The 72,089-nt window shown below is 38.6% G+C and overlaps 1 protein-coding gene, 1 long non-coding RNA gene and 1 pseudogene across 3 annotated transcripts; 1 reads left to right on the top strand and 2 right to left on the bottom strand.

The window, feature by feature from the left end:
• Positions 1 to 12,997: 12,997 nt before the first annotated feature.
• On the bottom strand, positions 12,998 to 15,013 carry LOC131234675 (5-methyltetrahydropteroyltriglutamate--homocysteine methyltransferase 2-like). The gene is made up of 3 exons (XM_058231594.1): positions 15,009 to 15,013; positions 13,299 to 13,490; positions 12,998 to 13,190 (listed from the first exon to the last, which is right to left on the bottom strand). The coding sequence occupies exons 1-3, from the start codon at positions 15,011 to 15,013 to the stop codon at positions 12,998 to 13,000; spliced, it is 390 nt and encodes a 129-aa protein (XP_058087577.1).
• Positions 15,014 to 19,588: 4,575 nt separating this feature from the next.
• LOC131235324 (uncharacterized) lies at positions 19,589 to 43,328 on the top strand. Of its 2 annotated transcripts, XR_009166060.1 has the most exons (4): positions 19,589 to 19,612; positions 24,263 to 24,317; positions 24,404 to 24,539; positions 43,288 to 43,328. It is a non-coding gene; the product is annotated as an uncharacterized LOC131235324 (long non-coding RNA). The 2 variants fall into 2 exon arrangements; XR_009166059.1 differs by lacking the exon at positions 19,589 to 19,612 and having other exon boundaries at positions 24,239 to 24,317.
• A 23,841-nt stretch (positions 43,329 to 67,169) lies between these two features.
• The window catches only part of LOC131235322 (beta-cubebene synthase-like), a 6,318-nt pseudogene continuing 1,398 nt past the window's right edge, over positions 67,170 to 72,089 (bottom strand).

Here is a 72,089-nt window from a genome sequence, read left to right as displayed (position 1 = left end):
AGCGATGAAAAGTTTCGTTGCTAAAGGCTGTAATCAATTTTTGAAAAAAATCGAAAGGATTACTTTTAGCTACAAAAATTTTCGTAGTTAAAAAACGTGGATGAGACTTTTAGCAACGAAAAGTTTCGTCGCTAAAGGCTGTAAACAATTTTTGTATTTTAGCTACGAAAATTTTTGTAGCTAAAAAATGTGGATGAGACTTTTAGCGACGAAACTTTTCGTCGCTAAAGGCTGTAAACAATTTTTTAAAACAATCGAAAGGTTTATTTTTAGCTACGAAAATTTTCGTATCTAAAAAATGTGGATGAGATTTTTAGCGACGAAAAATTTCGTCACTAAAGGCTGTAAACAATTTTTTTAAACAATCGAAAGGTTTATTTTTAGCTATTAAAATTTTCGTAGCTAAAAAACGTGGATGAGATTTTTAACGACGAAAATTTTCATCACTAAAGACTAAACAATTTTTCAATAAAATCAAAAGGCTTACTTTTAGCTATGAAAATTGTTGTAACTAAGAAACGTGGATGAGACTTTTAGCGACGAAAATATTCATCGCTAAAGACTTACCTTTAGCAACGATAATTTTCGTTGCTAAAAAACGTAGATGAGACTTTTAGTGATGAATATTTTCATCGCTAAAGGTGGCATACAAATTTTTTTTTTTTTAAATCGAAAGGTTTATTTTTAGCTACGAAAATTTTCGTAGCTAAAAAACGTGTCTGAGACTTTTAGCGACGAATATTTTTGTCGCTAAAGGTAGTAAACAATTTTTTATCGAAAGGTTTACTTTTAGCTACGAAAATTTTCATAGCTAAAAAACGTGGATGAGACTTTTGGTGATGAAAAGTTTTATCGCTAAAGGCTTTTTAAAAATTACTTTTAGCTACGAAAATTTTCTTAGCTAAAAGACGTTAACGAGACTTTTACATATGAAATATTTCGTAGGTAAAATTCTCTCTCTTTTTTCTTTTTTTTTAGAAAGTATCCCATCTCAAATTTCCTGATATACACCTGTTAGAATATAATTCATCATATTCTACCTGATATACACCTGTTATATAATATATTTCATCATATTCATATTCACATCCATCTAAACCCAAACTACGTAAATCCATCTAGACATAAACTACATTCATCCAAACATAAACTGCATCCATCCAAACACAAACAATCCTATGGAAAAAACAATGAAAAGGGAGAGAAAATATGAGAGGTGATCTAGACAAATTGAAAGAAAAACAACCTTAACCTAAACCTAAACCTATAACCTACACTTATAGGTTTAGGTTTAGGTTTTAGGTTTAGGTTAAGGTTAGGTTATAGGTTATAGGTTATGGGTAATATGTTATAGGTTATAGGTTTTGGTTTAGGTTAAGGTTATAGGTTTAGGTTTAGGTTATAGGTTTAGGTTTAGGTTACAGGTTATAGGTTATAGATTTAGGGAATTGAGAATAGGTTAAGGTTTAGATTTAAGAAATCAGGTTCAGGTTCAGGTTCGGTATCGAGTTTAGGTTTCGGTTTTCAAGTTTAGGTTTAGGTTAGGGAGTTGAGATTAGGATTAGGTGTAGGTTTAGGTTTGAGGATTTGAGAATACATTTAGGTTTTAGGTTTAGGTTTAGGTTATAAGTCTAGGTTATAGCTTTAGGTTTAAGTTAGGTTATAGGTTAAGGTTTAGGTTTAGGAAATCGGGCTCGGGTTCAGGTTTAGGTTTGGGGTTTCATGTTTAGGTTTAGGTTAAGGAGTTGCGATTAGGATTAGGTGTAGGTTTAGGTTTAGGGATTTGAGAATACATTTAGGTTTTAGGTTTAGGTTATAAGTGTCAGTTATAGGTTTAGGTTTAAGTTAGGTTATAGGTCATGGTTTAGGGAATTGAGAATAGGTTAAGGTTTATGTTTAGGAAATCGGGTTCGGGACCGGGTTTAGGGTTGGGTTTTCAAGTTTAGGTTTAGGTTAAGGAGTTGAGATTAGGATTAGGTGTAGGTTTATGTTTAGAGATTTGAGAATACATTTAGGTTTTAGGTTATAAGTGTAGGTTATAGGTTTAGGTTTAAGTTAGGTTATAGGTTAAGGTTTAGGGAATTGAGAATAGGTTAAGGTTTAGGTTTAGGGATTTGAGAATACATTTAGGTTTTAGGTTGTAAGTGTACGATATAGGTTTTTGTTTAAGTTAGGTTATAGGTTAAGGTTTAGGTTTAGGGATTTGAGAATATATTTAGGTTTTAGGTTTAGGTTTAGGTTTAGGTTTAGGTTTAGGTTTAGGTTTAGGTTAAGGTTATAGGTTTAGGTTTAGGTTTAAGTTTAGGTTATATGTTATAGCTTTAGGGAATTGAGAATAGGTTAAGGTTTAGGTTTAGGAAACGGGTTCGGGTTCGGGATAGGGTGTAGGTTTGGGTTTTCAAGTTTAGGTTTAGGTTTAGGTTAGGGAGTTGAGATTAAGTTTAGGTTTAGGTTTAGGTTTAGGGATTTGAGAATAAATTTAGGTTTTAGGTTTAGGTTTAAGTTTAGGTTTTAGTTTATAAGTTTAGGTTATAGGTTTAGGTTTAGGTTTTAGGTTTAGGTTAAGGTTAGGTTATAGGTTATAAGTTTAGGTTATAGGTTATAGGTTATTGGTTAAGGTTTAGGTTATAGGTTTTACTTAAGGTTTAGGTTTAGGTTATAGGCTATAGGTTATAGGTTATAGCTTTAGGGAATTGAGAATAGGTTAAGGTTTTGGTTTAGGAAATCGTGTTCAAGTTCGGGATCGGGTTTAGGTTTGGCTTTTCAAGTTTAGGTTTAGGTTTAGGTTAGGGAGTTGAGATTAGGATTAGGTGTAGGTTTGGGTTTAGGGATTTGAGAATACATTTAGGTTTTAGGTTTAGGTTTAGGTTTATGTTTTAGTTTACAGGTTTAGGTTATAGGTTTTGGTTTTGGTTTTAGGTTTAGGTTAAGGTTGTAAGTTTAGGTTATAGGTTATAGGTTATAGGTTAAGGTTTAAGTTATAGGTTTTGGTTTAGGTTAAGGTTATAGGTTTTGGTTTAGGTTTAGGTTTAGGTTTTAGGTTTATGTTAAGGTTATAGGTTTGGGTTATTGGTTTAGGTTAGGTTTAGGTTTAGGTTATAGGTTATAGGTTATAGCTTTAGGGAATTGAGAGTAGGTTAAGGTTTAGGTTTAGGAAATCGGGTTCCGGTTTGGGATCGGGTTTAGGTTTCGGTTTTCAAGTTTAGGTTTAGGTTTAGGTTAGGGAGTTGAGATTAGGATTAGGTGTAGGTTTAGGTTTAGGGATTTGAGAATATATTTAGGTTTTAGGTATAGGTTTAAGTTTCAGGTTATAGGTTATAAGTTTCGATTATATGTTGTAGGTTATAGGTTAAGGTTTAAGTTATAGGTTTTGGTTAAGGTTTATGTTTAGGTTTAGGTTATAAGTTATATGTTATAGGTTATAGCTTTAGGGAATTGAGAATAGGTTAAGGTTTAGGTTTAGGAAATCGGGTTCGGGTTAGGGATCGGGTTTAGGTTAGGGTTTTCAAGTTTATGTTTAGGTTTAGGTTAGGGAGTTGAGATTAGGATTATGTGTAGGTTTAGGTTTAGGGATTTAAGAATACATCTAGATTTTAGGTTTAGGTTTAGTTTTAGGTTTTAGTTTATAACTTTAGGTTATAGGTTTAGGTTTAGGTTTTAGGTTGTCACGCCCCAGACTCGGTAACCGGAATAACAAGGAACCCGATGGCCGGTTTTGGCCGTAACAGCCTCCATAGTACTCCATTCTCGGCTTCTGAGGCAGGTTCCGATCCTGGGATCCTACAAGGAGGATTTTCATAATAGTATAATCATTTCCAATACGAGCATACCCAAGATCACAGCACGTACATCTAAGAATAATAAAGGCACACATCATAAAATCCACTATAAATTTGAACTTTTACAACCATCCATAAGGTCCAAAAGGACCTATATGAGAATAAAAGGAAAAGAGAGAGAAATCAGCAATACTGGAGTCCTCACTGCTCAACTCTACTCCACGCTCTACTGCTATGATGCCTACCTAGAGTCTCCTGCATGCATAATCGTGCATAAGCTTACAGAAGCTTAGAGGGTGGTAAAAGTGCGTGTCAATGGTGCACAGAAGAATAGTAGGAGGTATAACAAGAGAAGCATGATCAATGAGCATATCACTAGCCTTACCAAGGCTTACCATGAACGCAATGCAATGAGTAGTGGGTGCCATACCAAAGCAATGCATGAAGGGGCTTGTACAACCAATGCTAATGTGATGCAAGTAATGTCAGTGCTCATATCCAAACCATAAGTTAAGTACATTTTCAATCATAAGGAAATCACCGAGGTCTATTGCACTATTGAATGATTGCCGCTCTGCAGACCCCGCACAGTCAAACGAGCGTAAGAGACCTCATATCCGCCTGTGGACAACCAATCACCAACAAGACCTGAAGGTAGCGGACCCATTTACAAGCTGGTCACACTCAACCTAGCAAAGCCTCCTCACACCAGGCAGGTAAGGCCACACCCCTATCCAACCGACTATACGACAGTGGGAGTCGCGGCCTAATGGTATAAGGCCCTCATGCGCTCATGTATTCCACCCGGTCACGGCGTTAGAGCAGATCCTTGGTACCATGGAAGTTTTGAAAATTTCACCCATGGGTATCCTCTGCACCCGGTATGCTCAACTAATATTTTCGGTGTCCACACATACAGCCATCCACGAATACCCTTGTGGAGGTAAGGCCCTGATGAAGTAAAGGCGGATATCCACAAGCTATGCAATGCTAGATGCATGAATTACACAATCACCCATGCATCAATCCCAAGCATCCATCTCTCGGGGAGATACTAATATGTCCTACACAATGGCACAACCATGGCCAATCATACCTCAACCAAGCATGCATATGATGTGTATGGGAGTGGGCCATGAAGATGAATATGGGTGCCAATGAGGTGAAGATGAACTCTCTACCTAACCATGAAGGGTCGACGTACTTAACCAATTCCTCATAAGCAATACAACCTCTAGTGGGGGCCCATATACTTGGGGTAGCCCACGAGACTAAGGAGATAATGGTATAGGCTTAAATAGATGAAACGAGCCTAACAAGGGTCTATCGTGGGCCTTTAACCACCCATAGAAGTCCGTGGGCCTACCTTAGGGCCACCAATGTGGACATCCAACCACAATTGGTCCCCAAGAGGTAGCCCATCTCTAATTGATCATGGATCAAGGCCCAAGGCCCACACAACATCAGAAATAAGAAACAGGCAGCCATAATCATACCACAAACACTCATGTTGGGCTTTAGAAAGGCGGCCCAAGGCCTATCCAAAACATGGGTCCAAGGAAAACACACATAGCCCAACCCATATATACCACTATTGGCCCATAGGGGAAAGGTTAGGGCCTAACATAAAGGCTACTAATCCCATATATTGTGGTGGCCTAGTGGGCAGCCCATTGCTCAAACCACATGGGCAAATGTCATGCTCTTAGTCAAGTAAGTTGGGCCTACAACCTGGCCCAAGTATTAAAGTTGATTTGGTGGGCAACCAAGGGCCCATCTACTTGTGTAATCCGGCCTACTAACCCAACACAATAGTATGGTAAAAATGGCCCAAGAGTTCAATGGGCCTATCTGGAAAGTTCCAACCCAATTGGGCTAAAGAGTTCAACAACTAGCTACATTCATGAACCCAATTAAATTCAACTATGGTGGGCCTCAAAAGTGCATTTATTAAGCCCAATATTTAAGGAACCAAAGGTATAAATTATTCCCTCTAAGATCTTCACAAAGTGGTGGGCTCCACTCCTCAAAATTTCAGCCCAAAGGCCAAGCATAATTATAACAAGTTGTTGGATTTTTAACCCAACAGGTTTATGGGCCTATTGGAGTCCAGTAATTATTTTATTTGATTAAGACATTAGCCCAAGTGGTCCAGCTATCAAGTCAGAGGGCCCCACCACAGAGGGTTACATTATATGACACAAGGGAGTAGGTGGGCCACATTGCTAGACCAAAGTCCAGCAGGTAGCCGACATGGGGCGTCCCATATGGGCTTGGGCGGTCCAAGGCCTGGACAGCTTGGCTATACATACATCAAGGCGGGCTCCATGTATACTAAAGTGGGTCCCACAAGGGATGTACATGTAGGGTGGACCCTCCCTACGTGGGCCACTCATGGATGGGACGGCTGGGATATACAACACATTAAGGTGGGCCCATGAAGCAAGCTGGACGCCCCAGCCTGGACATCTCTGCTTAGCTGGCCACTCCCGGCCACACCACGGCCAAGTCAAATGTCTGTTGGGTCTGAAATTTTACAGAGTAATACTTCCATAGGTGGGTCACACCTTCACAAAATTTCAAAAATTTTGAATATTCTTAAGTATTTTAATTAATTTAAACAAAATAGTCTGTCTAAAAAAATCAGACAGACCTGGACGTCCCATCATGGTGAGCCAGTCCGGCCCTCACCACGATGTACAAAAGGGTCCATTGGCCCTAAAAATTGGTAGGTGGGTCCTAAAATGGGTGGACCACCTCCCTGTAAATTTTTATTATTTTAGGATACCCAAAAATATTTTAATTAATTTGAAGGATACAATCTGTACAAGGTGGAGTATTGCTAGAATATGACTGTGTTGAATTTGGGCCATTCCAATGGGTCGGTCCTGGGCCTCCAAAATTCTAGAAATTGAGGGCCAAGGTCTCTCATCATGTATACAATAAGAAGAAACCCAAAAAGGTAGCCCACCATCATCAAAATAATTTATGAATTTCAGTTTACAACAGTCTACATTATTGGACTGCACAACAGAAAATCAGGCTGACCACCCCTCTTGGCCCACCCTTTTGGATAACCAAATGAAGTCAGTTGGGGCTGAAATTTGGCATACTTATAGGTGGGGTCCACAAATTTAAGAAACATATATTACATGGGACCAAACACCCCTCCAAATGCCTAAAAATCTGGCCTCAAGATGACCCAAAAATCTGTCCAGACAGTTCTGGACAGCAACATATAACTGAAAATAAATAAATATAAACACTATTTAAAAGGGGATTTAATCCTAGCAAATCATGGTATAGACCACCTCAGTGGGCCCTACAAACATCCAGACCCTTTCCATTACAAAACATCCCTTGCATGTGCCCCATATAGGTGGATTAAGGGGCTCCAATGTCCAAGGGTGGACTATCATGAATGTCCACCTCCATGGATGGTCTGGATATTTTTGGTCCACAAAGTGGGCCACACACTCATGATCAGAAGGTTATCAACAAAGGAAAATAAGGATTCAGCCATAAGAGAACGGTCTCCGCTACATTGAGGCCCTTCCCCTCATCACTCATGCACACACATTCCACTATCACAAGATATATAAGATCTATATGATCATAGGATTTTTACTTGAGATCTATGGTAGAGATGCAATCTCCACCAAGGATTAAGGGTCTAGATGACCTAAAGATCCCTGATCAAAGAAGGAAAAGCCATTTAGGGGTCCATGAAGAATGACCCCTTGCATGGAACATGCGTGCAAGTAAGATGGGCTATGAGCCCCATCCATGAAATCTTAGGGGCCACCATCATCATTTGATGGGCCCCACAAGCTTCAACATAAAAAAAAGGGAAGAAAGTGTAAGAAATAGAAGAAATATAAATTTGCAATTGCATGCACACCCACCTTAAGATCTCTATCAAAACTCCACTCCAAGCTTCTAACTATCCAAGGAAGCAAGATGAAGGGTTGAGATGGGTTTTTAATGAAGGGATTGAGGGGAAAAAGAAGGAGGAGAGGCTAGAAAAGAGGGAAAATGGGGCTATATTTTTTTTGCAAGAGAAAGAAAGAGAGAAGAGAGTGGAGAGAAATGAGAGGGAGATTATGGAAATTTGCTAGAAAAGAGAGAGAGGGAGAGTAATCACCACTCTCTCTCCTAGATAAGAGAAAAACCATCATAGCCTATGGTGATATAAACTATGTTGCTAGGCTAGAGTAGGGATAGGTAGTGTGTGGGTAGTAGGTGGTGTAGGATATGGGGGGTTTAGGTAGTGTATGGGTGGTGTGTGTTGGAATTTGCACAAAAAAGGGTGGCTGCCTTAAAAAATGTGCCCTCCACACTAGGTGGGCCACATGATAATGCTCAACAAATGAGATGCACACAACTTATGATCCACACATCGGATGGACACACAAGATGTGTCGTTGGAACCGCGATAATGATGCGGTCACAATGGCATAGGTCTCAACTTGATTCGAGTTGGGTCTTCATGACTGAGCTCACGGATGACCTCAAATACTATCCAAGGGTCATGGGTCACTGGGATTCGACCGGTAGGACCGTGGGACTAAGATGGATGGAATGCATACTTACACCTACATGCACACAAGTGAACTCGGGTCGGGTCTCACATAGGTTTTGGTTTTAGGTTTAGGTTAAGGTTATAAGTTTAGGTTTAGGTCATAAGTTATAGGTCAATGTTTAGGTTATAGGTTTTGCTTAAGGTTTAGGTTTAGGTTATAGGTTATAGGTTATAGCTTTAGGGAATTGAGAATAGGTTAAGGTTTAGGTTCAGGAAATCGGGTTCGGATTCAGGATCGGGTTTAGGTTTGGGTTTTCAAGTTTAGGTTTAGGCTAAGGAGTTGGGATTAGGATTAGGTGTAGGTTTAGGTTTAGGGATTTGAGAATACATTTAAGTTTTAGGTTATAAGTGTAGGATATAGGTTTAGGTTTAAGTTAGATTATAGGTTAAGGTTTAGGGAATTGAGAATAGGTTAAGGTTTAGGTTTAGGGATTTGAGAATACATTTAGGTTTTAGGTTTAGGTTTAGGTTTTAGGTTTAGTTTAAGGTAATAGGTTTAGGTTTAGGTTTAGGTTTAAGTTTAGGTTATAGGTTATAGCTTTAGGGAATTGAGAATAGGTTAAGGTTTAGGTTTAGGAAATCGAGTTCGGATTCAGGATCGGGTTTAGGTTTGGGTTTTCAAGTTTAGGTTTAGGCTTAAGAGTTGAGATTAGGATTAGGTGTAGGTTTAGGTTTAGGGATTTGAGAATAAATTTAGGTTTTCGGTTATAAGTGTAGGATATAGGTTTAGGTTTAAGTTTGGTTATAGGTTAAGGTTTAGGGAATTGAGAATAGGTTAAGGTTTAGGTTTAGGGATTTGAGAATACAATTAGGTTTTAGGTTTAGGTTTAGGTTTTAGGTTTAGCTTAAGGTAATAGGTTTAGGTTTCGGTTTAGGTTTAAGTTTAGGTTATAGGTTATAGCTTTAGGGAATTGAGAATAGGTTAAGGTTTAGGTTTAGGAAATCGGGTTCGGGTTCGGGATAGGGTTTAGGTTTGGGTTTTCAAGTTTAGGTTTAGGTTTAGGTTAGGGAGTTGAGATTAGGATTAGGTGTAGGTTTAGGTTTAGGGATTTGAGAATACATTTAGGTTTTAGGTTATAAGTGTAGGATATAGGTTTAGGTTTAAGTTAGGTTATAGGTTAAGGTTTAGGGAATTGAGAATAGGTTAAGGTTTAGGTTTAGGGATTTGAGAATACATTTAGGTTTTAGGTTTAGGTTTAGTTTTAGGTTTCGCTTAAGGTTATTGGTTTAGGTTTAGGTTTAGGTTTAAGTTTAATTTTAGGTTATAGCTTTAGGGAATTGAGAATAGGTTAAGATTTAGGTTTAAGAAATCGGGTTCAGGTTCAGGATAGGGTTTAGGTTTGGGTTTTCAAGGTTAGGTTTAAGTTTAGGTTAGGGAGTTGAGATTAGGATTAGGTGTAGGTTTAGGTTAGGGATTTGAGAATATATTTAGGTTTTTGGTTATAGGTTTAGGTTTAGTTTTAGGTTATAGGTTTAAGTTAAGGTTAGGTTATAGGTTATAAGTTTCGGTTATAGGTTATAGGTTATAGGTTAAGGTTTAGGTTATAGGTTTTGGTTAAGGTTTAAGTTTAGGTTTAGGTTATAGGTTTTGGTTAAGGTTAAGGTTTAAGGTTTAGGGTTTAGGAAATCGGGTTCGGGTTAGGGATTGGGTTTAGGTGTGGGTTTTCAAGTTTAGGTTTAGGCTAAGGAGTTTAGATTAGGATTAGGTTGAGGTTTTAGTTTAGGGATTTGAGAATACATTTAGGTTTTAGGCTTAGGTTTAGGTTATGGTTTAGGTTAAAGGTTTAGGTTTATGTTATAGGTTATAAGTTTAGGTTATAGGTTATCGGTTATAGGTTAAGGTTTAGGTTATAGGTTTTGGTTAAGGTTTAGGTTTAGGTTATAGGTTTTGGTTTAGGTTTAGGTTTAGGTTTTAGGTTTAGGTTAAGGTTATAGGTTTAGGTTTAGGTTTTAAGTTTAGGTTAAGGTTATAGGTTTAGGTTTAGGTTATAGGTTATAGCTTTAGGGAATTGAGAATAGGTTAAGGTTTAGGTTTAGGAATTCGGGTTCAGGTTTGGGTTTGGGTTTGGGTTTAGGTTATAAGTATAGGTTTAGGTTATAAGTTTAGGTTTTAGGTTATAGGTTTAGGGATTTGAGAATACATTTAGGTTTTAGGTTTAGGTTTAGGTTTAGGTTTTAGGTTTAGGTTAAGGTTATAGGTTTTGGTTTAGGTTATAGGTTATAGGTTACAACTTTAAGGAATTGAGAATAGGTTAAGGTTTAGGTTTAGGAAATCGAGTTCGGGTTCGGGAACAGGTTTAGATTAAGGTTTAGGTTTAGGGTTTAGGTTACTGTTAAAGGTTTAGGTTTAGGTTTAGGTTTAGGTTATAGGTTTAGGTTTAGGTTTAGGTTTAGGTTAGGTTTAGGTTTAGGTTTAGGTTATAGGTCATAGGTTTAGGTTTAAGTTATAGGTTTAGGTTTAGGTTTAGGTCATAAGTTTAGGTTTAAGCTATAGGCTTAAGTCTAGGTTTAGGGAATCAGGTTCGGTTTTGGGTTTGGATCGGGTTTAGGTATTCTCTAGTATTATCTACTATTGAACCTAGTATTATCTACTACATACTAGTAACATACAACCAATATTGGGGCACCATACCATAAGCTACAAGAATTTCATGTCCCCCTAAACAAGGTATCCTCCATTAATAACATATATATATATATATATAAATTATGAGTTAATTATTTTCATTTACATTCACAAAAACATTCATCATCCATCTAACAAAATTGAAACAAGTATTGTCACTCTATGACTAACTGTTGAAAAGGAAAATCATGCATCTTATCTTACCCAAACATAAACAGCAGTTCCCACCTTCCAGGGACATGCCTCAGTGAAATGAAAACCGTGAATATTTGATAAGCTTCCAGCATTTTCTAGAGTAATACTGGTTGTAAGACACGGTTGATGGTCTTCCTGAGCATCTTATCAGGTATCAGGCTATTTGCCAGGATATATGTGGCCCCACATGCACACATTGACTTTGAGATTATGTGGTCCTTGATATCAAATTAAAACTGCACAGATAACTGAGAATTTACAGCACATCTAAAAAAATATTATAACTTGAGGCCTAGATCTTTAAATAAATCAACCAACATTAAATGAAAATACAAAAAACAACTGCCATGAAAAGTAAAGCACAATAGACCCCAACATTGTGTATCATGATGCTATTTTAAACCAGAGTTTCACATCTCTGCACGGATCCCCCACTAAAAACTGAGTTTTGTAAAGTCAACCATTCCATTACTATCTGCAAGGCATCCAAGCCTTGAATCAGGTGGGCCCACTACATATATGATCGACCAAATATAATGCCAGTTCACTAATCTGTTGGGGCTGCACGTGAACGTTTTAGTAGTTTTCATACAGAGATGATCACCTTGATCTTCAGTCAGGTTGCCACACAAGAATGGCTAACCTAGTACAAATCTTAGATGTCATGCGATGATGGCATGCGTGGGTGCATTGTGGGCTTTAAAGCTTATAAGATGCGAGCATTGTCAGCATAAAGTTTGTAATTTGGAAGTGGCTAGATCCCAGCACTAACAGAAGCAACATGCTTTTATTATGTAACAAGATAATAAAATTAAATTGGTTCTTTTGCATTGACTAGTGTCTTTACTTCTTCTCCTTTTTATTTTTTGAAGAACTCTTTGTTTTTATTTTTAAAAGAAGAATTATAGAAATGGTTTAGGATGTGTTTGGTTATTCCAAACTTAATGAAATATTACAGCAACTTGGACTGATAATAATGAAATTTCATGATATTTGGTGTGGACAAATGAACTAATGCATAATTAACAACATGCTCTATTGCAATGGAAAGTAGGTAACTAGTACAGCAGGGGGTAATGTAGTTGCCAAATTCAGTTAAAAATACCAAAAAAAAAAATCACCAAATATAATACAAAATTAAAATTATTACTTCTAAAAAGAACCATAAAAGGGACAGTTCCAAAGATCAGAAAACCCAAACTCTTGATCAATTTAAAATTTGGACTTAAGTTTATAGCCATCCAAATTCCAACCACTGAATGTGAAGGTTAGAATGGTCTGATCAAAGTGCTTCCCTATAATGGAAGGTAATACATCATTCTCTTTATGAAATAGATGGTCGAAATTGTTGATTGAAATATATTTCAAAAATAGTCCTTACTGTTCCTTTCATAGGTGTTTGATCCAATGGTTAGAACCACCTGATCATTGTGATCTTAACATGTGTACAGAAGGGAACAGGAAATGGGAACTACAAGCTTTTTTGCAATTGACGAGCACCATGCAAAGTTTAGGTATCAATTTTGATAGACTAGAAAAGTCACAGTTACAAAGGCATGAAAACAAAACCCAAAATATGTAGGAATTAGGCGGCTACGGCCAAAGAAATTAGAAATAAAAACTAATATTCTGAAAAAACGGCATCAACTTGATGGAGCAAACTTAAGAAACCATTTCCATGCTAAAATAAGTAAACATAGATTGTGACAGATGATTTTACTGATTTTGTTAACAACATATTCAGTGATTTCAAAATCTTAGACAGCTTATCTCTAACAAATCTAGAACTCATGAAATGTGTATACCTCTGCCAACCTAGCTCTCAAGAGCTTTCAACGTCTTAAGAGATGTTATGAGATCATTAGCCCAAATGTTATGACCGTCAACAACTCTAGCAAACACATACTTGCTGGAAGGAAAACCCAAACTCTTGTTCAATTCAAGGGTCTTCTCTCCACGAACCAGATTAAACCCAATAGCCAAGATGCCCTTCAATGAAGTGATAGTCCTACAAACAGGCCAGTGAACTGGGTCAGGTCAAAAAAGATGGTGAAGAAAGGCTAAATCAAGCAAACCATGATGAACTAATAATATTGGATATAAAATGCCAACGGACTTATATGGTCCGACCGACACATCAAAAAAGTAGGTCTCAACAATAACCTTCAGACCAGATAAGGACTCTTCCATCTGTAAATAAGCATTTGTAAATGCTTTCAGTTGATGAAAGTCCAAATCTAGCACAAGCTTTGGCTCATCGAACTGCACCCAAGTAGCCCCAGCTGCTTTCAAGTCAGCTAAAACCTCTCTGCATTGATCAGTAGAAAACCAGAAAAAGAATCAATTACCCCAAAACTCTAGTATAGATATAAGAATGACTTCCCCCAAAAAAAAAAAAAAAAAAAACTTAAAACTCTAATTGGAATTCAAAATCTTACAACATAGACTGTATTAACATGAAAAGTACAAATGTGTGGCAGAGTAAGGTACATATATTATGTTAATGGTAGTCAATGGTAAGTGGGAGAACAAGTTGTGCAGTTGGCATATTCAATGAAAGAAATGGATCAGGTCAGATTTTTACGTCTCCAGAAAAAGGGTGATTGTATAAAAGATATGAAAGTAAGACCTTTCCAAGAGTCCAGATTCCCAAGTGACTTGGAATAGAACTAACTCGACCATACACCAAAATTAAAAACAGATCCATTTTATGTAAATTAAGTAACCATGATTAAAAAGAAAAAAGAAAACTGCCCACAAAGGTGACAAGATAAGACTTTCTAAAATGGTAGGCGTACATGATCTGAGCTTCCCAAACGTGCAAATCATGATGGTGAATGCAGATATTATGAGATCAACAACATTGTCATTAAGTGTAAGCCATAACAAAAGAAGACAAATGTGGGTATAAACAAAAAAGAAAAAAAAAGAACTGCAGTTGAGTAGAAAATGAATTGGGGAAAAGTATTTTGAGCTGATTTTAGATTAACTCCAGTTACAAGTTAAGCACATTCTCAGATAAAAGCACATTACATCCACATGTTGACAAGTTAAATGAGTTCTAAAATGAAGCTAGGAAGAAAAGTTTATGTAGAAAAAGAAAAGACAGCAGGTATGGGTTTGAAGGCAGAAGGCGGAAGGCTTTGCAGTAGAAACAAGCATGCCATTTTGTATAGATGGATTACATTTGGAAAATCCATCCTTTCAAACCAAAAATAAAAATAAAAATGGTTTTAAACAAAGCAATAAAGATAATATCAATACCCAATGTATAAGAATCATAACACAGAATCCAAGAATAAATTGGTCTACCATGGTATGAGAATTCAGTAGCTTCTCTTTTCAATTTGGCCAAGTCAATGACAGACAAGATTTTTTTTTCATTGTTCTTTTCAATTGGTCTAACAACATTTTTTCAAATTACCACTAAAGTTTAGCTTCTTCAGTAGAAAGTGAACCTCATTCTCTTCCTAAATTATCCAAGCATTAAGAGAGAGCACGGTATAAGCAACTCATAAACAAAACAGCAACCTCACAATTTTAAAATCAAGACGAATGCATTATTCATCAAAAGACATGGTGGAAATCAGGCATCCCTAATTTGTAAAATCAGAAATCCCTAATTCTGGTTGGATCCTCATATCCCCAAAATCCTCAAATCCCTAATTTGTAAAATCAGAAAAACCCCAATTCGGGGTCCACATTTAAATCTGTAAGCCCTAAAATCCCCAAATCCCAAAATGAGGGTCCACATCAAATCAATAATCTATAAATTACTAAATCCCCAAATTCCTAAATCGGCATTGAGAAAGAGAGAGAGAGATACCTCATGTTTGACAAATCCTTGTCAACTGAGCTTCAGAGAGAGAGAGAGAGCAAGGGTGTGCATGGGCAGGGTGTTCGTGGATCAAAGAAACACAAGAAAGGTTAGGGAGACATAGAGAGAGAGAGAGAGAGAGGGCGAGAGAGAGGAGAGGGGGACGTAGATTAGCTATTGACAGGTTGAGAGAGAGAGAGAGGGAGAGGATTAGGGTGAGAGAGAGAGACGAGAGGGGAACGCGGATTAGCTACTGATGAGAGAGAGAGAGAGAGAGAGAGAGAGAGAGAGAGAGAGAGAGGATTAGGGTGTGAGAGAGAGCAAAGGTTCTCTGCTGGACGTTGGACGTCGGACACAGATTAGATACAGGTTGAGTAGCGAGTTGGCTACTGAAGTGACATCACCAATTTCTGTGGGGCTCACTATGATGTATGTGTTGTATCCACACCGTCCATCCATTTTGAGATATTATTTTAGGGCATAACCTAAAGAATGAGGCAGATAAAAACATGTAGTGGACCTCACCACAGAAAACACTGGAGAGAGTGATTCCCACCATTGAAACTATCCTAAGGCCCACCATAATTTTTATTTGAAATCGAACCTGTTCAAAAGTTTTTAAAAAAAAAGACATGAAATAAGGTAAAACACAAATATCAGCTTGATCTAAAACTTTCGTGGCCTTTAGAAGTTTTTAATGGTGTGTGTCATAGTCCCCACTGTTTTCTGTGCTGGGGTCCACTGGAGCTCTGGATTTAACTATGGATATTGCCCTAAAATGATCTCTCCAAATGGATGGAAGGTGTGGATATAAAACATACATCATGGTGGGGCCCAAAAATGAGAGGTATATAAATATCAGGTGGACCACACCACATGAAAACAATAGTGATTAGATATCCATCATTAAAATCCTCATAAGGCCCACTGTATTGTTTATTTGGCATCCAATCTGTTTATTAGGTCATACAAAACTTTAAATGGGTAGTGATGGCCCTTATAATGGGTCCATCCTAGATGAAGGGGAAAAACAAAAATCATCTTGATCCAAAACTTTTATGGCCCCTAGAATGTTTTAAATGGTTGACTCTCATTCAACACTATTTCTTGCAATGTGGTCCATTTCAAATTGGTACATGCCTCATTTTTTGTCTCATGTCATAAGATGACCTTTAAAAATAAATGGACAACATGGATTAAACACAAACATCAACTTAATCTGGGACTCGGATTGGGTAGTGATGGCCCTTACCATGGGGCCCATCCAAATGTATGTAATTGGTTGCAATGGTAGGTGATTGTACATTTCCTAGTGTTATAGCCTACTCGAGATTTTTCATCTCACATCATAACATTAACCAACAAACATGTGTGATATGGATTTTACAATGCCATTGTAATGGCCCTGCAACGACTCAATTACACAGTATACCTACTTCTATGCTCCTTGATGGCTCCACACAGAGAAAAAGTTCGAGTAGTCTACTTGCATCAAAAAATTGAAAAGATAAAAATACGTGGTTATGAATCAAGTATAGGGCACATACAGTAGCCTATAAATGAAGTTAAATGGAAAATGAAAATGGAGGTAAATGAATTGAGAATAAATGACTTACTAGTTGTGTTTGGATGGGAGTACATGAAATGTGTTGATGCAGTTTGCCAGCAGACCCTTTGTATAGACCTTTCTTGGACCTACACAAGTAGAAAGAAGAACAGAGGAGGCCCTGGCCAATACAGGGGACTCTCAAATGCCTAAGTCAGTATCGAGGTCTTATAGAGTAGGGTAGGATCTCCAGAAAAGAGATATCAGTCAACTATTTAGGGTTTCTCAGTGAACGTACCTTGGATAGTGGGAGGTACCTCTATATTTATAGGAGAACCAGAATACAATTTCAGGAGGACTCTCGCTTGATATCTTAGTTGTAATCTAGGATGTCCGCAAGATGAGTGGTTCTCAAGATCGTCGGGATCCGATATTATCCTCTAAAGATCTTAAGTGAGATCTTTCAGGATGTTAAAGGATATTTGGAATCTTGGTGGATGTTCCATCAACACTGTTTCTTGGGGCAAGCAGTGGTGGATATTCCATCAACACTGTTTCTTGGGACGGGCACACAACGGTTTTAGATCAAGCTGATGGTTGCGTTGTCCCAAAACCATGTTTGTGTGACCATAATTCAATGTGGCCCACTGATGAGCTAACTTGGCCTGGGTAAGTTCATGATGTGGTAACCCTGATTAATGTGCTGGATCTTCCTCATAAATGTATCTTTTAAATATTTTTTCTGAAGGTGACTGAGCAAGACATGGTGGAAACGTTCCTTCGTCCATTCGAGATGTGTGTGAAGGAAGGAGACGTTAGTAGCGTCATGTGCTCTTACAACCGTGTCAACGGCATCCCCACATGCGCCGACCCAAAACTCCTATCTCAAACGATATGAGGAGATTGGGATCTTCGTGGGTAATGTTGTTTTATTTATTTATTTTTAAACTTAAAAAAAGAGAGGCTATATTGGTATTTTCTTATTTCAATCATATAAATGAAAATGGTTTTGAAGTATCCACATATAGCTACGAAAATCAATAATTATTATTTTTTTCCACTTAGTTAATTTAACTTGTAAATTTCTACTAGCTATTTTATTAATCATTTCCTGATATATTTGACATTTCTTCGCATGATCCAATCATTGTGATTTTTTCAAGAGCATTGCCCATTATTGTATGGAATGAATGGAAAGTCCACATCAAAGATTAGATCATCCAAAATGCTCAAATCAACTAGTTGAGAAATTGGGTATGATCCATCCATGATGGGGAATAAGTCCAATGGTCTAGATCAACAAACTATTAGGCCTATATATACAAAATTTTAGCACAATAAGGAATTCGGTGTTATCCAATAATTGAGAAATTGGAGTCTTAGGAGCCCGTTTGTGTGCCAATTAAAAATGAGCTGAACTCATTTTATTTAATTATCATTTTTAAGTGGCCACGAACCATTGAATTTAATTACAATAGACAACTTGTGGCATCAAAAACCATTGATTTTAATTACAATATACATAGATTTTTATATTTTTTAAAATATTGTGTGTGTGTGTGTGTGTGTGTGTGTGTGTGTGTGTGTGTGTGTGTGTGTGTGTGTATATCATTGATGGCATTCTTCCAGCTTAAGCCATCAATGATATCCTTCATAGCGGTGTTTTTAAAGTGGGTATTGATGTGTTTGATGGGAAAAAGTTTCAGAAAAGTCAATCTTGTGCCTTTTTTTCTTGCATTTTGTCTATTTTTGCTGGAATTGTTGAGTTTCTAGAAATCGTTTTTGATTTCGTTAGGGAGAGTTAGGCTTTGGAATTGTTGAGTATTCATGCAACAGGGATTTTCTTGCTGATTGGTCATGGTGTTTCCTATTTATTCTTCTCAGGTACCTACATAGTAACAAGCTCACTGGGCCAATTCCACTTGAATTGGGGAACATGTCCAAGCTAAGCTATCTGTGAGGGTTCTTACTTTAAAATAAAATTTCCATTTTGGGGATATTTGTGTGTAAATTATTTCTAATAGTTTCCTTCTATAGGCAATTGAACAACAATGAATGGTTAATAGCATTTCGGTTGAGCTTGGACAGCTGGAGTTGTTTGAATTGTGCATGGCAAAGATCGAATGGTTCCATTCCATTTGTATTCCTAAAGCTGGAGAGTCTAACATATTTGTAAGTCTTAACCAAAAGATATTAGAGATGGGCCAGTCATTTGTGAACAAATTTTAATTTACAATCACTTCTTTGTATGGAGGCTTGCAGTTCATTACTAAAAAATAGGGCACAACCGTTGGTTGTATAAATCCTCCTTGTAGTATCCCAGGATCGGAACCTGGTGAATGGGTGCCGGGAGCCGAGAATGGGGTTCTACGGAGGCTGTTGGTGCCGGATTCGGCGATCGGGAATTTTGTGAGCCCGGTTTCTGAGTTCGGGGCATGACAGGTTGTGTAGCAGCTTTGGCTACGGATTTAGCTGGAATTACCTATGGATAAAATCCGTAGCTAAAAGATATGTTTTTAAGGGTGGACGTTTAATCGCTACTGTTTTCCTGTGGTGTTGTTCGTTAGAGAATTATTTCAAGTTGATTTTTTGGTATCGACCTGAAAATATTGTTTACAAATGGATCTACGGTGTGGATTAAACACAAACATTATGGTGGGGCCCGTAGAGCCCTGCCAGATCCAAAGCTAAGCTACCATTTTCATTTGTATATGAAAACCTGTTAGTTTTTCATTTTTTGTTAAATAGTGGTGACTCATTCATAGAAAATGTAGGTTTGATATATGGCTATCCAGACCATCCAAATAATGGGTCTTATTGTAGATGGTTTATAATTATAATTATCTTATGTAATATTATCTTAACCATCCACTAAATGGTCCCTATATTGTATGGCTATGAAGACAGTTTATTTTATAAAATATAGAAAACTCACATTTTTCGGATTTGATCTTTTATCCCATTTCAAAAGAGGAAATTTCATTTTCCCTCTTTCGACTGCCATTTTCTTCATCTCCCTTCCCTCTTTTGAGCGCCAGCTTCATCACCAGTCGATCGCCCTTCTAAGGTGAGTCATGTGATTTTTTTTCTTCAAATGTTATATGTTTAATCTAGAAGCTTGTATCCATCTGTGATATTTGAAAACACTCCTAGATTGAAAGATCTTGCCTAACCATTTTCTGGCATTCACATTTTTATATGTTGTGATTTTGTACATCAGTTTTTCCAGATTGTTAAACAAGATTAGGTGCGGCCCTTGCCGTGGGGCCACCTTGATGTATTTGTTTTATCTGCTTTTCCAGATCATTTTAACTTAAGCAAATCCAATTCTCAGGTGGACAATAACATGGGAAAAGGTGATGATTGGCCATTAATCAGCCTCAAAAGTTTTAGATCAAGCTGAGTTTTTGTTTTTTTTATTTTTTTTGTTATTTATTTATTTTACCATCCATGGAGGTTTGTTTGACCTTATCAACATGTTGGATGGCAAATAAAAATTACAGAAACATTATAGTGGGCCGTAGGAAGTGTATTCATGGTAGGATGTTGAATCACCACTGTTTCCGATGATATGGCCCACCTAAGATTTGGATCTTCATTTTTTGGGCTCATAGCATAAAATGCTATAGATTCAAGGGGCATTTTAGTCAATTAAAATTTTTTAAAAAGTAAATTATTTATAAAAATGAAAATTTAGCAAAATTGTTTTGACTTCTAATAGCAATATGGATAGATATACAGATAATAGACACAAACATGAAATGCACGTGGAGATATCAAGATGTTTGCAAGTTTGCTAGATTTCAAGAGTGCTTTTTTCCCAAACACAAAAAGTGGATATCCAAGAATAGTTTTTCCATTACCCAAACACCTCTCAGAGACAGGCAACGAAGAGACAAAACTTAGCTGTTCTGAGGGAGATGATTCATCATGGATCTCTTGGTTCTGTGGCTTGAGAGGAAATGAGCTCCTTTGTGAAGTCGATGAGGATTATATACGAGACGACTTCAATTTATGTGGACTACAAGGACAAGTTCCCTATTATGATTATACCTTGGATATGATCTTGGATGATGACTCTTTAAGTGGTATGTTCTTCATATTGATTCCTTTCCATTCATTTTGCCTTTCCTTGGATTCATTTTGATTCATCTCTATTGAAACTTGCACCCTGTATTATTTTGAATAACTGAACATGAAATGAACTTTTGGAAAAAGAACCAAAATATCCCCTAACAATTATCTTTCCTCTTTCTCTTTTTAAAAACTAATGGTGCATGCTCTTAAATGAATTGCCCGTGAACCCTTCTTTCTGAAAAATCATTTATCTTTTTGTGTTCTTGAAATGTTAGGAAGAGAAAAAATCCTGAATTTTCTTTGTTCATGAGGTATAAGCTTTTTGAATATTTCTTTTACATCTGTTTAGATTCTATTCTAGATTAGTTTTATGTTGTATAGAAGGAAATCTCACGTGTGAATCTATTTGGATTTTGTTGCAATTAGTTTTCTGTTTGCAGAAGGGAATCTCACATGGGTATCTCTATTTTTGAAGTTTCTTTGATTTTTTTTTGGTGAAAATCAATTTGATTTATTAGATGTGTAGTTGTTTTTTTGTTTTGTTTTTTTTTTTTTTTTTTGGAAAATCAGTGAAATTTGGGATGTTTTGAAGCAATTTATGCATATTTTTCAATTTTGATGTTCATATGATTTGGATTAGTTTAAAAAAGGAGTATTATGTGGGTTTTTTCTATTATATGTAACAGAACCTCATTTGAGTGCTTTTGCATTTATCAGTTCTTCAAGTCTGTGTAATCATTTGATGTGAATCCATTTGGATTTTACCGTAATAATTTTTCTATTGTCAAGAAGGAAATCTCATATGGGTATCTCTCCTTTTGAACTTTCTTTGATTTGGTGAAAATCAATGTGACTTTAGGATAATGTGTGGGCTGTTTTCAATTGTTTTAGGATGAAAAACCAGTGAAATTTGGGATGTTCTTGAGCAGTTTGATGCATATTGGTTGAAAAATGAAGTGTTATGCAGATTTATTATAATTTTTTGTGGTTTAGATGATGGAATCTCATGTGGCTACTTTTGCATTTATCAATTCTTAAAATTTGTGGGATTACTTGATGTGAATCAATGGGAGTTTTTGATTATTAGTAGTTGCTTTTGGGTGTTCATGGACTGAAACCAATGGAATTGGGGCACTTTCATGTTATTTGATGCTAGTTGATTGATTTTAGTGTTATTTGGACTTGGCATAATTAATGGAGTGTTGTACACATCATTTATGTTACATGTAAGGGAATCTCATGTGGGTACTTTTGCATTTGGCAGTTTTTGAACTAAGGTAATTAGGGGCTTTTTCTAGTTATTTGATGCATGTTGATTGATTTTAATGTTTTTCAGATTTTGATTACTTGAAGACATGGGAGTTCTATATGGGTTTTCTGTTATTAAAAGGACATCTAATGTGAATACTTCTCCTTTTGTCTGTTTTTGTAGTTTGTGTGATTATGCAGTGAGAATCAATGATAGATTAGGATGATGTGTACTTGTTTTCAAGAGGTTTTTGGACAAAAACCCAATGAAATTTATTGGTTTTTCTTCATTGTTTTTAATTATTTGTTGCACATTGAGTGATTTTGATGTTCTTTTGAATTTCGACTACTTAAAGACAAAGTACTTGTACATATTTTCTGTTGTATATAAGGAAATCTCATGTGATTACTTTTATTTGTTTTTGAAATGTTCTTGATTATTTGATGAAAATCTATGGGAATTTAGTGTGATGGATACTTGTTTTCAGTGATTTTTGTGCTGAAAGATATGGAGTTTTCGGTGTTTCAAGTTATTTGATGAATATCCATTGATTTTGTTATTTAGATTTTCAATTATTCTACACTGTTTTGGTTGATAGGTTGTTATTTCTAGCAAGTTTCTTGCATGATACCAATAAAAGATTTGGGGGACAACACCGATGCACCTCCAAATTACATAAATGCCCTTACATTTAGTTTAAAAGCCTTCCCATGTCCTTAAATAATGCATAATTTTAGTGATCCATAAAACTAATGGTGTGAAGACCTTTTCCCTGGTTTATTTCATTATATGTATCAGCGATATACTAATACATATGACCCAGGAAATGCATGCAAATAGTGGAAGAAGTTTGCGAGATGTGGGTGATAGGTGGAGAAGCATAAAAGGAGAGTGATTTGAAAATCTCGTGGAATAACATCTCAAGGTACTGTCGTGCAATTTTTAATGACTGAAGTTGTCTTATAGTTATGAATGGTCATCTCCTGTTTTCATTCTTCTTTTCTCCTTTAATTTATTTGAATGCCTATTCTGCTCCTAATTTCGGTTAGAGTGCTACTTATTGTAGGTATGCCTACGTAGCACTCATACATCATAGGTTTTGGAGTTGCTTTGAATATTGAAACACTAATTGTTGCTGCTGGGAGAAGGGATACTCCAATAGAGGTATCTCACCCAAGTACTTCTTTGTATTTTGCAAGGCTACAACTCTGTTTGGGTCTACCTGAACCTGGCCTGAACGATTCAGCTGTTAACCCAAACCTTACCCGACCATATCAGCAAAAGCCCGATTGATTTTCATATTCCCCAACCTGAATTTCTGGATGTGGTTAATGAAACTTGATTTAGACCATTGATACGAAGGTCCTCACTGTGGATGGCCTTTCTAGATTGGAGTCAGGATATATCGGTTTACAAAAATCTTATGCGAACTCAGCCTGACCTCAGCCAATTAGCTTGGGCCAGTCGGGTTTGGGTTGAGCTGACAAAAGTCGCGTCTCTATGGTTTTGTGCTTACTCTATGCTATTTTACTATTCATGTATTATCTCGATTGTATTTTGAAAAATTTTGAGTTTGTTGTTTATTTCATGAAGGAACCTTCATCAGAGATACAAGACAAGATTTTTTTTTTATGATTAATAATATTTCAGCTTCAAATACGGATGCGAAATCAAAAGAATTTACTGATATCCTGAAAGATCAGTACTATCCTTTAGTTTCATCAGATGATTTTTTTTTATGATTAATAATATTTCAGCTTCAAACCTTTAGTTTCATCAGCTGATTTTTACTTTACTGGGACATTATATTTGATAGAGCAAGCATTGAGCCAAATTTTCATGAGTTGTACTTGAAGTTCTTGGAGAAATTTAATTCAAGATTGTTGAATAAGCAGATTGTCAAAGCTACTTATGAGAATTACAAGGTGCCTTTGCAAAACTTTTTTGCTGCCCCTGGTTGTCATTGTCACCATACACATTTTACTTTTAAAAAAATGTTTTTCTTTATCTGTTTTTAGGTTCTTCTAAGATCAGAGCTTATAAAATCTAGTTCAGAAGAGCATTCATTACTAAAAAAATCTTAGTAGCTGGCTTGGGAAGTTCATGATTGGCAGGAATCAAGCATTAAGAGCCCGGGAAATAGATCCAAAAGAGTTAATAATTGAGGTGATTTTTTTTTTGATTCAATGCTTATCAGCTCTGTGATCCATCGTTCTCAAGGCAAAAAATTAATAATCTGTGATCCACTTTGAATTCTGCCTAGTGACTTTGTTTGTCCTGATTCCAAACTTCTCCCAAACAAAAATAGGCTTAGTTGAACCATACCTTAACCTAAACCTATAACCTATATTTATAACCTAAGTATGTTGTTTGAATTGCTTGTCCTAATAGGTGCACAAGTTGGGATGGATTGGACTTCTATCTTGAGGAAACGCCATGATTTCAGGTAATTATTATTGTAATGGGAAGTTAAAAAATTAAAAGAGAGAGAGAGATAATGAATTCATGGAAAGAAATGTTCTTTATCATTAGGGCTGCTTTCACCGGGTTTGATGCAGAAATCGTCGCCAACTTCATAGGAAGACAAATAACATCAGTGGCCACAGATTGCAACCTGGATTTAAACAAGGTTCGAGGTGCCGTTAACAATGCTAACAGAATCCTCCAAGTCAGATTGTTGATTGGACGTGATTTTATTTAAATGATCTTGATAATCTATTTTATTTAAATGAGCAGACCCGGATGTGCGTCAGAGCCATCCAGATGTTGAGCGGGGGTCCTTGGAAGGTGGGAACTGTTGTTATGACCATGATGAGGCTATTCATTTCTTATGGACAACATCAGAGTGGCCTGCCCATTTGGACAGGCCGTGTTTATATTTGTATTTGCTCGAAATTGATGGAGCAGACCCGGATGTGCGTCGGAGCTATCCGGATGTTGAGCAGGGGTCCCTGGAAGGTGGGAACCGCTGTTATGACCATGATGAAGCTGTCCATTTCCTATGGATAGCATTGGAGTGGCCTAGCCTTTTGGACAGGCTGTGTTTATATCTGTAATTGCAGGGATCATACCCTTAACCTATAACCTAAACCTATTCTCAAATCCCAAAACTTATAACTACAACCTAAACCTTAACCTAAGCCTATAACCTATAACCTAAACCTATAACCTAAACTCAATTCCCTAAACTCTAACCTACAACCTAACCTAAACCTATACTTATAATCTTAACCTATTCTCAAATCCCAAAACCTATAACTTAAACCTTAACCTAAACTTATAACCTATAACCTAAACTCAATTCCCTATACCTTAACCTATAATCCAAATTAAACCTATAGTTATAACCTAAACCTATTCTCAAATCCCAAAACCTATAACTATAACCTAAACCTTAACTAAAAACCTATCACGTATAACCAATAACCGAAACCTATAACCTAAACTCAATTCCCTAAACCTTAACCTACACCCTAACCTAAACCTATACTCCTAAACCTATTCTCAAAACCCAAAACCTATAACTTAAAGCTAAACCTTAACCTAAACCTATAACCTATAACCTGAACCTATAGCCTAAACTCAATTCCCTAAACCTTAACCTAAACCTAAACCTATAACCTTAACCTAAACCTAAAACTTAACCTATAACCTAAACCTTAACCTATAACCTAAACATAATTTCCTAAACCTTAACATATAACCTAACCTAAACCTAAACCTATAACTCGAACCCAATTTCCTAAACCTAAACCTTAACATATTCTCAAATCCCTAAACCTAAACCTACACCTAATCCTAATCTCAACTCCCTAACCTAAACCTAAACCTAAACCTAAACTTGAAAACCCAAACCTAAACCCGATCCCGAACCCGACCCAATTTCCTAAACCTAAACTTATAACCTTAACCTACACCTATTCTCAAATCCAAAAACCTATAACCTAAACCTAAACCTTAAACTTAACCTATAACCTAAACCTTAACCTGTAACCTTAACTTATAACCTAAACTCAATTTCTTAAACCTTAACCTATAACCTAACCCAAAACTAAACCTATAACCCGAACCCGATTTCCTAAAACCTAAACCTTAACGTATTTTCAAATCCCTAAACCTAAACCTACACCTAATCCTAATCTCAACTCCCTAACATAAACTTAAACCTAAACTTGAAAACCCAAACTTAAACCCGATCCCGAACCCGAACCCAATTTCCTAAACCTAAACTTATAACCTAAACCTAAACCTAAAACTTAACCTATAACCTAAACCTTAACCTATAACCTTAACTTATAACCTAAACCTATAACATAAACTCAATTTCCTAAACCTTAACCTATAACCTAACCTAAACCTAAACCTATAACCCGAATCCAATTTCCTAAACCTAAACCTTAACGTATTCTCAAATCCCTAAACCTAAGCCTACACCTAATCCTAATCTTAACTCCCTAACCTAAACCTTAACCTAAACTTGAAAACCCAAACCTAAACCCGAACTCGAACCCGAACCCGATTTTTTAAACCTAAACTTATAACCTTAACCTAAACCTATTCTCAAATCTCAAAACCTATAACCTAAACCTAGACTTAAAACTTAACCTATAACCTAAACCTTAACCTATAACCTTAACTTATAACCTAAACCTATAACCTAAACTCAATTTCCTAAACATTAACCTATAACCTAACCTAAACCTAAACCTATAACCTGAACACAATTTCCTAAACCTAAACCTTAACATATTCTCAAATCCCTAAACTTAAACCTACACCTAATCCTAATATCAACTCCTTAACCTAAACCTAAACCTAAACTTGAAAACCCAAACCTAAACCCGATCCCGAACCCGAACCCGATTTCCTAAACCTAAACTTATAACCTTAACCTAAACCTATTCTCAAATCTCAAAACCTGTAACCTAAACCTATTCTCAAATCTTAAAACCTATAACCTAAACCTAAACCTAAACTTGAAAACCCAAACCTAAACCCGATTCCGAACCCGAACCCGATTTCCTAAACCTAAACTTGTAGGTTATAGTTTAGGTTTAAGTTTAGGTTTTAGGTTTTAGGTTTAGGGTATTTTTGTTTATGATGTTAAAGCTTATATGTATTTATGCATGAATGAATGTGATGTGGATAAGATTGTTTGTGTTTGGATAAATGTATTTTATGTTTGGATGGATTTACTAGTTTGGGTTTAGATGGATGTGAATGTGAATATGATGAAATATATTATATAACAGTTGTATATCAAGATGAATATGATGAAATATATTGTAATAGGTGGATATCAGGAATTTTGTGCAAGAATTTTTTTTTTAAAAAGAGACTTTTAGCAACAAAAATTTTCGTAGCTAAAAGTTTTGCAAAATATTTTTAGTGACAAAAATTTTCGTAGCTAAAAGTTATGCAAAATTTTTTAGCGACGAAAATTTTCGTAGCTGAAAGTTTTGGAAAATATTTTTAGCGATGAAAATTTTCATAGATAAAAGTTTTGGAAATATTTTTTAGCAATAAAAATTTCTGTAGCTAAAATTTCACAAATATTTTTTAGCGACAAAAATTTTCGTAATTAAAAGTTATGCAAATATTTTTTTTACGGTGAAACTTTTCATAACTCTAAGTTATGCAAAATTTTTTAATGACGAAAATTTTCGAAATTAAAAGTTTTGGAAAATATTTTTAGTGACGAAACTTTTCGTAGCTAAAAGTTTTGTAAATTTTTTTTAGCGACGAAAATTTTCGTAGCTAAAAGTTTTACAATTTTTTTTTAGCAACGAAAATTTTCGTAGCTAAAAGTTATTTCAAAATTTTCATAGCTAAAATTTTTACAAATTACTTTTAGCAACAAAAATTTTCGTCGTTAAAAGTGTAAAATTTATTTGTTAGCAACGAAATAATTTGTTGCTAAAGTTTTTTTGTGATGAAAATTTTCGTCGCTAAAAAGCTTCCCTTTGGCGACGATTAAAATTTTTTGTCGCTAAAAACCATTTGCTTCGGTCTTTTAGCGACGAAAATTTTCATTGCTAAAACTTTTTAGCTACGAAAATTTAGCTTTTAACGATGAAAATTTTCATCGCTAAAGGTAGGATTTCTTGTAGTGATATGGCCATTGTATGAGGCCCGATGTGATGTATACGAGGCCCTTATATGAGGCCCAATTGTGATGAGTGATTCTGCCATGATGTATGTGTTATATTCACACCGCTCATCCATTTCTCTAAGGCCATGGGCCCCATTGCCTTGAGAGGCCCACCCTGACTTATGGGCTATATTGCCTTGTCAGGCCCATCATGATGTATGTGTTGCATACACGATGTCCATCCATTTCCTTGATTTGTATAAGGGTCGTAGGCCCCATAGAGAGTTAAATTCAAATCCCAAGTGGACCACACACTAGGAGACAATAGTGGTTAAATGCCTACCGTTAAAATCCTCCCTAGGGCCCGTTGTTAAGCCCATTACCTTAGGAGCAATGATGGTTAAATGTCCACGTTGTAATCTCCCGAAGGCCCATTGTTAGGCCCATTCTTATCTCCTCTTATTGGGCTTATCCCAAACCATTGGGCCCCCACTGATGATTATGTTACCCACCTTCCGTTATTAGGCTATCCCAATCCATTAGACCCCCATTGATGATACCCATCTCACCCTACTGGGCTAACCTAAACCCTTGGGCCCCCATTGATGCTAGTGATACCCATCTTTCCCTTGATTGGGCTATCTCAATCCGTTGGGCCCCCATTTGATGATGGTGCTTTCCACCATACCTTATAAGATTATCCAAACCTTGGAGCCCACCTTGTATTCATACTGGGCCTTCCATAGGAGATGTGGCCCACCTAGACACATGTGACTACCCAAAGTTTAGTGTCTCTACCCAAGGCTCACTTAGATGTTGAACGGACTGGCCAACCCATTTGGAAGGACACAGTCCTAGAGGTATGGACCCCGCCAAAGCCCACCTTGTGTATGTATTGGGCCCCATAGGAAAGCCCATATTATTACATAATAGAGAGGGTGAAGAAACCCACTTGTTGTACTTAGATTCATCCTCTTATACACCTGCTTGACTCGCCTTGTCAGATGTGTTCTACTCTCAAAACCGATTGCTAGGACTTCGATATTATGTTTGCATCATCCAACCGTCCAGTTACCCCTTTTGGGATGAGTGTGAGGCCCATCCTTGACGTTAGTATGTCATCTAAGCCATCCATTGTTTGTAGGATGAGTACATCATCACCCATTGGCATAGATGGAAGAATATGTGGTATCATGTTTGGTATATCCACCATATAGAGCCTATCTTGATGTATGGGCAAGATCCGTCATCCTTCTAGTGGACCCCGTCTTGAGATATATGATATATCAGTACCTTGGAAGGCTAATGTTAGTATAACGTGGGACATGCCGCTTGGACTCCTATAGTTGTAGAAGGAGCATGTTGTTTAGTTTATACTCTTGGTATGTGACATGTCAGTGAAGGTCAGTTGTGGATTATTGTTGTCTGCCTTATCAAATAATCATGCCTATGTACTTTATTACATCATGATACATGCCCATACGCATCATATGTATGCTTGTTATGACGAGTGATTGATCATAGCATGTATCATTGGCCTGATTTATTATGGGACTCCTTGTGAGATGGAGTGGCCCCACATGAGCATGTAGTACGCGCAGGTTTGATGCATGATTGGATAATATGACTCATGCATCTCGCATTTTTGTGGTATGATTACTGTACATCCTAATGACATCATGGCCATGGCCTCCACAAGTATATTGTGGATGGATAGTTGGGATATCAAAAATGTTTGGTTTTAGCATATGGGTATCTAATATGTCTGTGAGTGAAAGTCCCTAAACCCCTTGGTACCAGGGACGCTCCAACGTCTAGACCGAGTAGAAATACATGAGCACATAAGGGTTGTATACCAGTAGGCCGCGTCTCCCACTGTGTCATGGTCAGTTGGAAGGAGGTATGGCTTTACCTGCCTGAGGGAGTAGGTAATGTTAGCTGAGTTTGACCATCTCATAAATGGGTCCGCTATCGATGAGTTAGGCCGATATTGGTAGGCAGATAGTGATGTCTCTTCCACTTAGCCAGTTATGCACTTGATGGGGCGGTAGGTGGCGTAGAGTGTACTAGACCCTAGTAGTAATCCCAGAGAAGTTCGGTACTAATATGTGGACTTACTAAGTAGGAGTTGCATACTCAGCATTTTACTCATTCACTCATTCCTTCATTATCCACTCGGGCTGGTGGTACGTAACTAATTTGTTATGTGTACCCTCGCAATAGCCATGATTTCCGTCGAGTATGAGTTTACCACATTGGGTCCAGTTATCAAAATCAGGTATGGACCAATTTAGATAGAAGCCCCTTGTGATGGACCCCACACCTTGCGATACTACATACTATCATCCCGACTTTACGCTCTAGCTTAGTCATTTCATTTGCACCACACATTGCATTGCATCCTCAGCACATAACATTTGGTTTACTATGCTTCTATATTGCATATCCGAAATAAGGTTGATGGTATTATGGACTCGTCAGGATCTACATATTGTATTACATCAGCGGTATATGGCATTTGGGTTACTATGTTTCTGCATTTTGGCCTAGATAAGGCTGATGGTAATCGTGGTTCGTCAGGAATTGTATATTGCATTGTATCCTCAACATTTGATATTTGGCTCTCTATGACTCCGCATTTGCATAGCCGATCTACATTGCATATTCTGATATTGTATGACTTATGGATTTGCCAGTGTTTTCTCTTACTCTGATATTTGTGTGCTTAGCACTTATCTAGCGCACACACTTACACCACCCACTAAGATTTATATAAGATTATGCACGACCATTGCATGCAGGTGACGCTAGGTCGCAGCAGCATTGAGGCAGGAGCTTGTGGCAGATCACTTTGGAGATTTTGTTGTTTATGTATTTCCCTTTCAGTATTATACTCAAATATTTATATTAGTGGATATGTGGTGTTGATGTTGCTGTTTGTGACTTAGTTATGCTTGTGGTTATGCTCCTTTACAAAAAAAAGTTCACATAAAAAATCCTCCTTGTAAGATCCCAGGATCGGAATCTGGCGAATGAGTACTGGAAACCGAGAATGGGGTACTACAGAGGCTGTCAGCACCAGATTCGGTGATTAAAAATTCTGTGAGACCAGTTTCCGAGTTTGGGGCACGACACCTAATTTCTAGTTGTAAGGCGATTACTGTATACCTCATGCAAGGAATTATATCAATAGTGACACAATTTATTTTGTACGCGGTGCACTGTCAACGGAAAGATCTATGATGTTATCATAAACAGTGGTAGTAGCGAGAACATTGTCTCGAAAGTGATAAACATCATTCCCCTTACTCAATTGGCTAGATTAAAAGGGTGAATGAGACTAAGGTAACTAAATAATGCACTGTCTCATTTTTAATTGGTAAAACTTACAAAAATCAGATACTTTGTGACGTGTTATACATGGAAGCATGCCATTTATTACTCGGTCGACCATGACAGTCAGACCGTGATGTGACCCACTGAGGATAAGACAATGTTTACATCTTTGTTAAGGACGATCGAAAGATAATCCTTGCCCCTATGGTACCAGAGAAACACCCTGAAGCTTTTAAAGTGGAGGGGAGCTCCCTCTTGACCATTTAAGGTTTCGTGGAGGAATCCAAGAAAGCCAGCGAGGTATACATCGTGGTGGTAAAAGGGTGAGGAATCGAAACCTTTAGACATTCGTTTGGGGCCTTTCCTAAACGAATTTAAAGAAGTCTGGCCTGAAGATTTACTTGATGGATTGTCCCCCATGAGGGACATCCAAAATCACATAAGCCTTGTCTCTGGGGTAACTTACCCGATTGCCCTCACTGTCAGGTGAGTTGGAAAGAATCTCAGATCTGGAAGGCAGGAGTGAAGGATCCGATCGATGTTCACTCCCCAAGTATAGGGTTGTGATGTAGTAATAAACTCGGTGAGACCAAGGTCGAATCCCAAGGGATTTGAACCTGTACATAATCTGAAATTAAATAGAACTAGAACTAAACTAAGATGAAATCTAAACCGAATGAAATTGAGAGAATAATGGTGAAATAATTATCTAAAACTTAGAGAAATCAGAGGTAGGAAACTAGGGATTCAGAGGATCCACTTGTAGAAATCAGGGACATCTTATGCCTACTTAAAGAACTCAACTGGACTTAGAGTCCTATCTTCATCCATTTGAAGTGTGTAACCATGGAAATCATGACTGAACTTCCTTTGATATAGTTTTTAAGAGATGAAAAGTATATGAATTAGAATGGATTCCATCACCAAACCATGCCCAAGAGACAAAGTAAACAACATAGTTAAACTAATTACCAACCAATCGGCAATGTATGAAGGTTAGGAAGGATACCGTCATCCAACCATGCCCAGGAGACGATAGTGAACAGCAAGGCTTCCTGACGTCATAAACATAAAAAGGAAAGGAATATGCTCAAAGCTATCACAAACCCATTGTGATTTTAGTCACAACAGATCATTAAAAAATAAAAACATTCCCTTAATTAAACTAAAATCAACATCAGTTCAGTTTAAACAAAAGGCATAAGCAAAAAGTCTCCCGTTATGCTACAAACTTCACCTCTTAGCCCTAGCTAAGAGGTTTAGCCTAACCTAAACATGACTAGGCTAAAAAACATAAAACAAAAGGAAGGAAAAACCTCTATTAAGAAATTTGCTCCACGTCCAGCCTACAAATTGAATTCCTTGGAAGCCTTTCTCACGTTCTCTCTAACCTCTTTTATAGGTAGGGAAGACGGTACAGAGGGCAGTTGCAAGGAACTTCCGTATAAAGAGCCAGTGTGTAGCTTTTATGCAATAGTAAATCTGGAAACTTCCTTGTGTTGCAACCCGCAGAAACCACAAACTAACAGTCCATTTCAAAATCTGATCCGGATAGGCTTCTTGGGAGTGATCGGTCATCCTGGGGAAGTGATTTGGATAGCCAGGATCGATGGTTCGATCCTAACCACGGACGTAGAATGGCCTAGATCGTCTTGGTCTCTCCGGACGCACATCAGTGCGTAGGGTTTCCGTGATTAGTGGGGCCCATGAACGGGTTTTTCCAGGAAATCCACTCCATCCATTAGATTCAGGTCGAAAAACCAGTTGGGATTGACTGGTTTTGGGTTAGATTGTGTGTGGTCCATATGGTTTTCTGTTCTGTCGTCCGTCTTATGTTCAACGGTCGAAATCCGATACATGCTACTTCTTAGAAAATTTCCACCTAAGTCATGGTTAGTGAACCTGTAAAACTCTGATGGATGGTCCGGATCTGACCTTTGAATTATGATGGTGGCCCACAATAATGGACTGCAAGTCCCTATTTCAAACAGAGAACGACACTGCCATTTTTTAATTGTAGTCAGTTAACACCTTGTTGACCGACTTCACTTTCTTGTGCACAGTGTAAGACTCGCATCCTAGCCCATATTGTTCCATAGGCTTCCGCAGTCCTTCTAGTCAATTCCGGTGACCTGCGACGTTTAGACAGCAGTTGCGCGTGATCCTGAGTCGTGTCCCATATATCAGAATCGGCTCGATTTAAGACTTGTACCATTGCGACCGCACCATCGCCGCGGTTCCAACGCTACATCTTATGTACCGATTCGATACCGTGGCAGGAAGATGTGCACCGACGTTTATTTCAAAGAAACGCCGCCGTTTGCAATCCCAAGAGAAGCTTTACAACATGTCCCATCAATCAATCACATCACATCATGTCAAGTACAAAAGTAACCCATGCTTTCTTTCTCCACAAGTCAAGCAAATCCCAAAGTTAACCAATCTCTCACCTCACCCATCACTCACCTCACATCCATCATCCATCACTCTCTCTCCCTTACAACCCTCTCTCTCTCCTTCTCTTCACATTTTCCAAGCAAGGAAAATGGTGCATGTCCATGCCTTTCCCAAGTGAGAGAAAAGTGAGTTGTGTGGCCCACTTCCTCTCCCTAAATCTATCATCCTAGCCATTCAAACCTCATCACCCTCCATCAAAGTGAAGCACAAGGAGATCGGCTTTCCAACAGACCAAGAAGATCGAACGGTGGGTGCTTCTATAGGCTAGTTTTCATGTTTTTATGATGGGCCAAGTGAGGCCTACCAATCGATGGTATGGATCTCACTTTGGACCCTAAGATGTGGCTAATGGCCCACCTTGATTATCAATCCATGATGGGGCCATTCTCCATAGACCCCATCATGATGTTTACTTTCTAATTTGAAAAGGGGTCATCTAGACCTTCTATTTCAGTAGAGAACGGATCTCCACTGTCAATTTTGACCGGTGGGCCCACATGTATTAGGACCCACTTAATGTATGATTGTATGCATGGAACGGAGGGCCCATAGTGTCGGGGTCCCTCCATCACACGAATCTCTCTATCTCTCTCTTTTTTTTATTTTTTTATGGCCCGCATGATTTGTAGATGTAATATTTAGACCGTCCATCAAATGGACCGCATGGCCATCCAAGCCATGTGGGCCCTACCCTTTAGATGATGGGGAAAACACAAATATTAGATTTATCCCAATCAGGTGGGCCACGTCCACGTGGGACCCACCTTGAAGAATTGTGCATTCAGGTCGACCGTCTAACGTCCAAGGATGCTGGACGTGGGTTCACACATCAACCAAAAAAAAAGATTTTTAAGGCTTTTGGGTGGGCCGCTCACACAGGTCCCACCATGATGCATTGATCCAATCCACGCCGTCTATTCCGTTCCCCAGCTCATTTTAGGCGTTGAATCAAAAAATAAAGTTAATCCAATTTTTTGGTGAGCCTAACCATAGCAAACAGTAATTTTTACCATTTAAATTCATTTGAATTTTTCTACACGCCGAAACATGCCCAATATTGGGCTTGATTGATTTTTTGTGGACTTTAGAATCCATTAAATGAACTGGATTCAGCTGATGCGGGCCCTACCTCTGAAAAACCATAAAAATACAACTTTTCAAACAAAAAAAAAAATCCAAGCAGCAGGTGCTGCTGACGTCCTCTGGACGCGCAGCGTCCTGCTGCACTGGACGTGAAAGGAGGCAGGAATGTGGGTCCCTACCGTGGGCCCCACTGTGATGTGCACGGAAAATCCACACCGTGCATTTGCTGGGTCTCCTCTGACCAGTGGGCCATCCCAAAAATCAGATGTATCTGGAACTCAGGTGGCCCACACGGCAGGGAATAGTGATATTAAACGTCTGCCATTGCAACCCTTTTGGGTGTCCTAACAGTTTTGGATCATTACCCAAAAAAATTTTCCTCTTCACACGGGTTTGTATGACCTTATCAACAGATTGGATGGCATACAAACGTGATGGTGGGCCCCACGTGGGACCCAAGGATGTTTGTGTTTTACTCACACCGTCCACAGGCGGTGTAACCCACCACGGTGTATGTGTTTTATACATGCAGTCCACCCATTCTGTAGGGACGGTGGGTCCCACTGCTATTGACATCAGCAAGGTTTGTGGGACCCACGTATGATGCATGTATATCACACCGTCCATTGTTTGGACAGTGGGGTCCACCATGATGCATGTGTTGTATCCATAGGCCCAACCATTTTGAAAGCTCATTTTTAGGCGTGAGACTAAAATTAAGACAGGTCTAAGATCAAGTGGACCACCCAGCAAGAAGCAGTGGTGGATTGAACGTCTACAATTGAGACCCTCTGGTCCCGGTGGTTCTAGGCATATAAAAAATTTATTTGTTTATTTATTTTATTAGGTATGTGTGATCCTATCAACTATTGGATGGAAAATAAATGTTGTGGTGGACCCCACGTGGGACCCACCTATGATAGGATTGGTTTGGCTGGTGTACCACACACCAGCCCTTGTTGCTTTGATGTGGCGAGCTATGTGGAGCCTACCTTGGAGATGTGTGCACCCGACTGTGGGATCCTCTTTGATGTGTGTGTTGCATCCAAACTGGCCATACAATTGGCAATTTCTATCTTATGTTTAAAGACTAAACATAAGGCAGATTAGGATTAGGTGGACCACACTATAGAAATCAGTGGGTTTGACCGTCCACCATTAAAACCCCTTCCAGGTCATTGTGACCTTATGATCAGATTGGATGGGAAATAAATGTTATCATGGACCTTGGGAAATTTAATGGTGGAAATCATTCTTGCCACTATTATTTTGAGTACAATCCAATTGATCTTTTGAGATGATTCATATATTTATATCATATATATTGATGTACTTAGTGGCCATTCGTTGAGGCCCACCATGATATATACATGAGGCCCATTTGAGGAGGCCCATCTTGATTTATTAGGGCCCGTGGGTTGAGGCCCATTGTGATGTATTAAGGCCCATGGGTTGAGGCCCATTGTGATATATTTAGGGTCCATGGGTTGAGGCCCAATTAATGTATTAAAGGCCCATGGATCGAGGCCCCATGGGATGTACATAAGGCCCATTATAATGTGACTCCACCGTGGTTTATGTGTTGATGTTTAGGGCGGGCTATGCCTTGGGGGCAATGTTGGTTTGACGTCCACATTGTAAGAATAATGTTGGTTAAATGTCCGTATTATAACTCTCCCTAGGGCCCATTGATAGGCCCATACTTGTTGTGTGTAGGCCATCAAGGCCCATCTTCATTGTGAGGATAGTTCATCACCATATAAAATGTATAATATAACTCCATGATTCATGCCCATACGCATCATGTATATGCCTGATATGAGGAATGTTTGATCATAGCATACGCCATTGGGCAGATTATTTACGGGACTCCTTATGAGATGGAGTGCCTACATTATCGCGCCGTACGCGCAGGATTGCTGCATGATTATACGGTGTGACTCATGCATCTCGCATATATGTGACTTGATCATTGTACGCCCTAGCGACATCAGGGCCGTGGCCTCCACAGGCACATCGTGGATGGCCAGATGGGACACCGAAAATATTTGGTTCTAGCACTATGGGCACTTAGGATGTCCTTAGGTGAAAATTCCAGAACCTCCAAGGCCAGGAGTAGCCCCAACGTCTAGACCGAGTGGAACATGAGCGCCCGAGTACCGAATACCAGTAGGCCGTGTCTCCCACTGTGTCATGGTCGGTTGGGAGGGGGTATGGCCTTATCCGCCTGAGTGAGGGGGCTATAAGTTAGGCTGAGTATGACCAGCTCGTAAATGGGTCCGTTATCGACGAGCCGGGTAGGTATTGACAGACTACTGGTCAGGTGGATAGTGAGGTCTATTCCGCTCGCTGGGCTGTGCAGCTAGGGAAGAGGCAGTCGGTGTCGAGTGTAATAGACCCCGGTGATTTCTCTAGAAAGCAACTGTACTGAAATGTGGACTTATTGAGTAGGAATTGTATATCCATCCATTCATTCATTCACTATCCACTCAGGCTGGTGGTGCACAACTATTTGTTACATGTACCATTGAATGGCCAGGATTTCGGTTGGGCGCGCGACTAACCTAAGATCAAGAGTTTACCACATTGTGTCTGACTATCCAAATTTAGGTATGTGACTGGTTTAGATAGAAGTCCCTTATGATGGACCCCATAGCCTGTGATACTTCATACTATCATCTTGACTTCACATTCTAGCATGGTCATTTCATTCACACCGCATATCACATTGCATCTGCAGTACTTAGCATCTTGGGTTACTATGTTTTTGCACTGATATGGCTTAGATGAGGTTGATGGTATTCGTAACTTGTCAGGATTTGCATATTGCATTACATCCTCAGCATTTGTTATTGTCTTATTATGTTTTGCATCACATAGCCTTGGTATGACTGATAACACTCATGGACTTACCACATATTTTCGCTTACTCTGATATCATATGATTCATGTCTTGTCAGTATTTTCGCTTATTCCGATGATGTATGATTTATGGGCTTTATGGTATCTTGGCACTTATCTTGGGCACACACTTTCACCACCATCTAAGATTTTATAAGTTTATGCACGATAGATGCTTGCAGGTGGCGTTAGGTTGCAGCAGCGTTGAGCTTGAGGCGTGTAGTGATCTTCTGGAGCTTGATTTTTTATTTATGTATTTTCCTTTCAGCATTGTACTCAAATGATTATATTAGTGGATATGTGATGATGATGTTGCCTTTGTGATTTGGGTAAACTTGTGGTTATGCTCCATAAAAAAAATCATACTGAAAATCCTCCTGTAGGATCCCAGGATCAGAATCTGGCGCATGCGTGCTTAGAGCTGAGAATGGGGTACTACGGAGGCTGTCAGCACCAGATTTGGCGATAAGGAATTTTGTGAGCCCGGTTTTTGAGTTTGGGGGGTGATAGAAGTTGGTATCAGAGCATAACTTGGGAATACCTGAAGATAACATCACATATCTACTGATAGTTACCCTTCACTCGATGATTGTTGAGAACTTAGAATTATTAGATCCCCGAGTTCGAATAACTTAGAGATTTTCTGATATATCTCCCTACCATTGAGATTGTGAGGCTGCATAGTTTCGATCGTTTCTGTTTCAGGATCTGAGGTTTAATGTGATCATCATAGTGCTGACGAGGCATCTTAGGAATAAGAGGCTGATATTCATGGGTGATGTATCCATCTCCTAGGTGTTTGATGGTTATATCTATAGCGATAGGATTTTCCTCCCTTATGAACTCTATATTGGTTGTGTCATGTTTTAAATTTTGAGGTCAAAATTTTTATTAGGTGAGGAGAGCTATAAGATCCGTATCCTAGCCCATACTATTCCGTAGGCTTCCGGGGTCCTACCGGTCGAAGTCCGATGACCTGCGACGCGTAGACAGCAGTTGTGTGTGATCCTGAGTCGTGTCTCATATATCAGAGTCAGCTTGACTTGAGACTTGTACCATTGCGACCGCACCGTCGCCGCGGTTCCAACACTGCATCTTACGCACCGATCCGATACCCTGGCAGTAAGATGTGCGCTGGCGTTTATTTCGAAGAAACACCGCGCAATTACAATCCCAAAAGAATCTCTACAACATGTCCCATCAATCAATCACTCCATCAATCAATCATATCACATCATGTCAAGTACAAAAGCAACCCTTGCTTTCTTTCTCCATAAGTCAAGCAAACCCCAAAGTTAACCAATCTCTCACCTCACCCATCACTCACCTCACATCCATCATCCATCACTCTCTCTCCCTTACAACCCTCTCTCTCTCCTTCTCTTCACATTTTCCAAGCAAGGAAAATGGTGCACGTCCATGCCTTTCCCAAGTGAGAGAAAAGTGAGTTGTGTGGCCCACTTCCTTTCCCTGGATCTATCATCCTAGCCATTCAAACCTCATCACCCTCCATCAAAGTGAAGCACAAGGAGATCGACTTTCCAAAGGAACAAGAAGATCGAACAGTGGGTGCTTCTATAGGCTAGTTTTCATGTTTTTATGATGGGGCAAGTGAGGCCTACCGATCGATGGTATGAATCTCACTTTGGACCCTAAGATGTGGCTGATGGCCCACCTTGATTATCAATCCATGATGGGGCCATTCTCCTTGGACCCCATCATGATGTTTACTTTGTAATTTGAAAAGGGGTCATCTAGACCTTTTATTTCGGTAGAGAACAAATCTCCACCGTCAATTTTGACCGGTGGGCCCACATGTATTAGGACCCACTTGATGTATGATTGTATACATGGAACGGAGGGCCCATAGTGTCGGGGTCCCTCCATCACATGGGTCTCTTTATCTCTCTCTTTCCCTTTTTTTTGTGGCCCGCATGATGTGTATATGTAATATCTAGACTGTCCATTAAATGGACCCCATGGCTGTCTAAGCCATGTAGGCCCTACCCTTTAGATGATGGGAAAACACAAATATCAGATTTATCCCAATCAGGTGGGCCACGTCCACGTGGGACCCACCTTGAAGAATCATGCATTCAGGTCAACCGTCCAGCGTCCAGGGACACTGGACGTGGGTTCACACAGCAACAAAAAAAAAGATTTTTAAGGCTTTTGGGTGGGCCGCTCACACAGGTTCCACCATGATGCATTGATCCAATCCACACCATCTATTCCATTCCCCAGCACATTTTAGGCGTTGAATCGAAAAATAAAACTGATCCAATTTTCTGGCGAGCCTTACCTTAGCAAACATTAATTTTCACCATTTAAATTCACTTGAATTTTTCTACACACCGAAACATGCCCAATATTAGGCTTGATGGATTTTTTATGGATTGTAGAATCCATTGGCTGAACTGGATTCAGCTGATGCGAGCCCTACTTCTGAAAAACCATAAAAATACAACTTTTCAAACAAAAAAAATCCAAGCAGCAGGTGCTGCTGACGTCCTCTGGACACGCAGCGTCCTGCTGCGCTGGACGTGAAAGGAGGAAGGAATGTGGGTCCTTGCCGTGGGCCCCACCGTGATGTGCACCGAAAATCCACACCGTGCATTTGCTAGGTCTCCTCTGACCAGTGGGCCATCCCAAAAATCAGATGTATTTAGAACTCAAGTGGCCCACACGACAGGGAACAGTGGTATTGAACGTCTGCCATTGCAATCCTTTTAGGTGTCCTAGCAGTTTTGGATCGTTACAAAATTTGTTTTTCCTCTTCACACGGGTTTGTATGACCTTATCAACAGATTTGATGGCATACAAACGTGATGGTGGGCCCCACGTGGGACCCAAGGATGTTTGTGTTTTACTCACACCATCCACAGGCGGTGTAACCCACCACGGTGTATGTGTTTTATACATGCAGTCCACCCATTCTGTAGGGACAGTGGGTCCCACTGCTATTGACATCAGCAAGGTTTGTGGGACCCATGTATGATGCATGTATATCACACCGTCCATTGTTTGGACAGTGGGGTCCACCATGATGCATGTGTTGTATCCATAGGCCCAACCATTTTGAAAGCTCATTTTTAGGCGTGAGACTAAAATTAAGACAGGTCTAAGATCAAGTGGTCCACCCATCAAGAAGCAGTGGTGGATTGAATGCCTACAATTGAGACCCTCTGGTCCTTGTGGTTCTAGGCGTATATAAAATTTATTTGTTTATTTATTTTATTAGGTATGTGTGACCCTATCAACTATTGGATGGAAAATAAATGTTATGGTGGGCCCCACGTGTGACCCACCTGTGATGGGATTGGTTTGGCTGGTGTACCACACACTAGCCCTTGTTGCTTTGATGTGGCGAGCTATGTGGAGCCTACCTTGGGGATGTGTGCACCCGACTGTGGGGTCCTCTTTGATATGTGTGCTGCATCCAAACTAGCCATACAATTGGCAATTTCCTTCTTATGTTTAAAGACTAAAAATAAGGCAGATGTAGGATTAGGTGGACCACACTATAGAAATCAGTGGGTTTGACCGTCCACCATTAAAACCCCTTCCAGGTCATTGTGACCTTATGATTAGATTGGATGGGAAATAAATGTTATCATGGACCTTGGGAAATTTAATGGTGGAAATCATTCTTGCCACCATTATTTTGAGTACAATCCAATTGATCTTTTGAGATGATTCATATATTTATATCGTATATATTGATGTACTTTGTGGCCATTCGTTGAGGCCCACCTTGATATATACATGAGGCCCATTTGAGGAGGCCCATCTTAATGTATTAGGGCCGATGGGTTGAGGCCCATTGTGATGTATTAGGGCCCATGGGTTGAGGCCCATTGTGAGGCATTTGGGGCCCATGGGTTCAGGCCTAATTGATGTATTGAAGGCCCATGGGTTGAGGCCCATTGTGAGGCATTTGGGGCCCATGGGTTCAGGCCTAATTGATGTATTGAAGGCCCATGGATCGAGGCCCCATGGGATATACATAAGGCCCATTGTAATGTGACTCCACCATGGTTTATGTGTTGATGTTTAGGGCGGGCTATGCCTTGGGAGCAATGTTGGTTTGACGTCCACATTATAAGAATAATGTTAGTTAAATGTCCGCATTATAGCTCTCCCTAAGGCCCATTGATAGGCCCATACTTGTTGTGTGCAGGCCATCAAGGCCCATCTTCGTTGTGAGGATAGTTCATCACCATATAAAATGCATAGTATAACTCCATGATTCATGCCCATACGCATCATATCTATGCCTGATATGAGGAATGTTTGATCATAGCATACCTCATTGGGCAGACTATTTACGGGACTCCTCATGAGATGGAGTGCCTACATTATCGTGCCGTACGCGTAGGATTGCTGCATGATTGTACGGTGTGACTCATGCATTTCGCATATATGTGACTTGATCATTGTACGCCCTAGCGACATCAGGGCCGTGGCCTCCACAGGCACATCGTGGATGGCCAGATGGGACACCAGAAATATTTAGTTCTAGCACTATGGGCACTTAGGATGTCCTTAGGTGAAAATCCCAGAACCTCCAAGGCCAGGAGTAGCCCCAACGTCTAGATCGAGTGGAACATGAGTGCCCGAGTGCCGAATACTAGTAGGCCATGTCTCCCACTGTGTCGTGGTTAGTTGGGAGCGGGTGTGGTCTTATCTGCCTGAGTGAGGGGGTTATAAGCTAGGTTGAGTATGTCGAGCTCGTAAATGGGTCCGCTATCGACGAGCCAGGTAGGTATTGGCAGACTACTGGTAAGGCGGATAGTGAGGTCTATTCCGCTCACTGGGCTATGCAGCTAGGGAGGAGGCAGTCGATGTCGAGTGTAATAGAACCTGGTAATTTCTCCAGAGAGTAACCATACTGATATGTGGACTTATTGAGCAGGAATTGCATATCCATTCATTCATTCATTCACTATCCACTCGCGCTGGTGGTGCGTAACTATTTGTTACGTGTACCATTGCATGGCTAGGATTTCGGTTGGGCGTGCGACAAACCTAAGATCAGGAGTTTACCACATTGTGTCTGACTATCTAAATTTAGGTATGGGACTAGTTTGGATAGAAGTCCCTTGTGATGGACCCCATAGCCCGTGATACTTCGTATTATCATCCCAACTTCACATTCCAGCATGGTCATTTCATTCGCACCACATATCACATTGCATCTGCAGTACTTAGCATCTTGGGTTACTATGTTTTTGCACTTATATGGCCTAGATGAGGTTGATTATATTCGTTACTCGTCAGGATTTGCATATTGCATTGCATCCTCAGCATTTGTTATTGTCTTATTATATTTTACATCGCATGGCCTTGGTATGACTGATAACACTCATGGACTTACCGCATATTTTTGCTTACTATGATATCGTATGATTCATGTCTTGACAGTATTTCTGCTTATTCCGATGATGTATGATTTATGGGCTTTGTGGTATACTTGGCACTTATCTTGGGCACACACTTTCACCACCCTCTAAGCTTTTGTAAGCTTATGCATGATAGATGTGTGTAGGTGGTGTTAGGTTGTAGCAGCGTTGAGCTTGAGGCGTGCAGCGATCTTCTGAAGCTTGATTTTTGAATTATGTATTTTCCTTTCAGCATTGTACTCAAATGATTATATTAGTGGATATGTGATGATGATGTTAACTTTGTGATTTGGGTAAACTTATGGTTATGCTTCATACAAAAAAAAATCATACTGAAAATCCTCCTTGTAGGATCTCAGGATCGGAATTTGGCACATATGCGCTGGGAGCCGAGAATGGGGTACTACGGAGGCTGTCAGCACCGGATTTAGCGATCGAAAATTTTGTGAGCTCGGTTTCTGAGTTTGGAGCATGACACACAACGAGTTCTCGTGTACATAGTGTACACGCACTGCAGCATAGGGTCCACTTTGATATTTTCGTGAAATCCGCTCCGTCCATCCATTCTGTCATATCATTTAAACCATCAAGACGAATTTTGAAGCATATCCAGATAATAAGTGGGCCCCAAATCAAGATTTTATGGATGATCTGTCAGTTTAGCCACTTCCACAGGGATCCAAGAGCTGAAATTTGACGTGTACGGTTCATTTATGGTCTCAGCCCATATAGAAAGTTTTGAGCCGAGCAGATGGTGGGAACCCTGTGATCTTACATTTTGGCTAATTTTTGGGCTACTTAAGCTTCAGTTTCTCAGTTTTCTCAGATTTCTGGCGTGTAAATCCATTGATCTTGGTCCCCTGGAGTCCATCCCTTACCTTGGTGAGTCTGGAGCATCAAATCCATGCTTTTAGAACCCTGTTTCGGTCCAAGCTTGCAAATGTACCCTGCATCACAAACACGATTAAATCGGACCGTTAAATAGTACCATGTTCGTAAATCTAGGCAATAACCGGGGTCTAATATGCAATATTTGAACCTTAACAATCGATACTAGTCAAATCAAGAAAAGTATGAGTACATATATTGTGTCCGCTCAAGAGCCTAATGCCAAGTACAAGAAAAGATCTAATAAACATCGGCATCAAAAGTTATCTCAGGATAATGAACCAAGTCCCTTAAGTAACTCGAGGATGAGTTTTTTTCCAAGCGGAGGGGTCTGATGTAGAATGTGTAACAATTACATTCCTAGCATGGATGGACCAAAAGAAGGTGGACTGTAAATTGATCATAACTTTTGATCCGAGTATCGTTACAACACACAAAACCGAGTATCATGAACCGAAGCAACATGAGAACTCGAGGATGAATTCTTTTGAAGTGGAGGGGACTAATGTAGAGTGGACTGCAGACACTTTTATGTCCAAGATGGATCAAAGAAGGCCCGATTAGAGGCAGAAGTCATCAAGACCATCAGAACCTTAAAACAGGCATATCTTGCAAACTGGAATGAGTAACTCAACATACCATACGTGATTTTGGGGTAGGACGAGCTACTTTAGCCAACTAACTTAGCTATGCTGGGTTGCCCATGCCAAATTTTTGAGATTCCATCCTATCAATAGTCAAATTCCATATTTATTTCGTTTTTACTATTTTTAGTAAGTTTTAGTTTGACTATAACTCTTCATCCGTTGGGCTTTAGAAGTTGTGTCCAACATGAATAGCGTTTAGAAAATTTAGAAGAATAACTTCGTTAAGCCACATAGGACACTTATTATAAATAGTAAATTTATTATTTATAGTAAGTTGTGAATTTTAGGAAGTTTTAGTTATAGTTTAATTCCTAAACTAATTCCAAGTCTTGGTATCCCTATTCAAAGGGTTGTAGGCCCATTTATTTCATCCATCAATCAATCACGAAGTTTCTTTTCATATATCTTAAAATTATTTCTATTTCTTTTCCTCGTGGATTTGAGAAGTCTTTGTGAGGAGTCCAGAGAAGCTCCGTGGATTCGGAGTAGTTATCCTTGAGGAAGACGGTGATGGACCTCATCACATTCATCCCCATGTTAGGTTGTCAATGGACTAAGCTTAGGCCTGAAAAATCAAATTTTTGAGAAGGCCTAGCTTGAAATAGTTCAAAATTTAGGCTAAGACATACCCTGAACCCAGCCCGTTGACATCCTTACTCATGGCCAGTAAAGAAAAGTTTCCTTCTTTTCTTCCTCATTTCCTCCCTTTGACCTCTTCTTTCTTTCCTTCTTTTTAATCTTAACCATCTATTTTTAGACATTGCAGCATAATGGCCATTGAAAGATTGGATTTGAGTGATTTTTGGGTAGGCCATATGTTGGGGATTTGTGTTGCGGAATCACATAGATCTAGATCTAGGATAACAATCTAAGAGCAACAAGCAATCATAAGAGTACACAAAGATTTAACGTGGAAAACGCTTAGGGGAAAAAACCATGGCACAAAGCAAAAGAAATCCACTATGAAATAGAAATTACAAGAGAGGACTTACCCGATTCGAATAACCTCGAATCACACCCTTGCTACACCCTTTGATAACCCTAAAACCCTTTTAAGAACCCTTAGAAAACTTTTAGAAAGCCTTAGAATACCTTAGAATAGCCCTGGGGATCCCTATTTATAGTTTAGGAAACTCCACTTACGCACCTAGTCCGGAAAAGTCTAGAAACCGCCTCAAATTTACGCAGTCCGCACAGGATCTGTGTAACCTCGACTGGTCGAAGGAGGGCCTTGACTGGTCGAGCCATCCCCTCGACTGGTCGAGCACCCAGACACCAAAAAACATAGGTCGCTGGACTTTGAGTCAAGCAGGCCTCGACTAGTCGAGCGACCCAGAAGATCTAAGACATCTTCTTTGACAACAATCTCCATCATGTCTTCAATCTTCAACCGTGTAGCTGCTTGACCTCTTCTTTTATCTGTACATCACATCATAGCTTCAATCAAGGCTTCTCATGCACACTCCCTCCTTTTATGCCATCGCCAAGCCCAGAGAAGTTGCACAGAACTTGAACTTCTCTGTAGGAACGACCTTGGTGAGCATGCCTGCTAGAATCATACTGGTGTGAATCTTCTCCAGTGTTATGCCTCCTTCCTCAAGCACCTGTCAGATAAAGTGGTGACGAACATCAATGTGTTTAGTATGTGAGTGATAAACAGAATTTTTACCAAAATTGATAGTGCTCTTGCTATCATAGTTAACTGGCACGACCTCCTACTAAAATCCCAACTGATTTATCATGCCTTTGAGCTAAGCACCTTCTTTAAACGCTTCTATCACTGCCATATATTCTGTTTCGGTCGTGGAAAGAGCCACCATGGACTGAAGCTTTGACATCGAACTGATTGCTCCACTTGATAGTACAAACAAGTATCCTGAAGTATACTTCTTGGAATCTTTACTACCTGCGTAGTCAGAATCCACATACCCTACCAACTTTGTCCCTGTTTTCTCAAAAGTTAAGATATAGTCTTCTGTACCTCGAATGTATCGAAGTGGCCATTTCACTGCTTCCCAATGTTGCTTGCTGGGGTTTGACATGTGCTCACAACACCGAATGCCTGTGAAATATCTAGTCTTGTACAGACCATGACATACATTAAACTGCCAACCGCATTCGAATAAGGCACATGAAACATAACCTGCTTTTCTTCATTTGATTTAGGACATTGTTATGAGGAAAGCTTCAAGTGAGCCGCGTGGGGAACGCTCACCGGCTTTGCTTGGTCCATCCCATACTTGATCAACACCTTTTCAAAGTATTCTGTCTATGATAACCAAATCCTGCTCTTCTTCCTATCTTTATGAATATCTATGCCGAGAACCCTCTTTACAGCCCCCAGATTTTTCATCTCGAATGTCCCTGATAAGTGAGTCTTCAGCATGTTGATTTCAGACATATCATGACAGGTGATCAACATATCATCAACATACAGTACTAGGATGATGAATTTTCCATCATCTAGTTTCTGTAGACACAGTAATCATATTCACTCCGAGTAAATTTCTGACTCACCATAAAAGAATCAAATTTTTTATACTACTGCCTAGGTAACCATTTCAGGCCGTACAACGACCTCAACAACTTGCAAACATTTTTCTCTCTCCCTATAACTTCATAGCCCTTTGCTTACTTCATGTAGATCTGCTCTTCCAATTCCTCGTGCAAGAATGCTGTCTTCACATCCATCTGTCAGCTCGAGATCGTATTAGGCAATCAACCCCAACACGAATCTGATAGATACTTGCTTAACCACCGATGCGAATATCTCTGTCAATTTGATTCCTTCTCTTTGAGTATAACCCTTCACAACCAACCTTGCTTTGTATTTGTCCTATTTTCTTTTGAATAACCACTTGCATTCGATCACTTTTTGGCCCACAAGAAGTTCCATCATCTTCCATGTGTGATTTTTGTGCAACGAGTCCATCTCATCATTCATATCCGCCTTCCACTTTTTGCATTAGGTTCATCAAAAGCCTCTTGAATAGTATATGGGTCCCCCTCATCTGTAATGAGGGCATATGCAATATTAAAGTCGTCCGTATATCTTGCCAGTAACCTGCAATCACACGGTGGGTTCCTTCTCACAGGTGGCTGCTTCACCTATACCACTGTCTACGCATCTGTCTCTGCCTGAGTACCATCTGAGTCAATCTAAATGTCTATGATCAACCTTTTTGGTTCCTTTTGCTCCTCTTGATCATTCTTGCGGAATAGAGAGCTTTCATCAAATCTGACGTCACGGCTAGTGATGACCTTGCGTGTGATCTTGTCGAATAACATATAACCTTTTACACCAATGCCATAACCAACAAAGATGTACTTTTTGGCTCTATGGTCTAGCTTATCTCTCTCAACTGACGGTACATGAAATTAAGCTTCACAACCAAATATGTGTAGATCTAAGTAGTCAATTTTCTTACCACTCCATACTTCCTATAGGATTTTACATTCAATTGCCGTTAAAGGAAATTGTTTCACCAAATAACAAGCCGTGTTAATGGCCTCTTTCCATAGGTCCTTGTCCAATACAGCATTACTTAACATGCATCTGGCCCTCTCTAGAAGAGTCCGATTCATTCACTCAGCCACACCATTTTGGTCAGGCGTGTGATGCACTGTGTTATGCCTGATGATCCCCTCATCCTTACAATACTCATTAAACTCAATGGAAGTAAATTCTCCACAATTATCAGTCGTTAAAACCTTTATTTTTTGCCATGAATGTTTTTCTACCATTGCCTTCCATTGTTTGAATATGGTGAAAACTTAGGATTAACGTTTCATGAAGTAAACCCAAACTTTCCTGGAGCAGTTGTCAATGAATGAAACAAACCATGATGACCCTCCAATGAAAACTTTTGGCGATGGCCCCTATACGTCAGAGTGAACATAATTAATCACTCCCTTACAAACATATTTTCCAGATTTAAAAGACAGTCTAGATTGTTTACCATATATACAATGCTCGCATATATCTAAATCAGAATTTTTAAAAGCTGGAATCAAACATCGATCAGGAAGTACCTTCATGCCACTCTCACTCATGTGGCCTAGACGAGCATGCCACATACATAAAGACATGGAGTCTGTAATAGTTGTTGCCGCTCCACTTGTTGAAGTGCTCCCAATCAACCTGTAAAGGTTTTCGTGCCTCTGTGCTCTCATAACCACAATGCCCCTTTTGAAACTTTAAGGAAACCATCAATACCGGTGAACTTGCACCCTATAGCCTCGAGTGCACCGAGAGAAATCAGACTTTTCTTCATATTAGGAACATGCCTGATGTCAGTCAAGGTATGCTCCATCCCATCAAACATCTTGATGCTCACCGTACCAACAGCCACAACATTACATGCATTGTCATTGCCTATAAAAACTTGTCCACCATCGCATTCCTTGTAACTGGTAAACCAACTTCGATGAGGAGTCATGTGATAAGATGCTCCTGTGTCAAGTATCTACTTGTCTTTATGATTGTCGTGTAAGTGACCAATCATGGAAACAGACAAAACATCACCACCACTTGATTCTTCATCAGATGTGACCACATTGGCCTCCTTGAAAGAAGCTGCTGAATTTTCTTTCTTTATTTTAGGATTTCTATAATCCTTCTTCATGTGTCCAGACAACCCATCATTCCAACACTTTAATTTTCCTTTACCCTTGCCCTTGGATTTGGATCTAGGTCTTGAACATCCTGTTCCTCGCTCAGAATCTCTACCCCTCATAATCAGTGCATCGAAAGATGCCCCTATGTAAGCTTTCTCATAGCCTTCCCTTGAAGGGCTGAGATAACGGTATCAATACTTAGGGTTTTATTCACGGTGCACATCGTGTCCCTGAAAGACTCATATGATACAGGAAGATAATTCAACAATATACATGCCTGTTCCTCATCTTTGACCACTTCCTCCATATCCAATAATATGCACATCAATTTATTAAAGTTGTTGATATGGGCTTTTAGATCTCCACCCTCTGCCATCTTGAAGGTATAACATTGAAGCTTGAAGTGTAGGCGATTTTCAGAGGACCTCTTTGCATAGATGTTTTCTAACTTTGCTCACAAACTAGCCACAGTTTTCTCCCTCAAAACATTATACAAAACCTCATCCATGAGGCATAAACGGATAGAGGCTAAAGTATTACTATCAAGGTTTTCCATTCATCTTCTTTCATGGTAGATTTCTGCTCCTCAAGAGCCTTAATCTTGTCTTGCTTGGTTAACAGGCTAATCATCTTAACCTTCTATAACTCAAAATTATTTTTTCCTAAGTACTTCTCAATATTAAACATGTCATTTCCCATTATTACTAATCCTACAGATTCAGATATGTGCCCCAACGATTGCTCTGATACCACTTGTTGTGGATTTGTGCTGCGGAATCACACAAATCTAGATCTAGGATAGCAATCCAAGAGCAACAATTAATCACAAGAGTACATAAAGATTTAACGTGGAAAACCCTTGCGGGAAAAAACCACAGCATAAAACGACAAAAATCCACTATGAAATAGAAATTACAAGAGAGAGGACTTACTCAATTCGAACAACCTTAAATCACACCCTTGCTACACCCTTTGATAACCCTAAAATCATTTTAGGAACCCTTAGAAAACTTTTAGAAAGCCTTAAAATACCTTAAAATAACCCTAAGGACCCCTATTTATAGTTTAGGAAACTCCACTTACGTACTTAGTCTGGAAAAGTTCGGAAACCGCCTCAAATTTATGAAGTCCACGCAGGATCTGTGTAACCTTGATTAGTCGAAGGAGGGCCTCGACTAGTCGAACCATCCCCTTGACTAGTCGAGCAGCTTGAACACCAAAAAACATAGATCGCTGGACTTTAAGACGAGCAGGCCTCGACCGGTCGAGCGGCCCACTCGACCGGTCAAGCAGTCCACTCGACCGGTCGAGCGACCCAGAAGATTTAAGACATCTTCTCTGAAAACACCATACTCACAATGAATCTAAAGAGAATTATGGCCTTTGCATCCTCTAAGGCTATGACTTTGATATCCTGACAAAGTATGATGTATTACACCCAGTGGATTGAGGAATTACTTAGAAATTACATACTCCAAATACAAGTATTTCAAATGAAACTGCCCAAATTATGGGTCCCACTTTAAATGTATCATTATTAGCTGACTATGATTGGTTGAAAAATATTGGAAAATTAAAATAAAAATATCCAATGGTCCTCGAATTAAAGGTTAAGATTGTTCAATGAATCATAATTTTGGAATTTGGCTTGCTGACAACAACTTTCAAATTTGAGAAATTTTGTACTCCCATGTAGAATCTCTGAGCACTGATATATCAAGTGTCATATGTAGCCAGGGTATAAAAAGGGACTTAGCCCTTTTCCCAAATCTAGGCTATAGACCATCCCTTTCAATAGTAAAATGGAGAAGGCCGACGGTGGGATGGGTGGAATTGAATGTAGACGGGTCCTCACGGGGAAACCCAGGCTCATCAGGAAGTGGGGGGAGTGTGTAGAGATGATAAAGGTGACCTCATTTTTTATTTCACCAAAGACCATGATGTTGGATCCAACTTCCAGGCCGAAGCAAAGCAGTGGTGGACAGTTTGAACCTATGCATGGAACATAGCCTCAACAGGGTGGAAGTGGAAAGTGACTCTTTAACGGAGGTGGCCTTGTTCTGAAAGGAAAGGCTAGTCTCATAGAATATCTACTACTAGAAGAGGCGATTTGATTTTATTAGGGGCACCATTAGGGTCTCGAATGATCACATTTGGAGGGAGGCTAATAGCGTGGCAGATGGCCTGGTCCCCTTGGGCAGTGCCAATTAATTGGATAGGGATTTCACAAAAGTTTCTGACCTTCCATTCCTTACTATAGGGGTGTTAGTGCTATACTAGATGGGGCTAGGAGTGGTAAGGGTGAACAAACCAAATCTATTTAGAGCTAGAATCTGAGGTTATGATAGGTTGGCTCTGTTTCCTTTTTGTTGTGATGGGCCAGCCCAAAATGTAATTCATCTGTAATGTTAGCTCAAGCTGATATATATAAATCTCTGTTTTATTAAAAAAAAAAAGTTGGAGTTTGCTGTTAGTGGCTTTCAGTGGCAAGAGAAATAGAAAATGATCATATCATTCGTTGCAATTTATAAGGCTAGATAGAATTCAATGCTTAAGTTTTTGATAACTCATTTATAGTTTGCATCTTTATTTCTATTATTATTACATGCAAATATGAATGTCAACTTTCATTGTTGGTTGGAAAAGAGAAGTGCCCAACCCAGGAACCAACAATTTAGGCTCGAGCCCTACCTAGCCTACAAAGAATGATCCAATGATGTAGCTCTACTTGAAAGATTTGAACTAGGATACATTAGTAGAAGATCATAACCTCCAAGATTCTACCACAAAATGGAAGGCGTCTTCACTTGGAAACTTAGTTGAAAATTTTCTTGTGTAATATGGAAACTGCATTCTATCGTGTTCCATGACCTTTGTGGTGAATGACTTTAAAAAACAAAAAAAAAAAACAAAATAAAACAAAAAAAAAAAAAAAAAAAAAAACCTTAGCTAAGGAGTCATGGACCATGTAAAACTTAACCCATTTCTCATTATACTTGTAGATGAAGAGAATAGTTAAGAACTAAAGGACTTCAAAACTAATTACCCTTCCTTATATACCATTTATTTTTATCTCTCTCTAAAAAAAGCACACACATGCGCACACACACACACACATGCACACACACACACACACAGATCCAAGATCCTCTAACCCATAATGAAAAAGAAATCCAAGTTCCTCTCCTTTAGCGGGAGAATCATCCCCATCAAGTCTGTCAGTGTCATGTCTTTGATCCATATCTTTTTATGTTATCAATCTTCTGGTGCCCCATCAAGGTTGTTGTTGGGTTGAATCTATTCAAGAGCAATTCCTTTGGATATGTCCTTTAGAGAGTAGTTGTTACTGATCATCATGCTTAAGATCTAATGAATATGATTTTAGATACACTCTTCATCCACAATGGGACCCACAATTTGTGGATGGTCTGAATAGCTCTACATCCATGCCACAAGTGAGGAGGATGAGTTCTTACCACATAGATAACAACATTTTCTTTTATTTTCTTTTTCAGATTTTTGAATTGTGACCTTTTTGAATTTCTAAGGCCAATTGGATGTAATATTGAATTGACTAACAGTTGTTGTCTAAATAACATGAAAATGAACAAATTATAAATTTGTAATTAACTACCTTACTATTCATATTCAGCGATTGGGCTATAATGTCATTGGTCACCCGTGCTAGAAAGAGGAACATTGAAACAACGGTGAACACCATGTTGCTGAAATATATTGCACAATTTCAATAACCTTCGGTCCCACCAAACCCACATTCGGTTTGACTGAAAATGGCTAATACAAGACAACATGTTGTGGTAGAATTTCAAGTAATTCAGTTGCAATCGAGTGCCACCTTCAGTCTCATCGAAGACCACTTTTGGTGCAACTGAAGACCACCTTCGATGCAACCGAAGGTGCCGAAGTCTGTCCAACAACTTTCCTGTCTAAATTTGATGCGACGGAACCTAAATACATTGTGATCGATTGTATTTTGGATGGTGGGTTAAAAATATTCATAGGTGGTGAATAAGATGAACGGATCAACATCTCGATTCGATACACATACGAGCAGATGTAGAGATCAGGTAGTTAGTTTGCTATGATCGGGTGGTCCAAACTCAAAGTGGACTGTCAGATATCTTTACTTAGCTATGAATAGTTGAATGAATGGTTAGTTATGATAGACAATAGAGATTAGTTGGATATATGATGATCATGTCTTAAAAATCAATGATCGGATAACTTGATCTATGAATGAAGATTATCCACAATGGTCGTATTAAAGTTAGAGCATGATATAAGGTTGGGATAGGCTAAATTGATATCATACAGATGTGTATACTAAATTAGATTTCACTATAACACTCGAGAACTTTCAATACTTGAGTATTGAAAAGTTCAAGGTGTTACAATCTCCCCCCTTAATTAAATTTTTATCCTAGAAATTTAATTACTCCTACAATGTACACTGATGCATTATATTTAAGTTTTCACTGTATTACTTGTGAGGTAAATATATATGCCTAGGTGTGTATAAGTTCGTATAATTGTCTACATGAAATTAGGGCACTACAATCTATCCCCCTTAACGAAAATCTCGACCCCGAGATTTGTAAGTAGATATCCTTATTGCCAATATTATAGTCAAATTTATCTTAACAGTGCATTCTTGTGAGACCCGACCCGAGTTCGCATGTGTGCATGTGTGTGTGTGAGTATGCATCTCATATATTTTCGCCCTGCGGTCCTACCGGTCAAATTTCGGTGACCCGCGACCTCCGGATAGTGATTGCGGTCACCCTTAAGTTTGGTCATGTAGACCCGACTCGGATTGACCCAAGACCTATGCCATTGCGACCGCATCGTCACCGCGGTTCCAATGCCGTGTCTCATGCGTAAATCCTACGTGTCCATTAAAAGTTGTAGGTCACATATTATTTAGGCCATTGATCATGATGTGGGGCCCACTTTACCCATGTGCACGTTTTTCTTATGTGGTCCCACCCTAGGTTCCATGTGCCTAGCCTAGTCTACTGCCTAGCCTAACCTACACCTTTCCCATAGCTAACAATGATGAAAGTGCTCTAACTTAGGCTAAGATAGCCTCTTTCCTAGCAACTAATAATGGATTGCTCTAACCCAAGTCTTCTTTTCCAGCAAAAAGATGAAAATTTTCTCTTCTCAAGAGAAAGAAGACATCATTTACCCTCCCCTTTCTAGAAACTAATCATTTCAACTCTACAAACTCTCTCATCTCCGTCTCTCTTTCTTCATTTCTCTCTTCTCCTCTTTGCAAATGCCCTCCAACATCCACCATTGCTGAACTTTTCCAGCCCTCTTTCCTCTTCTTTCCCCCTAGATCTAACCATCAGAGATTCATCATCACCATTGAACCTCCTTCCTTGAAGCTTGAGGAGCATGGTGGTTAAAGAATCTTGAAGATCCAACAAGTGGGTGAGCATGTAGGATAGATTGCATGGTTCTTATTTTCATAGATCTTTTGTTGCTTCATATGGAGAGTGTAGGACTCATCACTTCAATGGTGAAGGTCCACCACTCCTTGGATAAGGTTTTTAGCCATCACTTGCATGCATGTGATCTTGATGGGGCCATTCTCCATGGACCCCATCTTGATGAGATTTCCTTTATTCTTATCTTCTCTCCTTTCTGTGGTTTAGATGTAATGATTATGTGGCCCACCTGATGTGCCATGCAACTAGGATTTTCAAATTTTTGGGACATCCAGGCCCAAGTTACTGGACACCTAGGCCCAATTGTGATACTTAGTTTTGCTGCTTGATTTGGAAGGCCTTTGGGCCTGATTTTATGAATTTTCTTGGGGAGGGGCTGGGCCTGGGAGTTGTGTGACACATCAGGGTGGACCCCACCTTGTGGAATCTATGATTTATTTCCCATTTATTAATTTTGTGGGCTGATCTAGATAGCAACATGTTGCTATCCAGATTGCTGGAATTTTCTTTTATGCTATAATGTATGGGTTGTAGGCCTTGTTTGTGGTCTCCTTTTCCTTGATTTCTTATACTAATGTCCCCGTTTGATCACCCAAAACGGTGGGCCAAGGAGGGTGGATGGTCTAGATTTTTTCTAGACTGTCCAGCCACACTGTTTGCTGGAAAATCATAAATATCAGCCTGATTTTGAAATGGTGGGCCACCTTTGTGGACCCCACCTTGTTGTATATTTGTATAGGAAGGTTGGCCTTACATTTTTCCAAATATACATAGACCTGGGCCCACTCAAATGGGGTGTTAAAGTTAGGGACAACAGCATTGCTGCAGCAGGAAAATAAAAATCTGGACCTTGCTGTGCAGGAGTTAAATAAAATATTTTTACTATCCCAAAAATTTTAAATTTTTATAGGGAGGTGTCCCACCCATGGTAGGACCTATCCATACAATTTCAGGGCTAAGGGATCTCATTTGGACATCTAAAAGAGTGGGCCAACATACTGGACTGCCAGAAATTTCTGTTGTGCAGTCCAGCAGCATAGTCCCATAAAAATAATATTAAAAAAATAATTTCTAAGGTGGGACATATTTCTGGATCCCACCTTGTTGTAGGCTTAATGAGGGACCTTGGGTCCAAATTCCAAGAATTTGGGAGGCCTAGAACCCACCCATTAGATGGCCCAAATTCAGGACAGTTATATTCCAACAATATTTCACCCTGGATAGATTGTATTCTTTAAATTAATTTAAATACTTATGAGTACCCTAAAATCATGAAAATTTACAGGGAGGTGTTCCACCCATGGTGGGACTCATCTACAAATATTTGGGGCCAATGGAGACCCATGCACACCGTGGCATGGGCCGGACTAGCTCACCATGTTCAGACGTCCAGATTAACCAGATTTTCTTGATAGTCTGTTTTATTTAAATTAATTAAAATACTTTTGACTATCCAAAAATCACAAAATTTTGAAGATTCGTGGCCCACCTATGGGAGGACCATCTTGTATATTTTCATGGCCATCGGGCCCTTGTACTAACCGTGGTGTGGCCTGCAAACTTGGATCAGTTTTGGGCCAGATACCCAGGCCCGTAGGACTACCCACCATGGGACACCCCTACCTTGGGTTGTTGTTGGGCCTGTATTCCAGTGGCATGGCCCACTTCTAATGTGTTTTGTGTATTTCCCTCTCATCCGGTGGGACCCACTATGATATGTGTGGGTCACCATGGGCCAGTAACCCATCTGGATTACATAAATTTTTGGATTCCAGCAAGCCTAAGAAGTGGGTGGGTTGGAATTCCAGCAAGGGGCCCAAATTTGCGTCATAATTGATTATTTTGGAGCTGTTGTGGCCCACCAAATTTAAGGGAGTATTGCACACACTCCTTGCCTTATTTCCTTAGACATTTTTAGGCGTAATTAGTTCCTCCTAAAGCCCACCTTTGTGGTGATGTTGGGGGTTAGCCTTAACCAGATTTTTGGTAGTTTATAGGCCCAATGGGCTAGAAACCTATTTCTTAAGCCCAAGATCGTGCAGGGCCTGACCTTATTATTTCACAGGCCCAACGGGCCATCTATAGGCTGATCGTGTGTATTTATTAGCCGTGATGCCCTCATGAAATGCATGGTCTGACTTGCGGGGCCCACATAAATGTATATTGTGGAGGGCCTTGCTAAGTTTTTGGGCTGATGTGGCAAGGCCCACACTGTCAGTATAGGCCTTGCCCATGTGTATTCTTGGGCTTATGGGCTGCCCTCAAGTCCATCATAATGTATGAATTGGATGGCTTTTGTTTTGGGTCATTTCTTTAGGGCTCATTATGTGATATAGTATATGCATGTTTGTGTTAGCAAGTAGGCCTTGTGGACTCAGTTCTTTTGGATAGGCCCATTGATCTTGGGCCTATACTCTCCTATTTATTGCGATGGGCTTAGGGTCAATAACACACAAGAAGTCGGTCCCTTGGCTGCCCACTAAACTGACCCTGTACTTGGGCCAAAAGTGAGGCCCAACTCACTAGTGTTAAATGTGAAACTTATCCATGTAAATGAATTACTGGGCTGCCCATGAAGCCCACCACAATATGTGGAATTATGACCTTTGTGGTTGGGCCCAAACCTTACTTGAGGGCCCACTATATGGCCTATGAGTTGGGCTTGGTGTACGGCCCATTAGGCCATGCATTGCTTGGGCTTTAGACCTTACATTATATAGGTAGTGGCGAGCTACCTCTTGGAAACCAGTTGAGGTTGGATGTCCTCTTGGGTGATCCTAAGGTAAGCCCATAGGTTTCTCTAAGGTGGTTAAAGACCCACCATAGACCTTAGGCCATTTATTTAAGACTCAATGTGCATGTATGTGAAACCTACCTTAACGCATGTTTGGTCCAGGCTGTCCAAGCCTTGGATCACCCGATTGTGGAAACACTCTCTACCTTGGGTTGCTGTTGGACTCACAATCCAGTAGCAGGCCCACTTGATCTTTTCATGATATATACACACTCTCCATCTGGTGGGGTCTCCCAATGAGTATAGTTGGCCTTCATGAGATTATTTCCACACAGTCAACTAATTTCTGGACCTTAGCAGGCTTAGGAAGTCAAACGGGCCAAAAGTTTATCAAAGGCCTTAGATGTACAATTTTATGGTTAAAACTTTATTTAGCTGTGGGGCCCACCATATTGAGAGCTTGTGTACATGTTACATGCTTATGTTTTCTTATAATCTTTGGGCTTAATCAGTGCATTCTTTTGGGTCACTTTTAGTGATCTTATGAGGACCCCATCTTAAGATCAGAATTTTGGGACATCCAGTGAGCCCAGAGTGGGCAGGGACATCCCAGCTTGGCCCAGCCATATATTGGGCCGACTTTCACCATTTTGATGGACTTGTGGGCTGAGATAAGGATAGTATTGGGCCCTTGGTTGTCCACTTAAATTGCTAGTTATTGGGCTGATGTAGTGGGGCCCATTTCATCCAAACTTAAACTTATTTTTTTTTGTCATACATTGTGTACATGGGCTACCCACCAAGTCCAACTTAATGCATGGATTCTATGGCCATTGGAAATTGGGCATTGGGCTTTAATTCCCCTCTTAGAGCCCATGTTGTTAAAAAGTGGTATTATATCTTTTTATGGCCTATTATGAGGAATATATGTATGTGGTTACTTTTATTTTTATCTTAAATGTAGGCATTGGGCCTTTTATCCATATAGTTCATGGTTGATATGCCTTTTTGGGGACTGGTAGTTAAATGTCCCCATTATGGACCCCTCTAGGTCCGGTTGTATTTAAGAGTGATTGGATACTTATCTTAGACTCTTACTAGGCTCATTTCTACATTACTTAGACCCATAACTTGTATACTTAGTCTTGTGGGCTACCCCAGGTAAATGGGGCTCCACTAGAAGTTGGATTCCTTAAGGATGTTGTCTAAGTACCTAGTCTTGGTTCCTTCTTGGATAGGAGGAATGTAATATACATTGTATATCGCCTTATAATATGATTAAATTCGTCCTCATAACCATGTACATCATTGTATACTTGGTTGACACTCTGTGTGTGTGGTCATATTATGTCATTAGGCATTGCATGTTACCTTCTCTAAGGGACATAGTATTCCCTCTTGAGCACGTTGGATGCTTCGAATTGACGTATAATTGATTGTGTGATTCATGCATCTGGCATTGCATAACATGTGAGCATTATCGCCCTTACTTCATCAGGGCTATAGCCTCTATAGAAACATCGTGGATGGCCATGTTTGGACATTGGAAATGTTACTTGAGCATACCGGGTGCATAGGATGCCCATGGGTGAAATTTTCAAAACTTCCATGGTACCAAGGATCTGCTCCAGTGCTGTGATCGGGTGGAATATATGAGTGCACGAGGGCCTCATATCGTTAGGCTGCGACTCCCACTGTCTTGTAGTCGGTTGGATAGGGGTGTGGCCTTACTCGCCTGATGTAAGGAGGCATTGCTAGGCTGAGTCTGACCAGCTCGTGAATGGGTCTGCTACCGTCAGGCCTTGCTGGTGATTGGTTGTCCATAGGCGGGTAGTGAGGTCCCTAACGCTCGTTTGACTGTGCTGGGTCTGTAAAGCGGCAGTCATCCAGTAGTGTAATGGACCTCGATGATTTCCTTATGATGGAAATGTACTTGATATGTAGGTTGGATATGAGCACTGGCATTACTTCTCATTGCATTGCATCGATTGTATAAGCCTCATGTTGCATCGCCCTGGCATGACGCCTAATACCCTTTGCATTACCCTACTCATTGCATCATATAGCCTCGGTATGGCTTCCCGCATTATTATACTACCTTTGTATAGCTTCTTGCATTCATGACAGCCTTGGTAAGGCTAGTGGTATTAGCGTTGATCATGTTTCCTTCCTGTATCTCCTATTATTCTTCTGTGCACTATTATCACACACTTACACCACCCTCTAAGCTTCTATAAGCTTATGTACGATTGATGCGTGTAGGAGATCCTAAGCAGGCATTGCAGTGGCAGAGTTTGGATTAGAGCTGAGCTTGAGGACCCAGTATTGCAGCCTTCCTTTCTTTCTTCTATTATCTTATGTATGTCCTTTTGGACCTTATGTAAACTTGTAAAAGTTCAAATTCATAGTGGATTTTGTGATGTGTGCCTTTGTTATTCTCAGATTTACTTACTGTGATCTTGGGTATGCTCGTATTGGAAATGGTTATATTGTCATGGAAATCCTCCTTGTAGGATCCCAGGATCGGAACCTGCCTCAGGAGCCGAGAATGGGGTACTACGGAGGCTGTTGCGGCCAGAACTGGCCATCGGGTGCCTTGTGAATTCGGTTACCAAGTCTGGGGCGTGACAATTCTTTCTTCAATAAATTTATCCAATATCTAAACTTAGGGTCTCTAGTTTAAGCTAAACTTAAAGTTCAAAGTGACCAAGGATTTGTTTTAGTAATCCAATAAGATTGGAAGACCACCAAAAATCATTAATAGTTTTCATATGTTAACATAATTTTGAGTTTATATCGGTGACTACTTCTGAAATTGAAAATTCTATTTAGATATCCATCCAATATTGGATTTCTCTTAAAATTTGTAGAGTTGTCCCGAGGTATGTATGTAACCTCTAAAAAAAAATTTAAACTATTTGAACTTTTATTTTGTCGATTTAAATCATGAACACTAATCCATCTTAGATTTTCAACCCTACTAATGAAAACTCATGGATAAATTGGATAGTTCTATTTCCAGCCATTCCACATGATGATGCTTTGTGAAAATGTCTTTCCAAGCTTAGGAAGGATATTAGAGGCTCAAGTTTTTAATTCCTCATAATTTTTTCTTGGGTAAGTTCTACAAGATTTTTCGGTTTAGTTTACAATTCAAAATATATAGTCAGAATTTATTCAGGTAATGATTAACATGTAAGGGAGAATTCTAATGCTAGTGATATAATCCTTATGCATATATTTATTTTATTTATTTATATATTTAATTTTATAGCATTTCAAACATTAGTTCCCCCACTATCTAGAGTATTTTTCTATTTTTGGTATTTGGAGTAACATGGAAAAAATGGCTATAGTATGGCTAATCCTGATACACTAAACTTTTGTCTAGCCAGGGTGATGAGTTCTTTGGTATCATCATCCATTCCGGGTGAGTCTTGAACTTCTACTTGATTAGGGCATTGAGTTCGTTGGGAAGCGCCCGAGATTCGGTATTTGGATGAAACCGCTAATACCTTTCTTGAATATGGTTTCGTAAGTCTGTGGTCCCCATAGGGAATATCATATACATTTTCATTCCACCATATAAGTACCTTAGGTTTCATAAAGGATAGGCATAAATGGTCCATCCCTTATTGAACCTAACCTTTAATCTTATCATTTATATGAAAAACTATAAATTCTCAAAAAAAAAAAAAAAATGACATCCTTTCACTCCTAGAATTTTAATTCTTAAACCATTCGTGTAAATGATTTGAAATTTAAAAATTAGGTTCCAGACATATTCCTGTGACTCCATAAAAATTTCCAAAGTAATATTCTACAGTTTGGTTGGTGTTTTATCCCAGAAAGTTGCTAAATGGGTTGCTATCCAAAAACATATTTTACAAAATTTTAGCACTGTTTTATTTTTATAGAATTATTTACTAATAAATTAAACTGAAAATTTAGAGGGAGCTTCTTGAAGACCTAAGTGAGTTACCAGAGAATTTTTAAATTTTTTTAATAAGTTTACCTAGTAAAATCAGCAGAGGTTTCCTAATGTCTCATTTTTTTACCGAAACGACTAAAAATTTTAGGAAAATTGAAAAATCTCCAATTCCGGTTTAGGAGACTATTTTTTTCCTGAAACTCCATATAAGGAAAAATTTTAGTCCATAATATATTTATTTTTAATTTTGAAAATTTATTTTGAAGGTACCTAGATTCATTCTTTAAATTCCATATCTAACTTAACAATTTCAATGGGGAACCTGAATATGGGTTTTTAATTCCTCAACTTCTTACTTTCTTTAGGGATTCAACTAATTATAGGTATCTAACTCAGGATCCAATCAGCTGAGTCGTGTAAAGATTATAATAGTCCATGCCCTCATGCCCGCTTAATTTCATTCTCATGCTCTAATACCAACTGTAATGCCCTGAGTTTTTGTGGCCCTAGTACATACTCCTGCCCAAGAACTCTGAGTGTTATAAAGTAATAATTGGATGCTTCAAAATAGCACATTATTATTTTTTAGATTACGTCCAATTACATTCATGAAGGTAACCATTCATGAGAATACAACCAACCATATTATAAATCTTATTCTATTTAAACGTAAAAGTTCAACTAATTATTTAATGCTCACTTAGGTGAGGGCTTTTTGTAAATATCTAAATTTGTACAACGAAACATAAATAAATCTAAATTAAAATGAAAGCGTTGACAACATAATCACATGTCACTCGGAGTCTTTCATAAGGAGATCATGCATCGCCCATATCTTCCACATGTACATCACCCGTATCATCTGTATGGTTGGAGAGGGTCAACACCCTACTCATAGTGATTATTGTCATTTAAGAATAACAGGAATTCAAGTGATTCATTGTAATAATAATGTAAGGGTTCTAATATAACTTATATTCCATCATTATGAGTGGTATCGATATGCACAACTAAATCTACATGAATGCATTCCTAGCATAGTGTGTGTGGCTCATTATACATAGTGACTACCACATTGGAATATAATTCATAAAAATATGAATCACTCCGCATCCTATAACTACGGATGCTCATCTGCGTGTCCAACACTACCATGGATTTACATGAACACCTCAAGACAGCACAACTCATTGATTGGATGAATTACGTAACACGATTTGTCTATGGAACGACTAATTGCGACATTCAATCCCGAAAAGGTGATATAACATGCATTTCGGATTACTTATATCAATTTGTGCACCATTACCTAAATCTAAGGATTTACGCATCAACTAAAAGGGTCACTAACTAGAATGTATTACGTCTATAATAAATATATATATAAGTCACTAGTTGTGATTTATTCAACACATCACTTGCATCAATAGAGAATTAAATCGAACCATGAGAGTTTTTGAACTCCAAGACACGCACAAGCCATAATGTAAGAAAAGTAGCATAAGGCTAACACAATAGAGGGAAACAAAGTAGCAATAAGCTAACTCCATAAAAGAGAAGTAAAAAATAGGCTACTCAACAAAATAAGGGAGATGGGTAAAAGCCAACGCAATGCAGAGTGGAAACACGCGTTGCTCTCAAAATCAACAAAAGGCAAAGATTATATCCATCACTCCACATGAATTAATTAAAAGTCTAGTGGTATTTTTATGGACTAATCAATCTGGAATTATAATAAAATAAACCTCAATAGGATAAAAAATAATCTATACACTTCAAAGTGAATACATAGGCTCAACAGTACGATTTTAAGTTAGACGGGTCACTCGGTAAGTCCAAAACTACTCCAAAAGTGAGTTCACTACCCTAAGGTTTAAAATATTGAATTTAAGTTAGATTAATATCAAGAAATCATAATATTTACTGACAAAACTATCTAATCCATTGGATATGCAAACTATGCACCGTTCAGGGCCCGAACGTGTATAGTTTCATAATTTAAAGCATAGTTTTATAATAAAACCTACAAAATATTTACCACATGATTCAAATCATATATTAAACATAATTCCAATATGAATTAATAATTCATAATAATCCAGTAACTTATTAACATGGAAATCATAGTAGAAAATCAAACTATACACAATTTAACGAGAAAATAAGAGAATTATGTATAAACTCAACTTAAACTGGTGTAAGCTAAAAGGAATTCATCACATTAGCCTTAGATGTAAACCCCAGGTACATATCGATGTAGGAGGGCTTCTACATAAATCATGACATCGCTCAAGTAAGAGGGAAACCCCACATTTGTGGAGAAGGAAGAGAATGGATGAATGTTCATGCTTAGATCTCTCTCTCTCTCTCTCTCTCTCTCTCTCTCTCTATTCCTTAGATGTGGGAAGGTGGGAGTGCTTGAGTTTTTGAGTGGAGAAGGGGCGCATGCCCTCTTTTGTAAAGGGGTGGGTGTGTCAAATCTCACTTGAATTGAGTTTCTTAAATCTATCTTTTTTAATGACTTTCCTTTAAATTTAATTCATTTATAGTATTTGGGTCATTCTCTTAGTAATTCGTGACTTAGATTGGCTTATCTTAAAAATTCTCCTAATAGGTGCAAAACGGACTTAATCTCAATTAACGATTCACGCTTAATGATCAGGGCCCCAATTTTGAAGAAAATGTTTAGTTAGGATAGGAAAACGCTTGAGAAAATTTTGGTGGTTGATTGATGTTGGAAAAAATCATGAATATGAAAATTCACCTTTTGTGTTAAAAGAAAGGAACTGACTTTAAGGTGATCAGCATTCAACGATGTACGATCATAGATTAGGGTCTAAAATTTATATGATCTCATATTCATATAAGGCTAAACTATGGTCTAAATTTTAGTTATGATTGATGGTGGAAAGTGTGTAATCTGGAAGGTCTGGACTTAGAAATAGTTGATAAGCCTAAAAGGGTTAATTTCCCGCCTAAGGAAAAGCCTACCAAGGTGGGGTTCTTGTATTTCACATTCGGTCCATATGATGAGCAATATAAGTTGTTCATATGAAGGAAAATATCCTACTAAGAATACCCACGAGCTTTCATCACTCGATGGACTTCAAAATCAACTATTAAGGGGTTAATCTGTCAATTGAGTTACTTATACAATGATCTAAGGGTTGAAATTTGACATGTACGGTTAATTTATTATATATAGGCATGGAACAAAATTTTACATAAAATGGATAATGAAAACTATGTGATCTAGAATTCAAGGGTATATGTTAATGACATTTTCATAATTATTGCTAATTCGAGAGTATCGGAAAATCTAATGATTGTACATGATTATAAGCACATTTCTAAGCAGTTATTATAAAATAAATTATATCTAAATCAGTACAAATAAATAGTTTTTCACCATATAAGTTAAAATTATCATTAATTAAGGCGCGGTACAAGTTAAAAATAGAAAAACTTAATGGTTAGTATTATGACCATATATATAGGTAGACGCATGGTTAGTTTTGTAAACGGATGACTACAAAGTGGGTGTTTAGAGTGATCAAGATGTAGAATATATATATCATTTGATTCAAGTGACTTTTTCACATATGTAAGTTCTTTTTATTTTAGTTTTGATGATGTGTTAAGCATATTCATAAGTGGTGAACAAGATGAACGAATTAACATATTGATTCACTACATGTACGAACAAATATAGAGATCAAATAGTTAATTTACTATGATCGGGTGGTCCAAATTCAAAGTGGACGGTCAAATATCTTTACCTACATGTGAATAGTTGACTTAACGATTGGTTATGATGGACAAGTGAGAATACTTGGATATATAATGATCATGTATTAAAAATTAATGATTAGATGACTTGATTTATGGATAAGCATTATTCATATTCAGGTTAGAGAATAGATGTAAGGTTAGGATATGAAAAATTTATAACATACACATGTATATACTAAATTAAATTTCATGATAACACTTGAGAACTTTCAATACTCGAGTGTTGAAAAGTTTAAGGTGTTACAAGAGGTCTCGTGATTATCCTCAGTACCTGGGTGAGGCTACAACCAGCACTTGACATGCCTAATAAAACCTACAATGAATACAGTGTGCCAGTTAAGATTTCCAGTGCACCAACGCATGAATGACCATATAGATGGTTTTTCCCACTGCGGTTAGGGTTCGGCTCGGCCTTATTAATACATAGGCATTGTCTGGTTGTGATTACATGAGGCATTTTACATTACAGTTGTGTCCCATAATTTTCATGATGGTTCAAAATGAAAATTTTGGCAGCATCTCCCCTTACAAATTACAATGAGGGCATGCATGGCTCATCGAGAGCTAGCATTAAGAAATTTCGATAGCATCTCCCCTATATGGGAGACATGCATATGCCTTATCGAGCACTAGAACGTAGACACGATGTCCAATGATGCGTAGAAAAAATACAGTGTGAGAACTGGACCCAGATTCCGAATTCAATGTGTAAACCATGTACACGAGGGATAACAAGGGTGAGCGTCGGCACCCAAGGAAGGGCGTTGGCAAGGTGGACAACACCCAACCTGAGCGCTGATAGGGATGCTAGTGCCCTGATCGGCACTCCTTTTAGAGCTGCTTCACAAGTGTATCAGCAGGGTACTGGCGTCAAGGTTGCTTACTTGGATTTCTCCATATTTTCTTCGAATTTTACCTTTTTGGGTAAAGCTAAATCAAAAGTCCTTAACAATGGCATTACGGGGGTATTTAAAGGCAAATCTAGTGGAAAATCTGCATCACGAGTTGGCCTGCTATTGGCTCATGCGGTGCCAAGTGACAGTTGTACTGCACTAATGGTGGCGACATGAGTTGGAGCTGAGTCAACTCGGAGCCAGCGCCTGGTAGAAACACACAATTTTGGTAGATTTGTCATATCTCCTTTGTTAGAATTTTGATTAGCCTGGTTCTAGAGCCATTGGAAAAATAACTTGAAGGACTATCAAACCATCCTAAAATGAAGTCTATTGGACTCCATATGGCCAACAAAAATTTTTAAAAAAAGTCACATAGTAATCATAAGGTGTAAATCTCCTTAGCTGAAGCCACTGGGTTTGGTGGCTTGTGATGAGGAAGTAATAATTTCTTTGTTCCAACTTAGATTGAGTTGATCTTGGGCTTTTTTAGAAGGTGTTTAAATGACCTTCAATAATATCCCAAACCTGCAACTTGGATTTTGGGGTTCATTTCCCTCCAATAGACAACGAGGTACCTAAGTAATTTGCAGAATTGCGCGATTTCAAGATTTGGCCTACATCTAGTTTATCTGAATTTAGAATGGAGAGATTCTAGACTCTTTAAAAGGTAATTTTAATAACATCTAAGATTCTATTCTTAACTCACACTGATTCCATTTGACATTCTGTTGGTTGCTCCGAAATTGAATATGATTTAAGGACTTTTTCGCTATTAACACTTTCCCACAACATTTTAGAAATGGTGTTTCCCAACAAAATATCATTTCTTCATTTTTAGTCTTCAGCAATCCTAACAAACCATACATTTTCTTCCCTTTTTCTTTCTTTGTTAGGTAAAGGTAGAATCGGTGCCAAGGATGGAAGATTCATATGTATAACGATTTATGTACTTACAGCTTTAATAACATGGCATATGTCCAATTTCTAACTTGTCATTCACATGGCCCAATTTTTCATGTATGCAGGATGAAATGTTTAATAGCTGAGATATAATTGCGCCATTTCTTTACTCAATAAAGCTAATATCAGGTAGGGTCTTGCCGCCGACACATCACAAGAATAATGGTCGATGTATAATAAGATAGAGCATGCCCCATCATCTCAAAGTGGGAGGGGTTCCACAAGCACCTTTGCAATCCATTCTTTGGTTTCAACGTTGGAATTGGTGTATAGGTCTCCATGCTGGTATACGACTTCGAGCACGCATGCAAGATTCAGGACCCGAATAATCACAGCCATAGGAACTGGAGTGGGTTTAAGGCATTCCTTGTTGATGTCTTTCCATCCTTGTGCAACCATTTCTTGGAGCTTTTGAATAGTCTCTTCATACGAGATTGCATGCTCTTTCATGTAGCACTCTACTGCTGATGCAATGTGTTGTATCTCTTGTTCAAGCTTCACACATTATTAGATCGAAAAAAAATATCACTCATCTCTTTTTTCTTCTTGTTTTGGGTAATATATATTTTTCAATTTTATGTTTTCATCTAAATTCATTAAATAGTAGAAATTTATTTTTGTAATTGTAAAATAAATTCCTTTCAAAATAGATTTTTGCTTTTCTAAGACTTTTATTTTTATTTATATTATAAAGTTACACAGCATATGATCAATTTAGACAATCCATATTCTTTGCTAATGCTTGGATATCAGTATTGGCTAATTAAATTAATCTTAAAAAGACAATCAATCTCCAAGGAAGGGGCTATGCGATGGGTGGTCATCAACTGAAGATAAACCTTTTATGCTATATATAGATAGTTTGAATCATTTTCAGTGTTTCTCATATAATCAAGGAAATAGTCTCTAAAAAATTTTCACAAATGAAAAGTAATAATTATAAAATAAAATATGAAAAAATTGAAATTAAGAATTTAAAATTTTAACAAAATCATTTTAACAAATTAAATTTTTTTTCTCAAAATCATTTGAACAGGAGACTTATTTGATAACAGGGCAGAATGCTTCAGGCACTAGCTATTACAGCATACATGTAACTCTAATCAAATCATCTAAACTGTGGGACCCACTTTGTAAAAGTTTAAAAAAAAAAAAATTGATTAGATGATTCTGACCTATGATTAGTGGACATTTCTTTGCTACAGTTGGTTTGTTCACTATTTTCCATCTCTGTTTTTTTCCATCTTAATTATTCATTACATGTCCATTAATAGGCCACTTAGGATCATTAGTTCATTGTAATTTATGGATCATGACTCATATAAAGTTGGGCTGAAGAGTTGGACAGTTTAACTTGAGTTACATATATGCCACATGTACAAAAATTTTGTCCTAGAAAAATGGCTAATGTGTATGGTCATCACAAGGGTAAGGACAATATCTTTTTTGATTGGATATATCATACCTTGTTTGATGGGATGTCATCCATCAGTCGGGCAATTGTAGAACAAGTCCTAATCATTGGTGGTACATGGATGGCCCACTTAAGGACCTCCTTTGTTACAACTTCACCCATGCTAATGAGAGATGCCACAGAAAGCATAGGATAATCAAAACTCATTAAGGCAACACTCATGTACTCCTCAAGGGTTGGCACATATCCTAAACTAGCCCATCTTGCTTCGTCTAAGTAGGCATTGTTCAGGTTTTTAAACTAGAAAACAAAAAAGAGAAAAAAATAAAAAGATAAACAAAGAAAATAAAAGAAATAAAGAAACAATATTAACAATTATATGTACTGCTTGGCTATCTTTACCGATTGAACCATGCAAAATGCACATTGATGGTTTAAGGAAATTTGTTGGCAACCTTACATAGGTACCTACAAGCTAAGTGGTAACTATATCTAAGGTTCACAAATGATTTGATGCTATATGAAATCCACCTGGTATAACACTCCATCCCCCTTTTTTTTTGCTTTCATCCCAAACTGTGGATTCAGCACTTGGGTGGGCTAGGAATTTAAAATGTACAAAAATTCTCATTATATATTGGCCACATTAGTCTTGGAATATTGGGACTTTTTCAGCCATCCTTTCTTGTGGATTAGGCACATGATATGATTGGATGGGTTGGCATATAAGCATCAGGATGGTCCCTACACAAAACTAATGGTGGGTTATCCCAACTGTTTCCTATGAGGCATAAGACCTGATGTACCGGGTGAATCTCATTTAAGTTCTAACCATTGGTGGTCTCTAGCGGGAAGCGGGAAGATCATGGGGGCCCACCATGATGTATCTGTTTATCCACACTGTCCATCCCTTTTCTTAGGTTAAGGTATTAACCCAAAACTGGGGCAGATCCAACTCTTAAGTGAACTACACCATAGATAACTCTTGCATTAAATTAATGCAACCTAAAATGACTTGCATTTAATGTTTTATGCATTGTATGCAAGCAAAGCTTACTATTCAGTGTGGTCCACACTTGAGCATTGGATCTACCAATTTTTTGTACCTTAAAATGACATGTGAAAAGGAAAGGATGGCGTGGACAAATAGATACATCACAGTGGGCCCCCACACAAATCTGCTGGATCCCTACTAGAGATCGGCAAGGGTAGGACGTAGTCTACTTCAGGCTCAGTCAGTGGTATGTACCTGCCCTAGCTAGGCTACTGCAATTTTAATTTTAATGGAACTGCAACCTACCACTTCCTTTAAGTAGTGCACATGGTATGATTTTCCCTCCCGATTTAGTTCATCCTCAAATGCATCAACCACATCTAAGAGTGCCACAAAATGTACTTTCATGTAGTCTAGCAGCTGATTGATATCCCCACGATCCCACTTGAAAAATTGAAGTACCCAATTGCACCTTTTCAACTGAAAATGGTCTTTGTACATTCTCCATATGAAACCATCAGCTACTGTACACATGGCATACCCGTGATCGATCCACATACAAATTGTGGGCATCATTTTAGATGCTGCATCCCACAAATCTAATTGATCAGATGATCTCCTTATCTAAATTTGAACCATGAATGACTAAATTTGATTTAGCCATCAGTTTTTGGACCACACTCTCTACATTTTTGGATGATTTGGATCGGTACAAGGATAACCCACATGTAAGGTGAATGTATCAAACCTTTCAAGTGTAGCGGTATATAGTTCAAGCTCCTTCAATGTACCATATACGTCATAATGTCATCCATAACTGATGTTAAGGCTATCATTTTTGTCATCATCCTTCTAGGTCGTGAATAATGTGGCTGGAAGTACACTCCTAATATCCAAAAGTAACACTCAACCACCCTATCTCTGGCGAATGGAAGCTTTCCAGCAAAGTCCTTTTCCTTCCACCAGCTATGAAAGACACATAAACAATCCAACCCATGTTGAAAGGTAACTTTTCTAATGATGCACATGTGGGCCAAGGATTATAAGCCCTGGTATTTATTGTTTTCAAATAGACAACCCTTGATCTTTTGAAAGTTGACATATAAACATGAGTAAGAAGGCACACAATAACAACAATCACATTAAATGGAAGAAAAGGGCGTGGTGTATGCAAGATGGGAGCCTTCATATCAATGGCTTAAGTAGCCTTATCATTGGTATGCACAAACTAATTTCTTGTGCAATATGAAGGTTCCCTATTAATCATTGATGAAATCAACGTTTTGTGTGTGAAATCAGATTGCCTACTAAGTTACTTGGTAGGCTCTCATTGTACCAAGTAAGCTCAGTTGTGTTAACGTGAATGTGTGTGGTTTATCCACGCCCTCCGTCCATTTTTCTAGCTCGTTTAAGGGGTTGAGGCCAACATTGAAGCATATTCAGAGCTCAAGTGGATCATATCACATGAAACAGTGGGAATAATGATTTCCACCATTGAAACCTTATTAAGCCTCACAGTGATGTTTATTTGTCATCCAACCCGTTCATAGGATCATACAGACATGGATGAAGGGAAAACACAAACATAAGCTTTATCTAATACAGACATGGTTTAAATCTGTCCGCGAGCAACTTCCACGCCCCTTTTCCCAACGGCTTCTAGCCGTCAGGGAAGGTCATTGCCGACGGTTTTTAACCGTCGGTGTTACCCTATTTTTTTTTAGTAGTATCCCCAATAATTTTTCAATGGTAAACATTCAATTCACACTATTTTATGTGACTTGGTCCATTTGAGTTTTGGATATGCTTCATTTTAGGGCTCAAGCCTTAAAATTATCTAGTAAAATGGATGGACAGTGGATAAAATATGTAAATCATGGTGAACCTCATAGAGTTTACTCGGTATGTGATCCGCTTCCCTTGTTTACCTAAAGAAATGTTAGTAATGTCATTAAAGCTTTGAATTGATATATTGGATCGCTAATTACTGACACAAAGTGCCCATCCATACTTAACATTAGGGCAAGCCATGTTGGAAAAATCATGTGGAATGAATGATCATAACCCTTTGAATTTGGGCCATTGTATTACAGACATCCATATTTTTTCCAAACCATATGGATGGGATTGTTAGCAATATTGAACCATACTGCAGTCCTTTGAAATCATAAAGAATTGATGTTGAGGCCCATTTTATATCATCAGATGGTGACCGAAGCTATTTGTTTCTATATTTAATCCCGATTGTCCATATTACATGCTATTGATCAGATGGATAAGATCATCGTTCCTTTGTGATTATTGCAAGATGGGTTGCTAGCAATGGGATAAGCGAATATTGAACCATTTGGATGTTTAGATAATTTCCTGGGAGAAAACTCACATGCACGGTATAAAACTTACATTGAGATTTCTCTTAGCTCCCTCCTGTGCAAGGGCTGTAATGAATTGTAATCTAACTTTGCAAACTCCAATAGTACATCACTTCGTTCCTTGTCTTCCTCATAGATTGAGATGTAGTATCTTGACTGTAGCCTCTCAATGCGCTTGCAAAGTGGCACTTCTAATGCGAGTTGTACTAGCTTTCTTAGGGGAGAGGTA

The sequence above is a fragment of the Magnolia sinica genome, chromosome 19, assembly GCF_029962835.1.
Source record: "Magnolia sinica isolate HGM2019 chromosome 19, MsV1, whole genome shotgun sequence".
In the NCBI taxonomy this organism is placed as follows: domain Eukaryota; kingdom Viridiplantae; phylum Streptophyta; class Magnoliopsida; order Magnoliales; family Magnoliaceae; genus Magnolia; species Magnolia sinica.
The sequence above is the reverse complement of the archived record's forward strand: the minus strand, read 5'-3'. Positions and strand labels throughout refer to the sequence as shown.

Coding starts and splice junctions, on each gene's coding strand:
- LOC131234675 (XM_058231594.1), bottom strand. Junction 13,191..13,298: donor GTGTCGGTCGGACCATATAA/GTCCGTTGGCAT, acceptor GCCTGTTTGTAG/GACTATCACTTCATTGAAGG.